General features: G+C 48.1%; 4 protein-coding genes across 4 annotated transcripts; 2 read left to right on the forward strand and 2 right to left on the reverse strand.

Annotated features, from left to right (window-relative positions):
• Window positions 1-4,704: 4,704 nt before the first annotated feature.
• TIMM10 (translocase of inner mitochondrial membrane 10) lies at window positions 4,705-7,086 on the reverse strand. The gene is made up of 3 exons (XM_069470024.1): window positions 6,974-7,086; window positions 6,411-6,526; window positions 4,705-5,169 (listed from the first exon to the last, which is right to left on the reverse strand). The coding sequence occupies exons 2-3, from the start codon at window positions 6,479-6,481 to the stop codon at window positions 4,968-4,970; spliced, it is 273 nt and encodes a 90-aa protein (XP_069326125.1). The 5' UTR covers window positions 6,482-6,526; window positions 6,974-7,086; the 3' UTR covers window positions 4,705-4,967.
• Window positions 7,087-16,486: 9,400 nt separating this feature from the next.
• SMTNL1 (smoothelin like 1) lies at window positions 16,487-23,622 on the forward strand. Its single transcript, XM_069470025.1, is given in 7 exon segments — window positions 16,487-17,220; window positions 17,425-17,573; window positions 17,685-17,736; window positions 18,795-18,956; window positions 19,152-19,266; window positions 19,433-19,584; window positions 23,478-23,622. Coding segments are annotated over 7 exon segments (1,509 nt in total).
• Window positions 23,623-24,775: 1,153 nt separating this feature from the next.
• On the reverse strand, window positions 24,776-34,270 carry UBE2L6 (ubiquitin conjugating enzyme E2 L6). The gene is made up of 4 exons (XM_069470026.1): window positions 33,941-34,270; window positions 30,709-30,804; window positions 27,071-27,257; window positions 24,776-25,626 (listed from the first exon to the last, which is right to left on the reverse strand). The coding sequence occupies exons 1-4, from the start codon at window positions 33,965-33,967 to the stop codon at window positions 25,475-25,477; spliced, it is 462 nt and encodes a 153-aa protein (XP_069326127.1). The 5' UTR covers window positions 33,968-34,270; the 3' UTR covers window positions 24,776-25,474.
• Window positions 34,271-53,688: 19,418 nt separating this feature from the next.
• Window positions 53,689-66,556, forward strand: SERPING1 (serpin family G member 1). The gene is made up of 8 exons (XM_069471402.1): window positions 53,689-53,759; window positions 54,304-54,380; window positions 55,910-56,372; window positions 57,196-57,330; window positions 59,191-59,394; window positions 59,584-59,723; window positions 63,929-64,148; window positions 66,055-66,556. The coding sequence occupies exons 2-8, from the start codon at window positions 54,327-54,329 to the stop codon at window positions 66,306-66,308; spliced, it is 1,470 nt and encodes a 489-aa protein (XP_069327503.1). The 5' UTR covers window positions 53,689-53,759; window positions 54,304-54,326; the 3' UTR covers window positions 66,309-66,556.
• The last annotated feature ends 3,825 nt before the right edge of the window (window positions 66,557-70,381 follow it).

Below are 70,381 nucleotides of genomic sequence, written 5' to 3' on the forward strand. Positions count from 1 at the left end.
GGCGGCGAGGTTGCAGCTGGAATGGTAGACAGAGGCTGAATACCTGGGATTTTCTGAGACAATAAGGAGTGCCCAGTAATCTCAAGTGATCAGAAATGATCTCTCTTCTCCCTAACCGGCCCCTCCTGCATTGTTCCTGGTGTCAGTAGTAGTACCACCCTCCACCCAGTCATGTGAGCCACAAAACTGGAGTTTTCCCAGACTTCGCTCCCTGCCTCACTCTCCACGTGCAATCTGCCAGTGAGCCTGTCATTTCTGCTTTCTGAAGGCCTCTCATCTCCAGCCACTGCCATCCCCCAAGCCCAGATCACCATCTGCTCCGGTCTGGACTCTTGCAACCCTTCCAACCTGGCCTTCCCAATCCCACCCCTGAACATGCCCCCTGAGTCCTGTGTCATCTGGGCCCACCTGCTGCTCTCAGCCTCCCTCTTAGCCTCTCTGCCCTTCATGTTTTCGCCGTGGTGACTTCCTGTACACCCATTTACACTCCATGATCTCTCCCACCTCAAGTTTCTTCCTAAACCTGGAACATTCCCCTGTGCTGGCCTAGCTAACTAACTCTTTAGATCTTGACTGAAGGGTCTCTTCCTTTAAGGGCCTGACTTGCAATAACCTGCCTGACTCCAGCAGTAAAGCCTTTTGCTGTGTGACCTATATAACACCTGATTTTCCTTTTGATAAAACTCATCATGATGTGTCTGTTCCTGTGATGAGTCAGATCACAGGGACCTGTGCCCACCTTCCTTACCACTATCTGCCCACCACTGACACAGGCCCTCCACCCACCACGTCTCCTGCCTGGCACATTCCTACCTTTGAATCTTACTCATCTATCACTTTCTGAGTGTCAGCCTTCCCTAAGCACCCAGACTAGAGGACACAGTCCTTTATACTGCTCCCTGAACATCTCTTATAACACTTAGCACAACCGTGACAGCAACTGGTTTTAATACCTGTCTCCAACACCACATTTTCTATCTTGTTCTTCCTTGCCCCAGCACATAAAACAACGCTTGAACACAAGACTCCTCCCAGGTCAGCCTGCAGAGATCTTACAAAAATCTCTAAAATTGGATGCAAATTTGGGGAAACAGTCCATAACTTTTGTCAGGTTTTCAAAGGGGTCAAAGACCTAAAAGAGGTTAAGAACCTTTCCCCAAATGCTGAAGGAACTGTCTTCCCTTCAAAACAGCACTGCCAACCCAGACTTCCGTTAATACTTTTAGAAACTATGTCCCCCACCTAGAATATAAGTTCCAAGGGGGCAAGGATCTTTACCCATTTTGTTCATTGATGTATCCCAAGTGCCTAGCATGGTGCCCGGCACATTCTATGTGTGGGTATAAAATGACCAAGCACCATCTCAGACATTTGCAAAAGTTATGTCGGCCATATGTGTATTGGTTATCTATTGCCGCATAGCAAATTATCCTGAAACATAGTGTATTAAAACTACATTTATTCCAGTTTCTCTAGATCAGGAGAGAGGGTGCAGCTTAGCTGGGTCCTCTGCTTTGAGGTCTCTCATAAGGCTGCAAAGTGTCAGGTAGGGCTGCAGTCACCTGAAAGCTCAACTGGGGAAGGATCTGCTTCCAAGCTCACTTGTGGTAAGTGATTCAGTTCCTGCTGGCTGGAGGATGCCCTGAGTTCCTTACCACCACATGGGCCTCTTCAAAGGTCAGCTCACAACATGGAAGCTTGCTTCATCGCAGTAAATAAGAAGGAAGAACAAGAGAGAGAAACTAACAAGACAGACATTACAGCCAGCCTTGGTGGCTCATGCCTGTAGTCCTAGCTACTCAGGAGGCTGAGGCAGGAGGTTTGCTTGAGGCCAGGAGTTTGAAACCAGCCTGAACAACACAGCAAGACCCTATCTCTACAAAAAATAGAAAACTTAGCTGGGCAAAGAAGCATGCACTTGCAGTCTCAGCTACACAGGAGGCTGAGGCAGGAGGATCACTTGAGCCCAGCAGTTTGAGGTTGCAGTGAGCTATGATCACACCACTGGCCTGGGCAACAGAGTGAGACCCTGTCTCAAAAAAAGAAAAGAGAAAGATAGTACAATCCCACACCTTTGCAGTGTTCTGTTTACTAGAAGCAAGTCTCTAGGTCTAGTATACACTCAAGGGAAGGGGATTAGGTAAGGGCATGAATCCCAGGAAAGAGGGACCACTGGGAACCCCGGTGATCTTTGAGGCTGCCTAGCACAAACATTTACAGCATGTTTTCTCATATAGCATCCAGTTCATCTGAACACCCAGGGCAGAAGGCACAGACCAAATGCCTACAGATCAAGCAGCTAATGACAAGGAGGGAAGCAGTTAGTGGTGGGAGGTTTGGTGGACAATTGAGCCTCTGTCTATCCTCAATTAGGCTGCTGCCAAGGTCAACTGTGGTTAAATCTTCCAAATTTTCAAAAGAAGCCAAAGTCTGGATTTTTTGCAGACACTTCCTGATTCTTAAAACTGTGATAATCAAGCAAAAATACATCTGAGGATTAGCAGGTTATGACACCTCCCTATGGCAGAAAGGGCCTACCTCATTCTTCTTTCTCATGTCATTTGTATGCATGTTCTGTCTCCTCCCACTTGCTTCTACCCCACTTGCTCATGGAGGGCGGGAACCCAGCTAATTCACCTTGGGCACTTTGCACAGCTCGCTGCATGTAGCAGGCCAACAATAAATATTGTTGAATGAAATATGAAACTGCTGACACATACCTCACTAGGGACCATTTCCCCCAATCCTAGAGTAGTGGTTAAAGTGGCCTCTGGCATCTAAGTTGGAATCCTGGCTCTGCCACTTGCCTGCTGCATGACCTTAGGCAAGTTACTAGCTTTTGAGAGCCTCAGCTTCTTCACCTGTATAATCTTACCTGCCTTACAGGGTTGTTATAAGGATTCACTGAAGTAACACATTTAAGGAATTTAGCACAGAGCTTAGCACACTGTAGCAACTCCATAAATGTGAGTTATTCTGACTGGCATCCTCCCCCTTCTCTCCTCGCTGGCTCCCTGCCTCACCTCCCCTTAATCCATTATCTACTATCTTCTACCACTGTCTCCCTGGCTGGCAGCTTGAGTGAGCCTCCAAAATGCAGACCTGTCATTGAACACTGAAAGACATAAATCTTTTGACAGTTTGCTGATGCACTTAGTAGGAGAAAGTCCAAACTCCTCACTACAGCTCACCAGGATCTTCTGGAGCTGTGCCTGCCCAGCCTCCAAGCCTTTCCTCGCATCTCTGCCTCGCTGCGCACCCCACACTCCAGCCACACTGAGGCTCTCACTTCCTGAGTGCTCCACGCTTTCTGCCACTTCAAGCCTTTGCAAGTGCTATTCCTTCCAGCTGGAACCTCTTCTCCCCACTCCTACCACTCGTCCTAGATGTTCCAGCTCTGTGCTGTCAGAGAATCCTTGATGTTTCTTGCTAAATCTGAGGGCAGATACAATATCTAATTTCCTCGCCGCTCCTCTGTTCCAAGCGCGATGCTGGCGGAGAATAGGTAAATGATAAACATTTGTGGAATTGTCCACAGCGGCGCTGACCGCGAGCAGACGGCGCCACCTGTTGACCCAAATTTGTACTTCAATACCTAGAGAGGAGCGTTATTGGTCTCCGCTTCACCCCTAATGGTTTTGAAGTTTGTCAGGGGTACATGAGGTTCTTCACCTCACCCCAAACTTTGCAATGAAAAGAGCTAACGTTATTGGTACTTAATGTATGCCAGGCACTTTCCTAAGTGCTTTGGTTATTAACACATTTAATTTTCACAACCGCCCAATAAAGTAGTTACCTTTATTGCCATTTTATGGATGGGGTAGTTGAGGTGCAGAGCAGTTAAATGCCTCACCCAAGATCACACAGTTAAACTATTTCAGTCGAGTCAAACTCAAGCAATCTGGCTTAACCCTGCACTCATAACCCCAAAACTCACTGCCTCTATTCTGTCTCCTTCACTCTGTCTCCAACGACCTATATAGTTATATCCCAAACACTTCCACCATGAAGGCGCACTTTGAAGGCACTGTGGCATTGGTGTCAACCAAAATCCCACCTGGAGACCCACACATTCTGAAAGCTGCAGTCCTCTGAGGACACTACTAAGATCAAAATTAGGCTTGGCTGTCTCCCCTCACAACCATGCTTGACTAACAAAACACAAAAAATATGATATATAAAAAGGAAAAAAATGTAAATAAATAAAGGAAAAAAGAAAAAAAATTAGGCTTGGTCTCTCCCCAGCGAGACAGCAAATGCAGCAGTCAGCCCTGGTCTCCGTGTTACTGCTCCACTTGTGTGACCTCTAGCAAGCAACTCACTTCTTAAATCCCAGCTACTTTTCACCCTCTCCTCTAAATCATTCCTTCGTATCATTTGTGGAAATGCATGCTTGCCTCCAATCGAGTTCAAGTTGTTTTTAAAATATTTATTGAGCACTTCCTACACCCCAATCAATATGCTATACCTGGTAAAGCATTATAACATGCTTTACATATACTAACTCATTAAATCTTCACAATAGCCCTATGACCATCCCCACTTTACAGACGAGGAAGCTAAAGTACACAGAAGTGACATGTTAAGGGCCACAGAAACCGGCAGACCCAGGGTGCAAACCTTAGCATACTCTTAAACACTAGGTTAGACTCCCTCTGCTGGTAGAAGCTCTCTGTTTCCTTTACTTTAAAATGCCAAGCACACTGCTTTGCACACAGCACATGTCAACAAACTTGTTTTAATATATATATACATATACATACATACACACACACATACACAGTCACATTCCAGTGTGAAAAATACCCCTTCTTCAACCAGGAGAGAGCTCTACCACACTCTGGGCTCCTGAAGACTCTAGAGAGAGCCTAGGCCTGGCAGTCTTCACAGATGACACCCAAGCAGGGGCACTTTTATTAGAGTGGGAAGGAGCGGGGTACACCCCGGGGTGTATGCTGTCTGAAGCCTCATGCAGGTCCAGAGCTCTGCTGCACCCTCTTCATCAGCTCTTCATCCTGCATAGACAATTCTGTCAACTTTTTGCCCATCCGCTCATGGATGTCCAGGTACTTGGAGACACACCGGTCCAGGCACACGGATTCGCCCTTGGACAGCTCTGCTTCCTTGTAGTGGGGAGGCACGCACTTCCGGTGGCAGGCACTGGTCATTCTGGAGGAAGTGACAGGCAAGGTTTTGTTTGCAGCATCTTGTAACATCACAGGAACCCTCAACCATTTCCAGCCCTGCTATACTGATTTCACCTTCCCCAAGAAAGCACTATAAATCCTCAGTTTGCACCTCAATCATCTTGGAACGTCTTTGTGAGTAGGAACTTTGTCTGAAACCACATATATGACTAATTAAATAGAAACCATTTGCTGAGTACTAGCTATGTGCCAGGCATCATGCTAAGTGCTTTGCCTGGATTCTGTTATGCAATTCTTACAATAACCCTATAAGATAGGTACAATCATTATTCCCATTTTATAGATGTGGAAATGAAGTCACAGAGAGGCTTAGTAATTTACTAAGGATCAAGCAAAACTGGGTTATCAACCCAGGTAGTCTGACTTCAGAGCCTACGTTTAAAAATCATTCTAATTTATAGCCTCCAAGATATATCAACCAGGCAAGAGAACTTAAACCAATAAAAATAGCAACCATTTGTTTACTATGTGTTAGGCTTGATGCTAAGGGCATTTCTTTTACATTTAGTATTTATGATGTTTCTATGAGGTAGGTACTATCATTATGTCCATTTTATAGATGAGGAAACCAATTGTCAAAGGGTCCAAGTAACTAAGTATAATGATGGTTATTAGGGGACCCAGGATTTGTTCCCAAATTTGCCAAATGGTTCTGAGTACTAGTTGGAGAATCAGACTGAAGTACTAGTCCCGACACTGTTACTGACCATCTGTGGACCCTGAGGAAGTCATTTAACCTTTCAAATCCTTAATTTCCTTATCTTAAAATGGGACTAATAAAATTAACCCACTGGATTATTCTGAAGATTAAAAAAGATAACACGTGTAAAATGTTCAGCAAGTGCCTGACACAGGGTAAGGGTTTAAAAAAATGTTAACTACTAAATGGGCTATGTGCTATTTATCAAAAGGCAAATGCCCAACTGTTGTTGGAATCTAACCAGGGCCTGGATTGGTGCTTCTCTTCCTGCTCGGCTTTTTCGGCATCAGTTTCATCCCCATCTAAATGCCCAACTCATTCTGGTGACCCTATACTGCAACTTGTTTTAGTGTTCAACCACCGGGGTGGGTGTGGGGACAGTAAGCATGGGCCTCGGGCTCCCCTACATTCAGGAAGGAATGTGTTAGAAGTCATCCCCCTTCGGCAGGGGTGACCAAAGCTATTTTTCCACGACAGGCTAGCACAGAGTAGGCTCTCCTTACCTGTTGTACATATCGGCCATCATCTCCACCTCCAGCTCTGCAGCCAGCTGTTGGGCCCTGAGGGGATCCATCTCAGCCTGACACCGTGGAAGGGATCTCCTTCTGGTCTCCTAATCCTGGGAGCAGACATCACTGTCAGCACCAACCCCTCCAGTTCACCCTCCCATCCCAGAGGCTAGAGGATGCCAAAGAATCGTGGGGCGTCAGACCAGCAGGGGCCACTGACCTCAGTGAGCTTAACCACCCCATTTCACAGATGTGGAAACTGAAGCCCTAAGGGGAACACTGCCTAGCCCAAGGTCACACAGGACGTCAACGGCGGGTCTGGAAATCGAGCCCCGGACCCCCGATGCCCCAGTCGCTCGAGATCACTTCTATTCAAGAAATGATCGAGAGATCCGGGCAGAATACTCTAAAAACCGCGGGCCAGAAGCCCCGGGCCGTGGGAAATAGATTCTACGCTGAGCCGAGGCGCCCGGGAACCGGCCCAAAGGCTGCACCTCTGAAATGGCGACACCATTTCATCAGGGTCACTCTGAGGTCCGAGGTCACGGATCACTCACCACCGCCTGGGACAGGTCACAATGTCCACGGCGACCCCAACTTCGCGCATATACTATGATCCACTCCTGTGCCCTGGCCGGCTAAAGCGGAAGCACGTGTATCACTTCCGAGAGTGAAGTCCCTCCTTCTCTTTGATCCGGACTCGCTTCCGGAATGAAATACCAAAAAGGCGGTGCTAGGGATCGGCGACCATAGAGAGGGAGCGGCCGGCCCGGCCAACGGGGAAGGCGCCTTTTAAATGCTAGAGGGGACGCCAAAATACCATAGAGGCGTGGGCGGGGTGCAGAGCGCCCGCAGCCTGATTACAATTCAAGTCCCTTGGGTTGTCACGGAGAGGTCTGAGTTTATTGGTTCTGTAGGAAGGGGCGTGACGACGGAGATCATTGAACCTTACCTCCATCCCGGAGGGCAGACTCCTGAGCACAAATCAGGCGTGCAGAAAGGGAAACGCCCTCCAAACAGCGGTCCTCAGTTTTCGTTGCACATTAAAACCTAACGCTTTTAAAAATCTCGATGCTAAGGACTCGCCTCATACCAGTTAAATCAGAATCTATGGGAGTAGGACTTAGGAAGCAATAAAATTTAAAATTCCCGAGGTCATTCCTATGATTCCTATGTGCAGCCAAATTTGAGAATCAGTGCTGCGCGCGGGAGGTTGTGCGATCGCCGCTGTGTAGGTCACACAAAGTCCCCTCTGGGTTTGCAAAGATAAGCGAGACACGGTTCCTGCTCAGAGGAAGATGAGACGTGTTTACAGCATGGTTTATTCACCTTCTGTTAGACGCCCTGAACTATAACGAGAGGAATAAGAACAATTTGGGATGCCACCAGAGCTAATCAGATGCGTTCGGGTGAGGGAGAAGGCAGTGCTGGTGAACTTTTCAACTTTCAAGACTGTGTTCCTCGATCTGCACCATTCACCACTTCTTCACCAAAAAGAAACAACTCTCAAAACAACTCTAAATCCCTTGATTTTTCACAGAATTTCCCAGTAAAATAAATGTACAACACGTAAATTAATGACACAAGGATACATTGCTTCTTGGAGAAAGTGGCTAGGCTTTTTTTTTTTTGAGACGGGGTCTCCCTCTGTTACCCAGGCTGGAGTGCAGTGGCAGGATCCTAGCTCACAGCAACCTCTAACTCCTGGGCTCAAGATCCTCCTGCCTCAGCCTCCCAAGTAGCTGGGACTACACGACGGCACACGACGGCCTAATTTTGGTGGGGTCGATGGGCTTCTATGTTGCCCAGGCCGGTCTGGAACTCCTGGCCTCAAATGACCCTCCCACCTCAGCTTCCCAAAGCGCTGGGATTACAGGCCTGAACCAACGCACCCGGTCTTAAACGTTTGTGTGGTCATCATGAGATTCCCTAATTGTCCAAGACAGTCCTGATTTTAAACAATTGGACTCATTACTGCTCTAAGGTCCCTTTTTTGTCAAATCCTGTGCCGTGATTTTTTAAGATTGAGGTATAACATTCTATACTGTAAAATGTGTAAAATACAAAATCTTAAGCTTAAATACATATATATACATTCATATAACCACCACCTAGATCAAGATATAAAGTATTTCCTGCACCCCAAAAAGTTATGTCATGTTCTTTTCCAGTCAATACCTCCTTTCTTGAAGTTAACCACTATTCTGACTTCTATTACCATCAATTAGTTTTGCCTGTTCTTGAATTTCATGTAAATAGACTTATTCATTATTTTCTGTTTTGTGCCTGACTTCTTTAATTCAACATAGTGTCTGTAAGATTTCTTCCACATTGTGTGTATCTGCTATTCATTCTGTTTTATTGTTGTCTAGTGTTTGATTGCATGAGTATACCATAATTCATTCATCCATTCTCCTGTTGATGGACATTTGGTTTGTTTCTAGTTTGGGGATATTATGAATAATGCTGTTATTATATTATTGTACAGATGTTTTTGTGGACATATCTTGCCCTGGTTTTTGCTTTTCAAAATATGGTCAACATATTATGGAACTGCATGGGAAAGGAGATGGGTCCTTATAAGAGGTATATACTTCCTAAATGGGATATTATGAAAGGTTACATACTGTATAATTCCATTTAAATAACGTTCTCAAAATGACAAAATTATAGAGATGGAGAAAAGATTAGTGGTTGTCTGGGGTTAGGGTTGATGGAAGGGTAGCACAAGAGAAGTCTTTGTGGTGCTGCAATGGTTCTGTATTCTAAATGTGGTTATAGTTACAAGGATCTACACATGGGATAAGATGTCATAGACCTATACACACATTGTAGCAATGTCAGTTGCCTGGTTTTGATATTGTATATATTTATACAAGATCTAACCTTTGGTAGAAGCTGGGTGAAGGGTATACAGGTCCTCTCTGCACTACTTATGTGACTTTTCTGTGAACCTATAATTATTCCAAATAAAAAGTTTAAAAAAGTCGCTACAAAGGAAAACAACTCAAAAAGATTATGTAAGTAAAGCACCTAGTCCCTGGTAGATGTTCAATAAAAAGAAATCATTGTTCTTATTCTTTTTTATTTTTAGACTTTTATGAGGGCAAATTTAAAACATTCAGAGAAGTAGAAAGCACAATATATTCAACTTCCATATATCCATCACTAAGACTTAACAATTGTTAACACATGGCCATATTTTCTTCATCCTACAAATAAAGACTTTTTTTTTTTCCACAGTGCCATTTTCTTTCTTTCAATTTTTTTTTTCTTTTTTAGAGACAGGGTCTCATTCTGTTACCCAGGCTGGAGTACAGTGGCTCTATCACAGATCACTGGAAACTTGAACTCCTGGGCTCAAGTGTTCCTCCTGCCTCAGCTCCTAAATAGCTAGAACTACAGGCATGCACCACCACACCCAGCTAATTTTTAAATTTTTTGTAGGGATGTGGTCTCATTATGTTGTGTAGGCTGGTCTGGAACTCCCAGCCTCAAGCAATCCTCTCATCTCAGCCCCCAAAGTGCTGGGATTATAGGTGTAAACCACTGCTCCCGGCTCACATGCCATTTTGATACCCTCAAAATTACAGTAATTTCTTAAAGTAATCTAATGCACATATTCAATTTTCTGCAATATTTAAAAAATGTCTTTTTTCTTTTTTACTGTGGTAAGAAAACCTAACATGAGATCTACTTGCTTAACAAATTTTTAAGTGCACAATACAGTATTGTTAACTATATGCGCCAAAATGTAAAACAGATCTCTAGAACTTACTCATCTTGCATAACTGAAACGTTATACCTGTTGAACACTAACTCCCCATTTCCCCCTCCCTTCAGCCCCTGGAAAGTCATTGTTCATATTGATGATGATGTTATTGTTATTATTATTATCTACCATGAGATCATGTCTTTCTCCTACAGTTGGGTATTTGGAGACCTGCAGGTAGGAATCTCTAATTGTCCCTGTTGCGTGCTTCTTATAAAGGACAGCTTAGAGAGCCTTAGCCATTGAAGATATCACTGGACTCCAGATATGTCATCTAAAATTGCTGATCTCTGTCAGGACTATGTTGAAACTCTAGCCCCTCACTCTACCCTGTGTTCTATACTTTCCAAGCCTCACACAGGGGAGTTGTGTATTTGTCACTAACCATGGGTCAGTACTGTCCTCTTGGATGCCACTCTCGCTCCAGACAAAGGGATGCAGAGTTGTCACACAGGATCTCTTCATTATGGGCCCTGACCACTCATGAGAGGTGCAGAGAATACAATGACAGGTGTCTCCCCAGACTCCCTGTGATCTGCAGGAGATGAGAGAATAAGGCTTGCGTCCTTCCATTAGCTTGAAGAGAAAGCTGATCCAGGCTTAATGACTGTCTCCACTATTCCTGTTCCTCGCCACTTCTCCTCACCTCCACTGCTGACATTCCGGTCTGAGCCACCACCACCTTGCACGTGGGTTAGTCTCTTGACTGCTCTCTTGACTTCTGTCCACGCTTCCCCTTCACTCTCGTCTCAAAACAGCAGCCAGAATGATGCTGTCAAAGACTAAAGTTAGATCATGTCTCTTGAGAACCTAAAATACTCCAATGACTTCCAATCACAGAGCGAAAGCCAGTCCTCACAATGGTCTAACAGGCCTCACAAGATTCACCCCCCACTACCTCTTGTCTCCCATTGTTCTCCTGTTCCATTACGCTGCCCCAGCCGTGCTGGACTCCCGTCTATCCATCAGTCATGCCAAGCACACTCCCGCCTTTCCTGTTCCCTGTGCCTGGGATACTCTTTCCCCAGAGAGCTGCCCGTCTCACTCTCACTCTTCAGTTTTTACACCAATATCGCCTTTCAGTAATGCCTTCCTTGGCCCCTCTATCTAAAAGCATATACTCCCCTCGCCAAGAAAAACCACCTCCCCATCCTCTGCCCTGCATCATTTTTCTCTATAGGACCTATCACTATCTTATCTATGTATTGCCTTCATTGGCCTGCTAACTGTCTATCTCCCTGCCCTAAAATGGAAGCTCCATGATCTGGCTTTGCCTATTTTCTCTTGTGTGCAGTACTGTGTCCCCAGCACATACTGGGTGTTCAAAAACCACTTGATCGATGAACAAATGGATTGTCTAAGACAATTTTTAATAAGTGATCCCATGACCTGCTGCTGGTTTGCAGTTTTCAATATCTAATGACAGTAGGACAAGAGGAGAAATGAATTTAAAGAAATAAAAGGACAGCAAGCCAGAGAGACACGTGGAAGAACTCACCAATCTTGGGCAGATGAACTCCGGATGGGCGAAGGAGACGTAATACTAGAGGCAGCCGGCAACCATTAATTAATATCAGACTGTTGGACCACTGTCTGGTCCCCAAACCTGGCTGCACAAAAAGGTCTCTCAGATCATCCTAGGCATAGGCCCCCAAGATCCTATTACATATTTCTGTTAATTAATTAATTAGTTAATTCAATATATATTTATTGAGCACCTAATACGAAGCAGGCAATTTGCTAGGCCCTGGGCTTAGCTTTTTTCCTGAGCAAAATTTCAATTTGGTACAAAAATGTGTTCGGAGCCTACTGTGTACTCATCACTTCAGCTCAAAGTAGAACTTAGGAGTTTTGGATTTTCCAGACTCCGAGTGCAGTGGCCCATCAGCTTGCCCCATCACTCTCCTCCTCTGTGCCCCTCCCCTCTCCAAACCTCTCTGTCCAGTGTGAGCCCCAAGGCACATCCCCTGTGCCGGCAGCTGCCCCATTCACCCCCTCCTTAGCCCACCCTTAAGCAGCTGCTTTTGTCTGAGGAAGAGGAAAAGGGACAAGTAAAGGATCATGGCAGGGGTGGCGTGAAGGGAACACAGGAGGCCTCGCCTGGGCTCTGCATGGGCAGGAAAGGCCAGAGCGCTGGAACATGCTCCAAATGGCCCCTGAAGATGGTTGTTGGGGTCCCCAGGGTCAGGAGAGCACATTGGGAAGAAAGGTGACCACAGGACAGATGCTGCTAGGGTCAGGGCGGGAGGGACGTGCTATGATTGAAAGGTGCCACCTGTCAGGTCTTCCCGGGAAATCCGAGCCTCCCAGTCTTGGGGAAAGTGTTGTACCAACTGGACAGTAAACAATGCTCTTCAGGCGCCCAGGCCTCTTGAGGTGGGGGTGGGGTGGGTGGGAGGGGGAGGGAAGCGGGGAGGCGGGACCAAAGAGCTGGGGGCTAGAGGCTGCTGGGGCTTAAAGGCAGCTGGGAGTAAGGCCCGCTTAGCTGGAGGGAGAAGACTGCTCCTGAGCCCCAGGCAGAGGCCCCACAGGTAGGAGAAGCCCTGGGCCCTTTTCTAAGAGTCCCCTCCCCATTTGCCAACCCCACTCTCACTCTCTTGCCCCCACCCAAGGGCAAGAGCCTCCAAGGAGGGGCCCCCAATTGGAGAAATCCAGGCTCCTTCCTAATTTTCTCCACCACTATGTCAACCCTAGTTAGATGCCAGGGTTCTCAGCCCTGGGCCGCTGGGCAAACTTGAGATTCCCTACAGAGAAGCCTGCAGGTGGCCATCCATGAGGAGGACGGCACAGGGGGAGAGGGGCCCTTGGGAGTCTCGAAAGTCCAGTTGGGTTGGTTGGTAGACTATCGGCCTTAAGGCCACATGTGGCCTTCTAGGTCCTTAAGTGCGGCCTTTTGACTGAATCCAAACTTTAAAGAACAAATCCATTTATTAAAAGGGGCTGGCGGGACTCGTTGGCTCACACCGGTAATCCTAGCACTCTAGGAGGCTGGAGGCCGAGGCGGGAGATTGCTCTGTCTCAAAACAAAAAAGACAGAGAGAGAGAGAGTGCAACAGAGAAAGATGAAGCTTTTCTTGCCTCCTTTGGTGCTTAAAAAAAGAACAATCTTGAAATCAGCAGGCCACAGGTTCCCCACCCCTGCTAAGCAGTTGAGAGTGGCTTCTCCAAGGCAGGGTCCCTGGCTGGGGTAGGGGGAAGACAGACCAGGCACCAGGGGGTGGGGGAGCCATCACAGAAGCATCGAGCATAGTCTGTGCTATTCGGGGCTTGGAACTTGGGCCTGGGTCCTCTTCCTCCCCGTCTGCCAGGAGAAACAGGGAGAAAGAGAGAGGAAAGCTGTCGGCAGTGTGTTTTGGACACAAAACAGGGATGGTGTGGCGGCTTCCTGGGGAAGGAAGGAGGAAGGAAAGCAGAGAGCAAGAAAGGAAGGCGGGGGTGGAGAAACTTTGCTGAAGGGCCTACTGTGCACCTAGAAGAAAGAAAGAGAAACTCCTCGGCCATGTCTGACTGCCCTTCCTGCCCAGTGTGGTGGCCCCGCTCTGGTCTGGGGCCTGTGGAGGGACACTAGGCTAAGGAGCGAGTGGGAGCATGGTATGGGCTCCGGACTGGGAGTCAGGAGACCTGGGTTCTAGATACGGCTGGGCCATTTGTCCTATAGCTTTAGTCAAGAGACCTCAGCTCCCTGAGCCTCAATAACACCTATTCCAAAGGGTCAGAGCAAGGAACGATCGAGACCAGGCAGGCACTGCAGTGTATGCTGTAAACGCTGTGGAATTGTAAATGCTGGGGGCCGGTAGCAGCGCCCTGGTTTCTCAGCATTCTGAGCTTCCTCACTCCTTGTCTATTTGTGACAAGCCTGGAGGGTGTCGGGTGTGTGTGTGTGTGTGTGTGTGTGTGTAGGCACCTGCCCTTCCCCTCCACTACCCTAAGTGTGTGGTGGGTAGATGGTGGGGGGGAGGGGGGAGATGGTTGGAGCACTGAGCTATGCCTTAGCCAAATACAGCCACATTTTGAGGTATACAAAGGTCTTGCTATCATCTCACTGGCATTCAGTTCTCTCTGCCTTGTCTCACCAATACATGTGCTCAAGGCCGGGTCACGGCCTTAGCCTGGCATAGGGCTGGGCACGGCCAATCCCCACAACACGAGCTGAAGAGTATTGAGAGCTGCCTCGGTGCCAGGCATGCCTCCTGATACTTCCTATGCATGGGCTTCTTTAACCCTCCACTGTCCCTATGGGGTAGGACCCATTTTTATCTGCAGAAATCAAAACACAGAGGCGTAGGTAGCTTGCTCAAGGTTACACAATTAGTAAACAGTGGGAGCTGGGATCCTATCACAGGAAGACCCCAGAATCAATGATCTTCACCGCTGTTCCACGCCAACTTCCAAATAAGAGTGGAGAGCAGGAAGGGAAGGAGTTGTGTGGATCATTTAGCCCACATTTGCCATGCTTTCTTCTGCTGAACCTGGTATTTCCATAGAGGGCAGCAGATGCTTCTCAGGAAAAATAAAGCAAAAAGTAAAGAAAGCAAAGGGAGGAAAAAAAATCCATGGTCAAATAGGTTTGGGGAAAAGTGAGTTAAACGAAGTTCAAGCAAAGTTGAGGTTTCTTTACCAGGTGGTATCTGAAACCTACTTAAGTGCTAATGACGTTATATGTCTCTAACAGGCTAAAGAGTAGGCTGTTTTTGGAACAACCCTGGCCAGAGATAATATCTTCCTCCTACCCCTACAAGAACCCCTACTCATGTCATAGGAGACCCCAGTTTTCCATAGAACACAGTAGGGAAGCCTGATCGAGATGAACCCTGTCATTGTTACTGGGGACTGAGGCCCAGAGAGGGAAAGGGACTTGTTTAGGTCTCAGAGTGGGACTAGAAGCTGGGGGCAAGGCCAGCTCCACGACCTCCCGCTGTCTGCCGATGTGCATTCCCTCCACCCCTCAGACTCATTTCCCCCCTTACTTTTCTACGTCACTGGAGCCGCTGCACCAGGAAGGGGCTCTGGCAGGAGGCATGGAATTGGAGGACACTGTGAGCATCTTTAAAATCCCAGTCTGCTTCTCAGGCAATGGTGGGGGCTCTAAATCCAGGGATGCCAGGACACTGGGGTGGGGGCAGTAGACCTGAGTCAGTGGCAGGAACAGAGCCCTGTCCCTTGTCTGCCTATCTTCCTCCTCCCATCCTCTGTCCCAATTACCCAGGTGCCCTGGATACTATCATCAAGAAAGATGGTGCTGCCAAGGGCAGGAGATATTTTTAGCCAGTGGCAGGAGCGTCCACTTTTCTTACTATCTGAGTCATACCCCGTGAGCCCTATTTGGGGATTGTTTTCTTTGTAACTAGACCCCCAAGAAGGGCAGGAGGATACAGGAGCTGGCCCCGTCCCCCCACCCACCTGTTTTTGTAGATCCTACAGTATATTCAGTACTTAAATAGGAAACTCCAAGTTAAGGTGTCATAATCTCCCCCGTGTCCCCCAGGGCAATGGGAGGATCAGATTGCCTGGCAGAGAGAGTCAAGGGAGAGTATGGTTCTATTCTTCACCGAAGGACACTCTTCCTTGCCCAGGGCCACCTTTTCTGAGAAGCACAGGCTGGCAGAGCTGGCGGGGATCCAGAGAACAGCTGACCCAGGGGTTCCCAAATTTCAGGCACTTTTACACCACCTCTGTGATTTAGCTACATCTGTATCACCTGTACTCTACTTTCCTGAAAGCCTTCCTTTGAATTAACTTATTTTTAAATTCAATAAATGTATTTTTAGAAGACACTATATCACTGTTGGAAATGGAAACTCGATATCGCTTGCCAGAAATAGAAAGTAACTGTAAATATAAATAGGATGGAAACAAACAGTGTCATTCAATTCTAGGTAGATAGTCCTGCCTGCTTTAGGCTCTAAGTGGAGAGGAGCAATGGTTCCACAGGTGCTCAGGATGCTAGTATCGAATTGTGACTGCCTCATTGGCTTAATCCAAAAGAGGCAAAATCATGGAAAAGGCATTCTGTGATTCAGTGTTCTTTAAAGCCAAAGCCAGAATCCACAGAGGGACGTTAGGTGGACACCATCCAACATCAAGTCAACACAGCCCAACCACCCCACCTTTAGGGAAGCTGTTTTCTACCGTTCATTCTACCACAGGGGAAGCAGATGCTTGGGTCCCATGTCCATGTAGTGGGAGAACCAGGACTGGACCATGGACCTCCTGAGTCCCGGGCCCAAGTTCTCGGAGGGTGGGTCCTCACCGCATGCTGGGCTGGGGCATGACCAGGCCTGCTTGTCTTCTTCTAGAGATGGAACAGAAGGAAGGGAAGCCCTCTGAGGATGGGACCCCTGTCTCCCCCACCACAGAGAACCCCGGGACGCCAGGAGCTGGAGCCCCTGCAGAGGAGACCAAGGGCACAGCTGGGAAGACCATCGACGAGGAGCCTCCAGACAGGGCAGAAAAGCAGGAAAAAGCCCCAGTGGAGGATGGCATTTCAGCGGAAGCAAACGGGTTAGATGAGATCAAAGTGGAAGCCCAAAGGGAGGCTGGTGGGAGAGAGGATGCCAAGGCTGAACTTACAAGGGAGGATGGTGCAAAGGAAGAGCCCACAGCCGCTTCTCAGGAGATGACAGACAGGAAAGAAGAGACCAAATCTGAAGCCAAGGAGGCTGAGGAAAAAGAGGAGAGCGCGCTGGCCTCCGAGAAGCAGAAGGCTGATGGGAAAGAGGCCACGCCTGAATCTGGGGAGAAAGCTGGTGCCAACGAGAAAGATAAGCCTGAACCCAAGGAGGGGGGCAGGGAGGAGGCGGCCAAGGCGGCCTCTCAGGAGGACAACTGCAAGACAGAGGAGCCTACAGCAGAACCCCAGGAGAAAGCTGCCGACAAAGAGGCCACGACTGAATCTCAGGAGGCTGCTGTGAATGATGAGGCTAAGGCCGAACCTCAGGAGGCCGGTGGGGAAGAGGAGGCTGAAAGTGATGCCAAAGAGGACGTGGTGAGTGGGGCAGAAGAAACGAAAGAGGACCCCCGCCAAGAGCTCTAGTGTCTCCTGCGCCCCGGGAAGCAAGCCCTCCCTGCTTTATTCCCTTGGGAAAGTCTAGTCTTCTGCCTGCTGAGATCGAGAGCCTGGTGTGGGGGAGGTGGGCACCAGGGAATGCAGCACTGTGACCCCAGGCTGCCTTCTAGATCTTTCTGAAGTCCTCACAAAGCCAGGGCAGGTACTTGTGTGACTATGAGCCTACCCAGACCACGTTCATTCCAGGAGCCAGGCAGTCCCAGCGAAGAGCAGGAGCAGGACGTGGACAAAGAGCCAGAGGGAGGGGCAGAGGTGACTCCCAGCTCCCCCGAGGAGGGGCCTGAGAGCCCCGCGGAGGAGGGCCATGGCCTCAGCCCAGGTGAGTGAGAGCCCAGAGCCCACAGGATGCTGCAGGGGCTACCCTGAGGGAGAGGGCTCAAGGAGCATGTCACGGACAGCCCCACTCCCCACCCTCCTGTTCCTCCTCCAGATGGGCTGAGTCCAGGCTCCACAGCTTCTGGAGAGACCAGTCCTTCAGCCAGGTAATGTCAAACTCTGGGGCTCCACCCTCACCTCCCCTACCTGCCGCTCCCTTCAAAGTCTACCACACCTCAGCCTGCGCCTCCCCCAGCACATGATTTCAAGGTATTCCAGGATTCCTGGCATTCAGCCTCCTATCCCAGGTCAGAGCCAGGAAACCAAAGGAGCCATAGGCAGAAGGGAGCATGGAGGACAGCTGGTCCCCGTCCCACGCCATGGCTGGTCTCCTTTTCACCATCCCTGGCCCTTCATGGGAGCTCCTCATCTTGCAGCCCGGCAGTTTCCATGGTCCCAGCGTCATCCACAAGAGCATGATCAGAAAGCCTGAGTTTGGACAATGGCTCTGCCACTTACTGGCTGTGTGACCTTGGCCATGTCACTTAACCTCTTCTTATCTGTGAAGTGGGCATAACAATCGTTTCTACCTCCTAGGATTATTGCGAGGCTCAAGTGATGTAATGAGTGCAGAGCACTTCAGCATGGTGCCTGGTGGTGCCTGGTGGGTGCTGGTGAAGCTGATAGCCTTATCCTTGCCATTGCACAGCTTTAGTCATTGGAAGAATCTTCCTTTATATTGGGCTGAAATCCACCTCCGCGTCCCTTTCTTAGGGAAAAATAACGAGTGAATATTCACTGAGCATCCACAGAGCTGTGTGGCAGGCACAGCTGGGTGCTCTACACTCACTTTCCTACCAGACCTTAGAACCACCTTGTCAGGTGGGTATTCTTGTCCCCATTTTACAGATAAGGAAGCTGAGGCTCAGAGAAGTGATGGGACAGTCCCAAGATCACACAGCAAATAAGAGGCAAAGCCAGGATCCAGATTCAGGTCAGACCCCAGACATGTCCTAGCCCTGCCCACATGTCCTCACCAGACCACATGCTCCCCAGAGCTAGACGGGGCCCCACTATACCTCCTCAACCCGCTCCCAGTGCTGGGCACAGAATAAATGTATGCTGACTGTAGGTGCCACAGCTGCAGTGATCTCCCAGGCCCACCCCCACGTCCTATGGTGCTGGTCCCAGCCCCTCTCACACTTCTCCGGACCTCTCCACATAGTGAATCTTCACCCAGTGACGTGCCCCAGAGTCCCCCGGAGCCCCCTCCTGCGGAGAAGAAGAAGGAGAAGGCACCAGAGCGCAGGGTGTCAGCCCCTGCCCGGCCCCGGGGGCTGGGGCCCCGTGCACAGAACCGCAAAGCCATCGTGGACAAGTTTGGAGGGTAGGACACAGGCGAGGAGCTGGGCTGGGCTCTCCCTAGGAACCATGGGATGGTGGGAGGGTGGCCTGAGGGGCGGTGGGGACAGCCCAGGCCAAGGCAGGAGGACTGACATCTGGGGGCTGGGGCTCCACCCAGTGGGGCCCTTCGTGGCCTCCTGTCCGTCTGGCCCGGCCCTATAACCCTCTCCCCTCACAGGGCAGCCTCGGGCCCCACGGCCCTGTTCCGGAACACTAAGGCAGCCGGGGTGGCCATTGGCGGTGTCAAGAACATGCTCTTGGAGTGGTGCCGGGCCATGACAAGAAACTACGAGGTGGGCGTGGGACAGGGATGCGTAGGTGGGGCAGGGATCCAGGGTGGCAGCACTGGGGAGGGTCTGAGTGGTGCAAACCCCAATGGGTGACAGGGCGGGAAGGGGGCCAAGCCCAGGCCCCTGGCTGAGGCTCACCGAGGCCTCCTCTGTGCCCCGCCTGCCGCAGCACGTGGACATCCAGAACTTCTCCTCCAGCTGGAGCAGCGGCATGGCCTTCTGCGCCCTCATCCACAAGTTCTTCCCGGACGCTTTTGACTATGCTGAGCTGGACCCCACGAAGCGTCGGCACAACTTCACTCTGGCCTTCGCCACAGCGGAGTAAGCTGCAGCCATGGGCTGGCAGAGCCAGATGGGAGCTGGGGGCCCCTTAGGATGAGTGTGGGATTCACAGGGGACGGAGAGTGGGGTAGGCGCATGGATGCTGGCGCCACACATTCGTGTATCCAACAGATATTTTTTGAGCACCAGGCACTGTTTCACCCCTTGGGGATACAGTAGTGGGTGAAACAGACAAAAACCCCTGCTCACCTATGGCTCACGTCCTAAAGGGGGAGACTGATCATAAACACACAGATGTGACATGTAATGCCAGGGTGGTGATAGGACCACAAGGAAAGCGCAGGCAGGGTAAGGGACAGAGGAGAGACGGGCCTGCCGTTTAGATAGGGGGGCTGCAGAGATTTGGGCTCAGACTCTGATCCTGCCATTTGTCAGCTGTGTGATGTTTGACGGGCTCCTTTACCTCTCTGAGCCTCCATATTCTGATCTCTAACATGGGCATGATGTTTCCTCTTTTGCTGGGTTACTGTGAGAATTAAGTACAATAATTAAGTTCCTATATCTAGGAATTAGCCCACGGTAAGCACTTCAAAATATCTTAGCTGCTTTTACTATATTAAAATGAACGCTATCACGGTTGTAACAATAGTTATTATTCACTTTGCAGCCAGCCTGGAGGGGAGTTATTATTGCTGAGGCTCATGCAGCCGGGGGTCAAGGGTGGTGGTAGCTGGAGAAAGGGCGGTATACTATTATAGAAAGGCAGGAGGGGCTGGGTGCGGTGGCTCACGCCTGTAATCCTAGCACTCTGGGAGGCCGAGGCAGGCGGATTATTTGAGCTCAGGAGTTCGAGACCAGCCTGAGCAAGAGCGAGACCCCGTGTCTACTAAAAATAGAAAGAAATTATATAGACAGCTAAAAATATATAGAAAAAATTAGCTGGGCATGGTGGCGCATGCCTGTAGTCCCAGCTACTCGGGAGGCTGAGGCAGTTAGATGGCTTGAGCCCAGGAGTTTGAGGTTGCAGTGAGCGAGGCTGACGCCAGGGCACTCACTCTAGCCCGGGCAACAGAGTGAGACTCTGTCTCAAAAAAAAAAAAAAAAAAAAAGAAAGAAAGGCAGGAGGGGTGTGAGGAAGAGTGTGGGTTCCTCATTTCCTCCCAGACCCCTGGCCCAAGGAGAAACCTGAGAGGCAAAGATGTGGCTGCCTGGGCGGTGACTGAGGGGGAGGTGCTTCCACACCAAAGCACCGAAGCCAGCCTCAGCCGGAGGCCTCCATCTCCACCCTCCTTGGAGGCTCCCTGCGGTGAATGTCCCCTGATGGCCTGAGGGCTCACAAGGAGCCCAGCCTAGCAGCAGGCTTTCTCTCCAGTTGGGGAGGGACCCAGAGAGGCTTCTGAGCTGCCTGGTAGGCAGGGCCATACAGAAGGTGTGGCCAATGAGAGCGACTCTGAGGCCCTGGGAGGGACTGCTGAGCGTAGTTCCACAGCCCTGGGACAGGGAACCAGTCCATGGGGATGTTAGGGCACCCTGGCCTGGCAGTCCCAGCCCTCTGGTCTAGTCCAGGCCTGGCCAGCAACCTGCAGGGAAGCCTGCATGTCCACACTGGCAAAATGAGAGATTAGCATCGATCCAGGCTTTTCACATGTTTTTTTCAGCAGATTTCCTCAAACAAAACATGAAGTGAATGTGCAACATACGAAAGAGATTAAAGGGAGACCTTTTCAGAGTGGGAGGAGCTCAGCGCCCAAGCCCCCATTCCCAGGATGGCCCCTGAGGCGTGTCCACAGGGCCTAGGACACCAAGGATGCCATGAACCATCAGGCTCAATGCCTCAGAGGGTCCCTTCCAGTTTGGCATTGTCCTCCCAAGGGATGGGGTGGGTGCCCTGCGGGGGGACGAGGACTCGGGAGCACCTGTCCTGCTGTGGGCTCAGAAACACCTGTGATGGTGGCAAGCCCACCACTCCAGTGACTCGGTGTGGGCGTTCTGCTAAGAGCTTTTCTCAAATCACCTCATTCCATTTTCACAACAGTCTCACAGTGTGGACATAAGCAGAGAGATTATGTTATTTTCCAGGTTCATAGAGGAGGCTACTGTAGCAGGACCGGGGTTTGGAGGTGAAACTCCTAGTCTAGACGTGAAGCTGTAAGTGAACATTGTAAGGACATGCAGCTCCGCCCCGACCAGGTGTCCCTGGCCTGTAGGGCACTGGCCACTGTCCTGCTTCTGTGGCTGTCTGGCTTCTGGTTCCAAGCCCGGCAGAGCCACAGGAAGGCAGGAGGAAGACAGGCTGACAGGCGCCATTGGGCAGCGAAAAGGGAAGGAGGTAGTGGGGATGCATAGGGTTGGAGGCGGAGACTAGAAGTGAGGTGCTTGGGTTCGAATCCCGCCTCCTCCTTCCTAGCTCTGTGAGCCTCAGCAGCCGAATTAACCTCTCTGGAAGCCTCATATCACAGGGGTTTGAGGTGAAGATTAAGTGTGAAAAGTAAGGGGTGTCCCCTGCAGCCATCACACTCCACTACCCCGTTCTAGAATCCTCCTCTGATTCCCACAGTGTCCTGGGACGAAGGAAGGGAGTGGCCAATGCCGGAGCCCCCAGTGGGCTCCTTGGTGATGCTTGGGGGAGGCCTCCTCCACTCCCTGGGCTCAACGGGCACGATGGGTTTGCCTCTCCCACGTCGGGGATGGCACCCTGCCCAGGCCGGCCCAGCTTGGGTTTCCACCCAGCCATCTCAGCCCCGACAGAGGATTTCTGCTGGGGCCCTGGTTTCTCCCAGTCACGCACCACGACCAGCGTTGGCGGGATGGGACTGCTGAGACCTGGCTTGAGTGCAAGGACGCCAGGGGCGTCAGGCAGGCCTGGTGCTGAGCCCCGGCTGTGTCACTCACTTTGACCTTGGGCAAACCACCAAAACCCTTTGAGTCGCCAGTTCCTTTTCTGCTGGCGGAGGATGGAAGGGAGGAAGGAGAACATGAGACCATCCGAGGGGAAGCCTCTGATGAAGCGCCTGGCATGTGGCAGTGAGGCCCAACAGTGATCAGCCCAGATTATCGGCCTCAGCAAAGCCAAGAGTGACACACAGCCCCAGAGGGCAGCTGGGAAGCTGAAGATGAGGACTTGCTGCTAAATGCCATGCAGCTCCTCAGACACACCAAGCACTCCTGCCCTGGGGCCTCTGCACATGCTGTTTCCTCTTCCTGGACTCCTTTCCCCCAGATATGCACATGACTTACTTTCTCTAAGAGGCCCTCCCTGAGCACCCTATTAAAAAATACCAGATCCCTCCTCTAACACAGGCACATACCCTGTCTCCCTTCCCTGCCTTGGTTTTCTCCTTAGCCCCTCTCACCATCTGATGCACCATCTACTTTTTTGCGTTGATTACTGTCTGTCTCGGTGCCATGGGAGTGGGGAAGTTTTGGTTTTGTTCACTGCTACATTCCCAGAGCCTAATAAAGTACCTGGCACATAGCAGCTCTCGATAAACACATAGAGACGGAATGAATGACACTTTTGGAGCTGTAGCTGCACACCAGCACTCTGGCTAGGATTCGGTTTCTGTCCTTTAAATTCTTCCTGAGGGGCCTGGCCTGACAGGAGCTCCCTGGTCCCAGAGGACAGACCTAGGTGCATGTGAAAGGGGCGGGTTAATGCCGAACTAGAGACCAGAGGGTCCTGCTCCCAGGTGAGGACACACGGTGTAGTGCAAACATGGGCTATGGAATCTGACCCAGCTGGATTTGGGTCTTAACTCTGCTGGGGCCTCAGTTATCTCATCTGTACAACAGGATGGTGGGCTCAGATGATCTCCCAGCCCCAACACATGAGTCTGTGGGCTTCATCCTTGCTGGGCTGCCCCCGACCATGCCCTTGGTTCCCGCAGCCTTCACCTTTGACCCTCTGCTCCCCACCCCACTCCACCCTGTAGGAAACTGGCCGACTGTGCCCAGCTGCTGGAGGTGGATGACATGGTGCGGCTGGCAGTGCCCGACTCCAAGTGTGTCTACACCTACATCCAGGAGCTGTACCGCAGCCTCGTGCAGAAAGGACTGGTGAAGACCAAGAAGAAATAGGGAGCTGACTGACCCTGTGGGCAGGGTGTTCGGATCACCAGCCACTGCCTGGAGCCTCGCTTCTGCTCCACAGTGGCCGCGGAGCCAGGGCTCGGCCAAGGGCAGGTGGCACCAGTCTTAACTGCATTAAAAGTACTTTTGTAAAATCCTGTCTGGTCCCTCAGCGTTCTCTGCCCCAGAAACTCTGTACTCTGGGATAATAAACCCTGGCCACCAGGGTTTCCTCACCTGATGCGACTTCTCAATAACTGTGCAAGGTGTTTGGGGAAGGACAATAGCCCGGGTCCCATCGCTAACCAGCTGTGTGACGTTGGGCCAAGCAGCTAACCTCTCTGAGCCTCAGTTCATAGTCTGAAAAGGAATAATGGGAGTTCCAACCTCATAGAGGTGTTGTGAGGGTTAAATAAGACAAAGAAATGGGCAAAAAGCTTCACCCAGCGCCTCCCACATTAAGTGCTCAATAAGTGGTTGCCAAACATAAAAAACAAACTTAAATTTCAAGCCACTGGCACTTTTCCCAGTTATCTTCTCCTCTTTCCAGATTAGGGAACTCAAGGGCAGGAGCTGGAGTCGAAGATTCTCTAGAAATCTCACCCAAACTGGCTGACTCCCTTGACTCAGAGATGCTTCCCAGCCAGCGGCTTTTCAATAGCTTCCAACAATCGCAATCAGAAAGTTCTTCCTTCAGGTGAGGTCAGTACCCCCCCCCAACTCCGGCTGAAGACTTGGCTTGTTTTTGTTTTTCTCTTGGTCACTAGAGATGAACCCCTGGGCTGATTACAATTTCCTGCTAACACCCCTTCTGGCTTTATCAGCCATTTGGGGTGTGTTGATGAGAGCAGCTCATAAAAAACAAAACACAAACACACCCCGGGCAGGGTAGCTCACCTGCAGGTGTGGACTCCGCCCTGCTTGGCAGAGTGGACCCAGCAATCCATGGGAGTGCTCTGTGCCTTGGCAGTCTCATCTACAAAATGGGGATGTTCCCCCTGTGGACCTTCTGAAGGCTCCCCTGGCCAGGGATGGCCGTTCTCTCATGGCCAGCACTCCCTACAGTGTCTGGGCATCGTCCGGGGGAAGCAGGGTCACACCTTTTATTGTTAGATAGCCGCTCAATCCCCAGCCCAGCCCCTCATGGAGGACTCCGCTGAACTCCAGAATCCATCAGTGACTTTAATGGCAGGCAAGCACATGGCTCGTGTGCCCTCACCCCAGAATGAATGCACACACCTCACAGCCTGAGGCACGGACCCTAGGGACTGGCAACCCAACGGGAGAGACAGAGAGTGGTTTCGAAACAGGTGGTCAGAGTTCTGGGATGGAAGTAAGATTCTTCACACTACAATTCATCAGTGGAAAATAAAAGGTTTAGCACCTAAATCCGAACACGCCTATCAGTAGTTTGGCAGATTTCAATCACTCAGTCATCAATATGGGACCCTCCAGGTGCCTCCCCCTCAACATCCCCCACTGCCCCCGGCCCCTCCGTGCCTGGCCCTGGGGGGATTCTGCATGGCTGCCGGGCTGCATCCCCTGCAAGCTGGCCTGGAGGGGGCCTGCCCCCCTAAGATGGGGAGCTAGGGAACGGCCTGTACCTCTGCAAACCTAACTCCCCTGGCTCTGGGGAAGGCAAAAGGAGTGGGAGGGTGCACCTGTGGCCAGGTGAGCCTGGGAGGGAGTCCACCTACAACACACATACCCACAGCCCCCTCCCTCCGCCACACACAAACACAAAATTAACAACCTAAGGAGGAAAAATGCACAGGGAATGGACCATAAAGGGCTCTCGCCCCAGTCCACGAGGTGTGTCCATCCACCATGCAGAGGATCCAGCGAGGGGTCAGGACGGGAGTTATTTGGGCCGGTCCACTCCAAACTGGAGGGTGAAGTCTTCAGCGTTCCTTCTGAACAGCTCTGGGTTCTGTGTCAGCAGGTCGGCGAGTTCCACCCGCAGGGGCTCCCCCAGGTTCGGTTTATTCACCAGCATGTTGAGGGCCTCCAAGACTGCGGAGAGAGGCCAGAACAGGACGTCAGGGCGGAGGGAGAAAGCCCCAGAAGGAGGAGATGACTGCCCATTCCCAGATCCCCCCACACTCCGCGTTCGCTCCTTGGGCGGGGGGCCCCGAAAAGGCTCCATCTCTTAGGCTGACGCTACAACCAGGTCAAATGTCCCTCTCATTCTTGGCTGACGATACCCAAGGCCTTGACTGGTTCTATCAGTGGTTCTCAAACAACTAGTTCCACGGCTTCAGAGAAGCTTCTTACCGTGGAAGTAACTGAGATACGTGGGGTTTCTGAGTCTTACCCCCATTTCAACAAGAACCACTTTGTTTTTCTCTGCTATACCGAGATTCCAAATAAACTTTTTTCCCATGAGTTGTCCTCCAGAGCCATTTTAGAGTCATCCAAATGAACTTTTATTTGGACATAAGGGTTCTAAGGCTGAAGACCGAAAACCACACCTCATGGCCCTTCATCTTTCACAGATGCCTCTGAAAACCCAGCGAAGGCAGCAGCCCATGCCCCTAGGCACGTGCACACGCTCAGCTCAGTGTGGGAGTGCTTCACAGAGCCCCGCAGCTCATCCAAGGACCACTCCTCTGCCCCCTCCCTGTGCCACCCCAGGGATCCTTGTCTCGGGGGCTTCGAGCTCCTGACTCGGTCCACACGCAGGGCAGCATGCTGATGAAGCCACAGGCTCTAGAGCTGCCGTGTCCAGTATGGTAGCCACTAGCCACATGTGGTCATCTAAAGCTAAATTAATTAAAATTAAATTCAATAAAGAATTCGGTGCCTCAGTTGCACTGGCCACACGCGGCTGGCGACTGCATTTCAGCTGCGGAGCATTCCCACCGCTGTGGGAAGTTCTGCTGGGTGGCTCTGCTCCAGCGTCAGCCAAGCTCTGCCAGCCGTGTGACCTCAGGCGACCACCTCACCTGTCATACACCTCTGTGTCCCCGCCTATTAAATGGGGCTCATGATAGCATTTCCTCGTGGGGTTGCTGAGGGGATAAAAATGAAGTTGGCATGTGATGCTCTTGGCACAGTGCCAAGTGCTCAATTGCGTGATGGGTGTTATTATTAGGCCAACCCCCTCCATGGCCATTTAGGGCACTGAGTCCCAGGAAGGAACAGAGACTTGCCCAAAGTCCACAGATGGAACAGCGGGCCAAGCTCTTCCTGCTGGCAGCCAAACTGCCTCTGTTTCCCACAAACCATGGCAAAGTTCTTCTGTCACACCTGCCCCGGTGCAGGAAAGAGGCAGGAGCAAGTCAGCCCATCTAGAATCACAGGAAGCATCCTTCTATCTGATGGTAAGTTTACCTGAGACTCGCAATTTTTATCCCCTCTCTTTTGGGCTTTTCCAACTCAACATAAGCCCCATAACCTCCATCCAGTAACCCCCGCCCAGGATCAGCCCCTGCCCCCAGGCAAGGCCCAGCCGCACCTTGGCAGGTCTTGGTGCAAGGCTTCCAGTTCTCGTTGCTGATGATGGGCAGGCAAACTTGGCCGTTCTCGTCCACGTTGGGGTGGTAGATCTTGGTTGTGAAATTTACCTTGGGGGGCTTGAACGGATACTCCTCTGGGAAGCTGATGCGCAGCTTGAAGGCCTTAAGGTGGTAGGGAGGTTGGTCCTGTGCAGAGAGAGGGGGTCAAGCTCTCGTCTGGTTTTCCTCCCCCTGCCCCATCCCAGGGTCCCAGGCAGCCTCTGGTCCACTGTCAGGAAGACTCAGGAGCAGGGATACTCATGGCACCTGCGCCACGGATTAGCAGAAGAGTGGAATCGAAAAAGGAGGCAGAGAAGCCCACTTCTGCTTCTGCTGTGTGGCCACGGGCCAGCCATCTCCCATCTCTGGGCCTCAGTTTCCTCATTTGAAAAATGGGTTAAGATGGACTAGATGAGCTCTAAGGACCATCCCAGCTTTAAAGACTTTCAGAGAATTCTGGAAGAGGAAAAGGACAGAACATCCTCTCTTTGAGAGCTGTTAGCAAGCTCAGGAGAACATCACCATTAGGATGAAGAAATGGAGAAAATGAGGAAATCCTAAAAATGCAGGGGCTTGGGAAAGTCAAATGGTGAGGACACTGTGGGAAACTATATAGCAGTTTCTCAGAAAATTAAACACAGAATTATCATACGACCCAGCAATCCCACTCTGGGAGACACCCGAAAGACCGAAAGCAGCGACACAAACAGGTACCTGCACGCCAGCGATCACAGTAGCACTATTCACAACAGCCAAAAGGTGAAAGCAAACCAAGTGTCCATCAGCAGATTAATAGATAAACAAAGTGTAGCGTCTACATGTAATGAAATATTATTTAGCCTTAAAAAGGAATGAATTCTGACACATGCTACAACATGGATGAACCTTGAAGACGTTACGTTAATGCAGTGAGCCAGACCAAAACAAAAGACATACTGTATGATGCCACTTACGTGAGGTACCCAGAATGGTCGAATTCATAATATAAAATAGAAAAGTAGTTACCAGGCGCTGGGGGGAGGGAGGAATGGGGAGGTACTGTTGAATGGGTAGAGTTTCAATATAGGGACATGAAAAGTTCTGGAGGTGGATGGTGGTGCCGGTTGTACAACAATGTAAACGTACTTAATGCCACTGCACTGTACACTCAAAAATGGTTGGGATGGTAAATTCTGTTATGTGTGTTTTACCATGGCTAAAAAAAAAAGCCAGACTCAGGGGCTGCAATGACTGAGGGCTTGAGAGCTGCCAGGAGCCATTAGAAGACACCTCAGACTTCGAGCCAACTGAAGACTTCGCTGAGCTCCTATCTGCGCCACTCTGTGCTAAGGGCTTGACATGCATTAGCCCTCGCAGCAGAGGGTGGGGGTTACACAGACCCTGGAGCTACCCTGCCATGGTGTGAATCTTGGCTCTGCCACTCCATAACTGTGTGATACTGAGCAGGTAACTTAACCTCTCTGTGCTTCCATGTGGGGATAATAACAAATTTCCTCATAGAGCTTATGTGAGGATGAAATGACTTATTTTATGCCAAGGGCCTAGAACAGGGCCTGGCACATGGCAAGCACTCCATGTGTGAGCTATTATGGTAAGTGCGAAACTCATGACTATTAGCAGCTCTATTTACAGATGAGAAAACTCAAGCTCAGTGTGTGTAAGTAACTTGCTCAGGGCCACAGCGGCCTCACTGCGGGGGGAGCCCAGCACTGTGGACTCTACATCTCCATGTCTCCACATGTGACCACTAGTCCGCACCCCTAGAAGGAGGAACCCCAACCTGGATGACCCCAGTGCAGCACAGGGGCCTTCAGGATGGTTGCAAAGCACCAAATCCTTTCAGAACCTTTGTTACTAATAAGACAGGGCAAGGAGAGTGAGAATGGCATGTGTCGTTAAGCACAGGGTCGGGGTTTTCAACGTTCGTCCTCCTTCGCAGAAGGCAAACCGGAGACCACAGTGATCCTGGGCATGTTGAGCGAAGACGTGGATGAACTACTGGGCAGATACTGTCTCAGCTATTATGGTCTCAATGATAAGAAAGGGCTGGACCTGTGAGGTAAGACAAGGCCAAGGGCTGAGGCCTCAGAGTGGGATGGGAGGGTGTTACAGTTTGGATGTTTGTCCCCCCAAACCTCACGTTGAAATTTGACCCTCAGTGTTGGAGGTGGGGCCTGATGGGAGGTGTTTGGGTCACTTGGTCCTCACAGTAATGAATTCTCACTCTATCAGTTCCCATGAGAACTGGTTGTTAAAAAGAGCCTGGTGCCTGCCCTCTCTCTCTTCCCTCCTCTCCTGCCATGTGATGCCTGTTCCCCTTCAATGAGTGGAAGCACCTGAGTCCTCGCCAGAGGCAGATGCTGGCACCATGCTGCTTACACAGCCTGCAGAACCATGAGCCGAATAAACCTCTCTGCTTTTGAAATTACCCAGCCTCAGGTAATCCTTTATAGCAACACTAAGTGGACCAAGACAGAAGGTATCTGTGTGTCCTGTCTGCAGGGGCTTCTTAACAGAGGAAGGGGGACAGCAGAATCGTGGAGCTGAGAGCTCTGGGCACCTGCCCTGCTCTGCCTCTAGCTGCTGTGTGACTTTGTGCTTCTGCAGGGCTCTGTTTCCTCATCTCCAAAATGAAGACATCGGACGGACTGGACAGAGGATTTCATAATGTACTTTAGGTCAGCTGAGAAATGCCTACTGCCTTCTAAGTTCTGGGTTAAATAAAGTATTTTGCTATTAAAAACAAGTTTGAAAACCATTCATTTTTCATGGCGTGGTTGAGAGGAGACTCTGGAGTCAGCTGAATTCTAGCCCGGCCACCTTATTCTGGGTTACCACAGACAAGTTACTTAACCACCTCGGTTTCCTTCCCTCCAACCATAAAGGGAAGATGACCTTCCTCATCGGCTGGTTAAAAGGATTCAGTATGACCTCATGTGTCATGTGCTCAAAACGGTGCTCGGTCCACGGGGGACTCTTAAGGAATGGGAACTCTTACCATGAGCTCCAAAAGGCTCATCCTGCTGAAACTTTCCATGACCCAGATGTAACAAGTGGGGCCACCTCCGTGACTTGCGACTGAGTCTTTGAGGGACAATTTGTCTGCTAACCCCAGGGACAGTTTTCGGTTTTCCTTCCCCTGCTGGCCAAACCATCCCCTCTTTTATGGCTTCACCAGGCACCTTCGGGCGCCCTTAGCTGGTTATTCCGCACCAAGCTTTGGTCCTCCAGCCCTGGGATTCTTCCCAGCTAGCGTGCTTCTTCAGGACCCCCGTACGGCTGGCCCAGTTCCGGCTGCACACCTCACCATCTTGGTCTTGCCAACCATTGTCTGCTGAAGCCTCTATGGTGGGCTTAGTGGCTACTGGTTTGAGGAAGGGGTCTACTACTAAGTCCAAAAGTCTTTTAGCATCTTCATCAGTCTGCCAGGACCTCCGAAGCAATCAATCCAGAGAGAGACCCCTTTCACCAATGATAACCTTCAATAAAAGGACCCTAAGGCAGGAAAAATTCTTGCCTCGTCCTAACCCTCCCTACCCATGCCCCTGGCCTAAGTCATCCCCAATCCAAAGCCATGATCCCCGTGGAGGACACTCACGGGCAGGAGGAGAGCATGCCACACCAGGACATTGGCATCATCGCTGAACAGGTTCCGCAGGTATCGGGGAGGCTTCTTCTGAAGATCTTCCAGCTCCTGCAGAGGGCACAGCAAGTGGCAGTTGGCCTAGGTCCTCCCTACATCAGCCCCCTTGCACTAGCCGCAAGCTGTCTCAGGTCTAAAACAGGACAGCCCAGGGCCAGCAGCTGGCGAAGTCAAGGCCCCCGTTCACTGAGCACTTAGTATAAATCTGGCACAGCACTAGGTGCTTTAAGTAAATTACCTGATTTTGGTCACACCACAACTCTGTAGGTGCTAGATGTAGGGAAGAGATATTCTTTCAGATGTTAAAAGTTGGGAGTAAACTCTCTTAGGAACTTTTTTTCTCCTGAAAGCAAAATACTTAACCTCTGTTCTCTTGCCTTCTTCCTAGAAAGTCACTAGGTCCTAATTACCTCCCTTTCTTCCTTCCTCTCTTCCTTCCATATGCATCCACTGAGAGTCCACAGCAAAGACATCACCCCACCCCTTCAAACTCTACCAGACCAGGGCTGGGGAAGGGAAATTACTCAGGCAGGCCATACTGGAGAAGAACTCTACACACCAAGCAAAGAAACAAGGGGACAAGAGTGACTCCCCTTCCTAGAAATGTGGCCCATTCACCTGGACATCACTGAATTCTCCCAACAGCCATTTACTGAGCATCCTCTACTGACACTTGGCTAGGACAGGGCCCAGGCCTCAGGAACTTCATTGGAGTAACAGAGGAAATGTGAATGTGATTATATAAATAACATGTGTAGATACACAGTAGGGAAAGAGACCAGAAGGGAGCAGGAAGGCTTCACAGAAGGTGTACACTGTGAGTGGGGCCATGCAGAATGAATAGGAGTCTACCATGCAGAGAAAGGGAGAGACACCAAGGCAGGGGGCCTAGTTAGGGCAAATGTGTACAGTGCGTCCTGTGCAAAGTTAATAGTTATAGGAAAAGAGTTCCATGGTCAAGTATGTTTGGGAAAACTAGGCTAAAGGGTTTCTTCACTGTAGGACTTCCCAGAGCCTCTAATATGCTATTGTGTATGGTGCCTCTTCAAGATATGGGCCCACAGCAGGCAGCACTCCTCAAATGTATGTGACCAAGGAAGCCTGCTCCCCTTTTGGGGTCCATCTTGAAGGACTTCTTTGTGGAAGGTAGATGAAAAGACATTCAAGGGCAGATCACATTCCTCTGGAACAGTCAATGGGTGTAAGCCAGTGGTTCTCAACTGGGGGCACCTTTACCCACCAGGAAACATTTGGCAATGTCCAGAAACACTTTTCATTAAATGGGGGAAGTGCTTGGCATCTAGTGAGTAGAGGCCAGAGACACTGATAAACATCCTGCAAAAAATTATCTGGCCCAAAATGTGAATAGTGACAAGGTTGAGAAACCCTTGTGTAAAGAGAGGCAGAGAGAAAGCTCCCCAAACCCAGTTCACAGTCGGGGAGGGGCCCTTCAACACTGTGGACCATCTGAACTTCCTCTGCCCCCACCCAACATATAAGGACACCTCATTGCCTCCTCCTATCTCTCAGCTTATATTTCATTTCTGTTAGCCAACAAATTCCTTCTGGTGCCTTCTGCCCAGAGTCTATGGCCCCTCGTTTATCTTTACCCCAAACTGGAAGCATCTGCTATTGGAAGTCCTGATTTCAGGATTATTTGTGACTCTTTGACAAGAATGAAGCCCAAGGTAGAACAAAGAAGATCTGGAATAGACATTTTCCTGACTTTACTATAACTAGGAACACTTGGATTTTATCTGTTATAGTTGGGTTCTGCCAAAACTTTCCCAAAGCCTGAGGAAGTTGAAACCCAAGCCAGGACGCACAGCTCTTTCCTAAGGCCTGTTAGGAAATCACCTGACTTCGATGAACAGAAAATGAAAGGAGAGAGGCCATTAAAAGAGCCTGCAGGCTAGAGCCCCAGGAGCCCCGTGGGGCTCAAATTTCAGCCCCATCTCTCCCTACTGAATGACCCCAGACAACCAAGTTGTCTTCTCTGAGCCTCAGTTTCCTCATCTGTAAAATAGGGGTACATCACATATCTCATAGAGTTGCTTTGAGAATTAGATGAAAAATAACTGATGAAAACTGCCTGGCATTTAATGGAGCCAGTACGATAAATACTGGGTCCCCCTCTTTCCCACTTGGCTGGAAAGACCCTCTGCCCCATGTTTCTGCCAACCCGCAGATTTCAGTTCTGGGCCAAGCCCACTCTGGGTGGCCCAGTATGAGGCCATTTTCTTCTCAGAGGCTGAGAGTAGCAGGCACCCCCTTCACCCTGCGAGCCTGCCCTTCCTCTCTGCAGATTGAAGGGGAACCCTTTCTCTGAAGTTCGGAGGTGCACTTCAGAGAGACACAAAGCCTGGGGGGTGCCAGTACCACCTCCCAGGATTTCTCTTCCTACCCATCTATCTCCATCTCCTGCTACACCCCGGGTTTTCCCACCTCCTGGGGGAAATTGCCCCTCCCCATCCTTCCAGACCTTATTTCAAATTGTGCCCCTAATAGGAATGAAGGCTCCAAGAACGCAGGATTTTTGGTCATCTCTGTCTCCCCTACTTCCTAGAACAGGGCCAGCCCATGCAGACATTCAACATTTATTGAACCAATGAATACAAGCCACCTACTCCAGGAGGTCTTCCAGGTCAACCTCAGCATCTTTTCCTTCAGAGAACACCCAGGCAATTTTGCCCCCAAATTCTAATCAGCATCCCCTGCTTCTCAGGACTCTAGTAATGAAGGCATCAAATTATGGGATAAGCTATGGGTTATTCCAAGCTAGGACCTTGCCCTGGTCATCTCTTTCCATAACCCACCTACCCACCACCAGCAGCAGAACGCCTGGCACCAAAATGCCAAGGAACCCTTCCTGCACTTGACACATGTTCAGTTGTTATCATAAGTTTCCTGCAGGAGAAATGAAACTGAAACCAGTTTGGGGGAGCCGGCTCATCTTCACCCCCAGCACAGCTCACGGAGGTGGCGACATCTCCGGCCCCGAAACTGCAGCTCTTGCCCCTCTCGCAGACCCAGTCCTCCTCTGGGTAGGGGGCGGGGATGATAGAGATTCAGCCAGCCCCGGTGCCCGGAAAAATAAATAAATGCGCTCGGAGAACCGCGGAGGAAATGGAGGGAGGAGGGGACAGGGAAGGCGGCACGAGAAAGGGCGCATCCCACACGCGGTTACCTTCGCCACCCGCTTGCTTGCCGTCATCTCGGGACCGCGTATGTGGCACAGACGGACTCCAGCTGGACAGTGCACGACACGCGGACACGGTGAGCCCCGCCCCGGGGACCCTACGTGCAGAAGCCCAGCCCACGCCCCGCGCCACCCGCGCGATCGCTGGGTAGACCTTCCCACCGCTCGTCTGAGACTAGAAGGCCGCCGAGGAGAGGACTCGCTGGGCCCCGGCCAGATCCCCGGCGCTGGGGACTCAGTCCTGGGAACTCGCGCTCTTTGTCGGGAGACCCTGGCGGGCCCTGGAGCGCGCGGCGTCGCCTGGTCCCTGCGGCCCGCTGGGGGGCGCCGTGCACCAGGCTGCGAGCGCGCAGGGGGCGGTGCCGGGGTCCGCCCATCCGGGTTCCAGTCCCCGCTCCGCGGTGGGCGGCCGCTCCGGAGAGCCACGGTCTCTGTCAGCCCCCTCCCCCCCACCCTAAATACACACTCGCCCTGAGTAAGGGATGCTTGGTGTGCAAACGCAGGGCCCCTCCATCACACCGCAGCACTAACCCTTCCCCTAGCGCATTCCCGGAGCCCTCGGGCAAGGCGGTTCCCTCCGTGAGCCCAGGGCCCCACCTCTAAAAATGGGTGGGGGACGGCGTAGACCACATGCCCTTCAAGGACTGCTGCCTTGGGCAGTGTGGGGTCCTTTGTGCTGTCCAGCTTTCGGTGGCGGAACAGCAACGACGTTCTTCCAGGCTGCTTGGTGCAGAGCACCGCAAGAGGGTGCTTTAGGCCCATTCTCTTTCGCTTTGGGGGTTCGGGCGACCATCATCTAGTCCTTTACTAGGCTTAATATTGATATTTAGTAAGTGCCCACTATATGCCGATTTGGGGAGCAGTTAGCTAGGGGAAGCCCCAGGATGGACTTCAAGAGCCTCCTTCAAAGAGAGGCTGCTCAGCCTCCCTTATTTTACCCCCTGCCCATTACAAACTGTGGGCCTAGTATGTGCCCCCATACACGGCTGGGAGTCTCCACCCCTCCGTGCAAAGGCAGAGACCCCAACCCAAAGCTACGTTGCCCAGGCTGGTCTCGAACGCCTATCCTCAAGTGATCCTCCCGCCTGTGCTGGGATTACAGGCGTGAGCCACCGTGCCTGGCCAGCCCCTGCATTTTTAATGATAATGATCAGAGAATCACCTGATACCATGGGAGCATGGAGGAGGGTCACTTGATCCAGCTTCAGAGAGCGGCAGAGGTTTCCCGGAAGAGAGAAGAATCCAAGTGTATTATGAAGCATGAGTTGGCTAGAGTAAGAGCGTGGGATGACGGTGTTGCAAGAAGGGGGAACAGCAGCAGCAAAAGCAAGGTGGCAGTGTGTATGGAAACTGGATGTGGAGCAAAAGCCTCTGTCCATGCTTCTTGGTTCTCCTTCCCTTCTCTTGCAGAAACGAAGCATGTCCGAAGTCAAAGTCATGGATTTAGCCCCAGCCTCCCCGTCCTGGGTCCCCCCCGCCCCACGGTTTGGAGGCCCACATGTGTGAGCGTGTAGTTCCAACTACTTGGGAGGCTAAGGTGGGAGGATCACTTGAGTCTAGGAGTGTGAAACCAGACTGGGCAACATAGACTTTGGCTCAAAAAAAAAAAAAAAAAAAGGGTGAGACACTCTGCCCTGTCTGCTTCATGCAATTTTGCCTAGAAGACTTGGATTCCTTAAATGTGATGTGCAAGTGTAAGTTGTCTTCCTTAACAAAGGACGGCCTCTAAAATTGGGCTGTCCTGGGATGTTCAAATTGGCCCCAGGTTCTCTTAATCCCAGAGCTGGAAGGGAGTTTTGAGATCCTCTAGTGTTGTCTAACCATCTAACCACCCTGCCCTCCTCCACATTCCTCTGTGTGGATGAGAAACCATAGGCCCAGACAGGGGAAATGGCTTGCCCAGGTCATGGATTAGAACCCAGGTCTCCCTAGGCCTGGTCTAGTCACAGCTTTGCACGTTTCCTGCAATTGGCTCAACCTCAGCTTCATCCATGAATTTTTCTGAATTGGGCCTTTTGGTGGGAGCAAAGGGGTTGCACCGGATGTGATAGGATTAGTGTCTGTATGAGAAGAGACACCCACCACGGCCTCCAACAAGCACCTGAGGAAAGACTATGTGAGGACATAGCGAGAAGGTGGCTGACTGCAAGCCTGGAAAAGAGCCCTTATCAGAGAGCCGATGCCTAGATTGCCATCAGGCACAGCTAGTATTCAGGAAGTGTCCCCTTGTCCTGAACCAAGATACGGTGAGGTCCATGCTTATAGCTGCATGACTCTGGTGAATGCAATTTATAGGCTCCCTACCTTGGTTTCCCCATCCATTTTTTTAGGATTAGTAAGTACAGGTGGCAAACTGGTGCCTCAGAAACAAGATGAATTTTGCAGGATTTGTGAGGCCTGTATATGTTTTTAAATATGATGCTATAGAGGAGAAAAGATAATTTTTTCTCTATCTTTCATAGTTCTTGGTTGGGACAGACCTCTATAACAAAAGACAGATTAACAGGAGAAAAACAAACAAGTTTGTTAACATGTATACCTCATGTCTACATGGGGGATACCCAGAGACGTGAGTCAATCTCCAAGAGGTGGCTTAAATATCATTGTCTGCTGAAACAAAGAAAGAAAGGTGAAGCGGGCAGGACAAGCACCATAAACAAGGGTAAGGGTTTTTACACAGCTTTAAGTCAGTGTCTTTTCCCTTGATAAAAGTTTCCAGTGATTTAGAGTCACCCTTTTCTTCCTGGTACACATAAAAAGAGACAGAGACTCACAGTAGATATTTCCTTTATAGATGTAAATTTCTTTTATAAAAAGACAACTCTGTTTTCAGAGCTTCTCCTGCATCTGCTATTTCTTTTTTTTTTTTTTTTTTTTTTTTTTTTTTTTTTTTTTTTTTTTGAGACAGAGTCTCACTCTGTTGCCCAGGCTAGAGTGAGTGCCGTGGCGTCGGCCTAGCTCACAGCAACCTCAAACTCCTAAGCTCAAGGGATCCTCCTGTCTCAGCCTCCCGAGTAGCTGGGACTACAGGCATGCACCACCATGCCCGGCTAATTTTTTTTTTTGTATATATATTTTTAGCTGTCCATATAATTTCTTTCTATTTTTAGTAGAGATGGGGTCTCGCTCTTGCTCAGGCTGGTCTCGAACTCCTGAGCTCAAACGATCCGCCCACCTCGGCCTCCCAGAGTGCTAGGATTACAGGCGTGAGCCACCGCGCCCGGCCTGCTATTTCTTAATCAACTCAAAATAATCATTATGCCAAAGAGGCATGTTTTGGGGTGACATATTCTGATATCCTAAAGTTATATTTTGATGTAGCATGTTCTTAACCCCATCAATGCAGCGCTTTAAAAAATGAAAGACATAAGTGCCAAACTAGGAAAAATTTATTCCAAGCAAAGGGTTATTGGAATAAACCCTAATATATAAAGAGCATTTACAAATGAATAAAACCTATCATAACTCTAGTTGAAAACAAAGGGTATGAAAAGACAATTCAACAAAAAGGACACACAAATTGTTCTTAAACATGTGAAAAGTTCATCAACTATGCTCATAATAGGAGCAATGCATTTGAAAACCACACCAAGATACCACTTTTCATCTATCAGATTGACAAAATGATTTACAAGTTTGATAGTACACATCTTTGGGAGATCGTAGGAAAACAGGCACTCTCGTATATTGCTGGTAGAAATGTAAATTTGTACAATCTCTATGATGAGCAAATCGTAAGTAACTTATCAAAATCATCAATATGCATTCCTGGCCGGGCGCGGTGGCTCACGCCTGTAATCCTAGCACTCTGGGAGGCCGAGGTGGGTGGATCACTCCAGGTCAGGAGTTCAAGACCAGCCTGAGCAAGAGCGAGACCCCGTCTCTACTAAAAATAGAAAGAAATTATCTGGCCAGGTAAAATATATATAGAAAAAAAAAAAAAAAGCCAGGCATAGTGGCGCATGCCTGTAGTCCCAGCTACTCGGGAGGCTGAGGCAGTAGGATCGCTTAAGCCCAGGAGTTTGAGGTTGCTGTGAGCTAGGCTGACGCCGTGGCACTCACTCTAGCCTGGGCAACAAAGCAAGACTCTGTCTCAAAAAAAAAAAAAAAAAAAAATGCATTCCTTTGATCCATCAATTCTGCTTCTAGGCATTTTATCCTATAGATATATTTATCAATGTGTAAGATAATATAAATACAGGCTTATTTATTACAGCAAGACTTTGGAATCAATCTCTATGTCTATCAAAAGGGATCTGGTTAAAAAATAGTGGTACATCCATACAAAAATGTACCAGACACCTGTGAACAAGAATGAGGACTCTGTTTACGTATAGAGAAGGCTCCTTTAAGATAAATTTTAAGAAAAAAAGCAAAATGTAGTACACTGTGAAAAGTACGTTATAATTTGTGTCAATAAAGGAAAAATAACATTTGCCTCCTGTGCTGAGAACATCTCTGGAAGGATACAAGACACTGGAGATGGTGATGATCTCCAGGGAGGGGAACTTGGTGACTAGGTTGCTGAGGGGTAGGGGGTGGACTTTTTCACTATAAACTCCATTTCCTTTTAATTTTTTGAACAATGTGAATGAACTGCCTGTTCCAGAATGAATGAATACCATTTCAACTAAAAAGTAAAGATTCTCTCTTTTTTAAACCCGAAGATTTTTGCATTAAGGTGTGTATTTGTGGGTTCTCTTGAAGAATGAGGCTCTTGGCAATAAGAAGCCCACATGCCCTCCTGGCAGTGGTTGGCTGGAGCCCAGCGGGGGCAGACCAGGAATGCATGCCCCTGTTTGCCACACTCCTCACCAACCCCTATTTCTCGTGACCTGGCCAGCTTCACTGCTTTTTAATCTGTTTGGCCCTGTGAGGAACTTCTGCTTTGCACTTGTTAACCTCCTATCTCTGATTCTCTCTTTTCCTTTCTTCTCCAGCGTCAGGGTTTCTGATGCCCTATGATGGCTATGACCTGTGCAGACAGATGTGTACCTGTCTTAGGAGGTGTGACAGTGACTGGTCCCTGCTCAAGACCCTTCCTGGGACTTCATGTGGGAGAATTGTTGTCAACTACCACCCTTGGATGAGGCAGAAAGTTTTTTTTTTTTAGAGACAAGGTTTCACTGTGCTGCCCAGGCTAGAGTGCCCTGGCTATTCACAAATGTGACCATAGCACACTGCAGCCTCGAACTCCTGACCTCAAGTGATCCTGATCCTCCCTCTTCAGCCTCCAGAGTAGCTGGGAGTACAGATGTCCACCACCACGCCCAGATAGAAACTTCTATTTTGATGGCTCCATCTAGGTTGGAGGAGGCCCAATGACAGAGCTGGAAGGGATCTTAGAGACCATCTAAAAAACAATTAAGAAATATATTAATAAATGGGGGAAAAAAGACTTTTCAAACACCGTAGAGTATGGCAGCAGAACTGTGTGTTTAAGGACTACAGTATATACTTTTATGTTTGCATGTTACAGACTAATCTGGAAGGATATTTAAAAACCTGGTAGAGTGGTTATCTGTTTGGGAGGAAAAAAATTTTGTCTACATACAGCATACTTCTTCAAGTTCTTTGCCTTTCACTGTCTCTAAATTATTATAGAGACTTAATAGACTTCCTTCCCCTCACCCCATGGGAAAACCAGTTTGCTTTTATTTATGTATTCATTTCAATACTCTTGATCTATAAATGTGTCTGTTTTCAGATTCTCTTTTGATTCTAACATCTCTTTGATTCTAACATCTGCCTGGTTCTCTCATTGATTCATGAGTAGAATGAAATCTTTAACATGTGTCCATATTATATCTGTATGAGAGTCATGATTTTACCTTTTTCTGAAACTTATCTTTGAACAATTATGGACTAACCTGGAAGGATGCTTAAGAAATGGGCCGGGCGCGATGCCTCTTGCCTGTAATCCTAGCGCTCTGGGAGGCCTAGGCAGGAGGATTCCTTGAGGTCAGGAGTTCAAGACCAGCCTGAACAAGAGCAAGACCCCAGTCTCTACCGTGCCTGTAGTCCCAGCTACTCGGGAGGCTGAGGCAGGAGGATTGCTTGAGCCCAGGAGTTTGAGGTTGCTGTGGGCTAGGCTGACGCTACTGCACTCTAGCCCTGGCAAGAGAGTGAGACTGTCTCAAAAAAAAAAAAAAGTGGATAACAGTGATTTATCACTTTGGAAAGGAAAGCCAAGTGTCTAGGGTTGAGATGGGAAGGAGACTTATTTTCAGTAGTTTTGTACTTTAAAATTTTCACATTATAAAATTTGAATAGAAATTTCAATAGAATAACTATTCATTCAAAACTATAAACAAATACAGTGTATTTAATGAAAATTAATTTAAAAAGAGGGAAATAAAAATAGGAAGTACAACCTAGTGATGAAGAACACAGGATATAAAGTCAGCCAGATGTGGATTTAAAGCTCTGACATTTTCTAAGTGACTTTGGGCAAGTTACTTAATCCCTTTAAGCCTTAGTTTATCTGTTAAATGGATATAATGAGACCTTGTTTCTAATATCACTGTGAGGATTAAATGAGATTTGAATATGAAAATTTTTAGCCCAAGGCCTGGCATACAGTAAAGAGCCAACAAACCTGGACCACAGTAAATAACGACCAACATTATCATCGTCATCATCATCAAATCAGTGTCTCCCAAGTACAGAATGAACCCACCCAAGGGGTATCAAACAATTTAAGTGGTCTTAAATAAAAAAATCACAGATTGAGAAAGCTTTTCCTTTTCAGTTTCTTTTGTTCCTTCTTGATTTCTCAAGGACAAAGTATCAGTTTAACACTCTTCAGTCTTTAAGACCTAACACATGCTAACCCTATTTTTAACAGGGAAGGAGGAAGCTTCGTTAAGAGATTTCACCTGGAGATTTCACCAGACAGAATCAGCTAGAATTTCGTAACACTGTTCTGTTTTCACTGCGTTTATTTTAGAGTTATATTCAGTCCAGGGCTGCATTCTGACTTTCATGGGCCCTAAGCACTTTTGCCTTGGTGTGTCTCTTCCTCCACTTAAAGACATTTTTTAAAAAATTGTATTTTACAATTGCATTGGTGTAAATAAGAATATAATCTCGGCTAGATTCATTATTGTATATTCATTATTATAATATTTATTTTTTTCTTCTGATTTTAAAAGAAATTAAGATTTAAAGCATTTTCATTGACCCCTAAAGGTATCATGGACTCAGGGCCCTGTGAGTGGTCAGCCCTGGTTCATTCTATTTGCGGAGAATGCCACGATTTCTCATTTATAGAGGAGACGGCAAGTTCCCTTTTCATACAAGTGTATTCAAGTAAACGAAATGAGTTCGTCAAACAATATGGAAGCAGATAATAGTACAGGGGGTGTGAGGATGGGGCAAAAATGAAAGCCCTTCATTGTCCAGAGGAGAGGAGACTGAGGTCTGGGGATTTAACACCTTGTGGAGCCGGGACAGACATTCCCAAGCTTTCCAGATCCTTGACGACATTCTGCGACGAGGCACCTCAGCACCCCCAGCACACTACCGGGAAGGGGACGATCCCTCTCCATGGGCCTTGGCCCCTGTCCACAGGGATGCGGGAACTTCCCGAGTTACCCCACAGCCTGCTCTGTCCAAGCCCTGGGGCCTGGGGAGTTGGCTTCCCAGAGGACCCTAGGAGGAAACTGCTTCAAAACTGGGTTTTGTTTACATCAGAACATGCCTGTAAAACTGATCAGAAAGGCCAACAAAAGAAATCCCTTTAAGCCAGGCTGCCGCACCTTGTTTAAAAAAAAAAAAAAAAAAAAAGAGGGAGCTTTGAAGAAGAGTAAATTAGCATTCTGACTAGGGGGCTTCTTCAAAGGCCTGAAGACACTGCTGTCACCCAGGTAACCACATCCTGATCAGAGGACACATCCCGAGGTAGAAAGCAGGGCCCCTGGGTACCCCATCCCCCCAGGGTTTTTGTTGTCGCCTACTTTTTTATTTTAACCTAATGAAGTCTAAGAGGCAGAAGAGAAAGGGCAGAGGCCGAGCAGGAGAGCCGGAATCCACCAGTGGGTCTGCCTTCCAGGGCAGCTTTCCAGGGCAGCTTTCCGGAAGGCAAATTAGGATGGTGGTGGGAGACAAAAGTGGCATCTTTGAAATGGCGGAGGGAGGAAGAGTTCTGCGAGTTAGGAGCTTCTGCCACTAGTCCGAGTTGTTCTGTGGCCCGAAGAAGCAGGGCCCAGAAAGGCCCTAGGGGAAGCTTCTGACTATACATTTTAGACTCAGCTGGGTTTGAATCCTGACCTGACACCAAGCTGAGCAAGTGAACCCGGGATGAAGTTAAACAATGATAGAATACATTTAGGCAGGATAGAAAGCATCCGTCGGGCACTGTTTGTAATTTTTTAAAAAAAATTTTTGCCAAAGGATTATTTTTTGTAACACACATGTAAATGTAGGCAACTAATGTTAATGTTTAAATTTTCTATCTGCTTAATGAAGTGGGGTTTTTAGTAGGAAAATGAGAATAAGCGAGGAGTAGAAGTCGTAGTGCAAGCGTGACAGAAGCTTATTGGGGTGGGGGCTGCGGAGTACAGAACATGCCTTAGCCCTGAAATGTTAATGTTCTCCTGGTGCAGCTGTTTCTCTGGAATTTGGGGGGAGTGTCTTGCTCTCTCCTCCCCACCCCCACCTCCATGCAACATCTTTGTGTCTCCCTTATTATCAGTTACTTAGGGGAGGTAACAAGCACCACCAGCCTCCTGGTAGCAGCTGCCAGAAGAGCCTGTGGAAATGGGGGTATGGAGAAAACAACTGCTAGGAGGCACAGTTGGACAATTTAATCTGTGTCCTTGATAGCCAATATCAAAGGACCTTGCTCATTCAATCATTCAACAAATATCTATTGAGTTTCTGCTGTGTGCCAGGTGGTGGGCTGAAAGGAAGTCGCACAGACCAGAAATGGAATCTGAGCCTCCCACGAGGCAGCAAGAATTCTGACCCTGAACCACAATGGACATCCCCATGAGTGCCCCACAGTAGCCCCCAGCCACAGCCGAAGTTAGCAGGTGGCACCAGTGTGCAATCAGCCTGCTTCTTTTAACACCCCACTCTTCCTGTTTGTCGGTATTCTTCTTCCTTTCACTTATTCAGATGAAGGATGGAGATGGATCAGAAAGATGGAATTATTAGGGGGCCAACAGATGGGACCCTCAAGTTGCCTCTAACTAGGCAAAGAACTTTTGTCCTGGGTTGAGTTGATTCCCAATTAATTCACCCATCCCCTCTCCCAGACAAGCGTCATTACTTACCATTACGCACAGTCCCTTGAGATTCTCAGCAGTTTGTTCTGGTCCTCCTCAGGGCTCCCTGCCCTCAGACGTCTGTCTCCTAGCTTAGGCAAGATGTGTTCATGTATTCAACAAGCATTTATGAAATATCTTTTAGATGGCGAGTACAGTACTATGTGCCAGGGACACAATGGTGAAAAGACCAACAGGGTCCTGCTCTCGTGTGGTTCACAGTCCAGTGGGGAAGATGAATAATCATCAATTAAACAAAGAGCAAACAAAATGATCCTCCCCTATGTGATAAGTGTGATGAAGAAAACCAAAGGGACGCTATGGTAGAAGGAGAGAGGTCACAAGGAGGCTTCTATTGAGGAGGAGAATTTAAAGATCCCAACCAGAAGGGTGGACCAGCCGTGCAGGAAGTTGGTGAACAAGCAATCCTAACACAGAGAACAGGAAAGTCGTATTCTAGAAACTTCCAGAAGGCCAGGTGCTAGATGGAATAAGGGGTTGAATAATACAAGAGGAGGTTGGAGAGTTCAGCTTGGACCCAGTCTCATAGGCCAAGCTAGAGAACTTAGATTTTAGTATAAGTGTGAAGAGAAAGCCTTGCAAGTGGTTTCCCATCAGAATGGACTCCCATGAAAAACCAATTTATATTTTTTATAATCCTGGCTGTGGAATGGAGGATGTCTGGAAGGGGGAGAGTGGAAGCATGGAAACCAGTTAGGAGGCTATTCAGCAGTCCAAGTGGGAGATGACTGTGGCTAGACTGGGATCATGGCCCCAGAGATGGAAAGAAGTGAGTGGATTCAGGATATATTCTGGAGACACAGCTGAAAGGTCTGCCATTGGGCTGGATGAAGGGAAATATCAGCCCCTTCTCCCTCTGGGTAGGCTAATCAGTCTTCTACCACCTCCAATATTCATATGCTGACCTGAGGTGGAGACAGAGGGCTCAAATTAGGACCCAAGATTGAAGACCTAAACCCAACCAAATTAAATGACCCTAGAGCTGAAAAGAAAATATAAAATCTAAGACTTCTAGGCCAGTGATAAAACTAGGCCTTGTTACCATAAATAAAAGAAAGAGGAAACTGGGCGCAAAAACAATTTTTAATGATACAGATCAAATTAAAATATAAATCGTGTGTGATAGCATAAAAAAAATTAAGATCCCAGCTACATGGGAGGCTAAGGCAAGAGGATCACTTGAGCCCAGGAGTTCAAGACTGCTGTGAACTATGATCGTGCCACTCCACTCCAGCCTGGGCAATAGAGTGAGACCTCGTCTCTTAAAAAAAAAAAAAATCAAGATCCTAGAAAAATAAAATAAACAAACAAAAACAGGTGAAATACATCCACAGAGAAAACTATATAACTATGCTGAAAAACATTAAGGACAACCCAAAGAACTGGAAAGTTATATCATGTTCATGACTTAGAAGACTTACAGTTGTAAAGTTGTCAATTCACCCTCAAAATGACCTATAGATGTAAAGTAACACCAGTCAAAATCCCAACATATTTTTTTCATTTTACTTTGTGGAACGTGACAAGCTGATTCTAAATATATATAGAAATTCAGGGATTAAGAAGAACAGAGACCTTTTTTTTTTTTTTAATTTCATCTTATTGTTATGGGGGATACAGAATTGCAGGTTACATACGTTGCCCATGTACCGCCTTTCCCTCCAAGTCAGAGCTCCAGGCGTGTCTGTTCCCCAGATAGTGCGCGTTGCACCCATCATGTAGGTATATATCCCTCCCCTCCCCACCCCTCCTTCCCGAGTCAGCACCTTCAAGTGTTACCATTCCCCAAACGGTGCGCAATGCACTCATTGTGTAGGCATACACCCATCCCCTCCCCCCACCCCCCATCTCAGTCTGATATCCGATTGGTGTCGTTCCCAGATGTGTATTTAGGTGATGATCAGGGAAACCAATTTTCTGGTGAGTACATGTGATGCTTGTTTTTCCATTCTTGGATACTTCACTTAATATAATGGGTTCCAACTCTCTCCAGGAGAACCATAGAGATGTCGTATCTTCATTATTTCTTATAGCTGAGTAATATTCCATGGTATACATATACCACAGCTTACTAATCCAATCATGTATTGAGGGGCATTTGAGTTGTTTCCACATCTTTGCTATTGTGAATTGTGCTGCTATAAACATTTGGGTACATGTGTCTTTGTTACAGAATGACCTTTTTTCCTTTGGGTATATGCCCAATAATGGGATTGCTGGATCAAATGGCAGGTCTACTTGAATCTGTTTAAGATACCTCCATAATGCTTTCCACAGGGGTTGCACTAGTTTGCAGTCCCACCAGCAGTGTATGAGTGTTCCTGTCTCTCCACATCCACGCCAACATGTGTTGTTTTGGGTTTTTTTTGATAATGGCCATTCTCACTGGGGTTAAGTGATATCTCATTGTGGTTTTGATTTGCATTTCTCTGATGATTAGGGATGTTGAGCATTTTTTCATATGTTTGTTAGCTATTCTTATATCTTCTTTTGAGAAGTTTCTATTCATGTCCTTTGCCCACTTTTTGATAGGGTTGTTTGATTTTGTCTTGCTGATTTTCCTGAGTTCTAAATAGATTCTTGTTATAAGTCCTTTATCTGATGTGTAGTATGCAAAAATTTTTTCCCATTCTGTAGGTGGTTTGTTTATCCTTGTGACTGTTTCTTTGGCTGTGCAGAAGCTTTTTAATTTAATCATGTCCCATTCATTTATTTTTGTTGCTGCTGTGATTGCCTTGGGGGTCTTGTTCATAAATTCTTTGCCTAGGCCAATGTCAGAACAGAGACCTTCTTGAAGAAAAAGTTGGGAGGACTTGGTCTGCTTGATATCAAAACTTATAAATAGTGCTGTCACAATTTAATATCCATGTAGGAAAAAATGAAATTGTACCCCTACTTCATACCATAGCCAAAAAAAGGAATCGGTTTCAGGTAGATTGTAAACCTAAATGTAAAGCCCTCCCCCCCCCAAAAAAATTAGATAACAAGACAGGAGAACACATTTTTGATCATAGATAGGAAAGTTATTTTATGAACAAATACAAAATCATACTAACCATAAAGGAAAAGAGTGATAAATGTGACCAAATTGCAATGAATCATTTTTGGTCTTCAAAAGACAGTATTGATGGAATGAAAAAACAAGCCGCAGGATAGATTACATTTGCAACATAATGTAAGTGACAGAGGTTTATAACCAGAAAGAACTAAATCAAACAAAAAAGGCCCTATAGAAAAGTGGGCAAACAACTGAAGGGGGGACTAACAGCGATGACAACCAATCCCCAAATCTCGGTGCCTTGTATAATAGAAGTTGTAGAAATTTATTTCTTGCTCCGGTAACATCTAGCACTGATGTGTCTGGTCACAGGAGGCTCTGCTCCATGAAACCATTCAGACACCTGGCTGACACTCAGCTGTCTTCAATGTGTGGCCTCCAAAGTCACCCTGAACACTGACGTCCAGCCAGCAGATGGGGAAAAAGAGAGAATTTCATGTGTGGCTCTCTCAAGGCCAGGCCTAGAAATCCTCATGTCACTTCCACCGGCCTTCCATTAGCCGGATCTCAGTCATATGGATCACACAATGGTAAGGGACGCAGGGAAATGTAGCCTAGTTGTGAGGCAGGGAGAGGAAGGAAACAGCTTTGATAGACAGCTAATCAATCAGTTTCTGCCGCAAGGTATTTGACAAAAGAAAAAATCCAAATGGATAATACACATGCAAAAATGCTCAATCTCGTTAGTAAATCAAGGATATAAAAAATCAAGACCACAATGAGATATCAATAGATTGGCTAGAAGTTTAAACTATGGCAAACCAGGAGTTGGTGAGAATTTGAGGAATAGTAACTTTTATTGTAATCACCTCCTATCCACCCTGTCAGTGAGGGAGGGAGTCCCACCCTGTGGTTAGGGGCATGGTCTAACACACAACACCTGACACTGGACAGACCAACAGCAGTTTATTGGTCACATAGACTGTCATCACCAGGGAGGACATCACATGCCACACTGGGCCACAAGGGGTTGCGCTTGGGAACAGAGCAAACAGCAAGAGGCTGTGGGATACAGGCTTTGTAGTATCAAGAGGAAGGGGAGCCCCTGGTTCCCAGGGGAGGATGTGATCGGCTTGTTTCGATAATGCCGATAATGCCGCAGGCTGCAGGGAACTGAAACCCCTACTCATAGATAAGCAGGAATTGCACCTGGTCCCCTTGAAAAGGAGGGGGTTTTTTGGCTTGGGGACCTTATCCAAGCGAGCAGAGTGGGGAGGAGAACTTGCAGTTAGGCCATTTGAAGGCCTTCTCAGATATCAAGGCCACATATAATATTGAGCCTTAATTTTAGTTCTGTATTAGTCAGGGCTCTCCAGAGAAACAGAACCAACAGGATGTGTGTGTATATATATATATATATAGAGAGAGAAGTTTATTTTAAGGAATTGGCTCATGTGACTGCGGAGGCTTGGTGAGTCCAAAATTTGATGGAGAAGGCCCGCACACTGGAAACTCCCAGAAGAGTCCAAAGGTAGCCTGATGGCAAAATGGGGAGGTCAGTCTTTGTTCTGTTAAGGCCTTCAGCTAATTGAATAAGATCCATCCACTTTATGCAGGGCAAACTGCATTACTCAAAGTCCACTGCTTTATATGTTAATCTCACTCTCACAGAAACATCCAGAATACTGTTTGACCAAATATCAAGGCACTGTGGCCCAGCCAAGTTGACATATAAAATTAACAATCACAAGATCTTACACAATACACTTTTATAAACTGCATCGGGGGCCGGGTGCTGTGGTTCACACCTGTATAATCCTTTGAGAGCACTTTGGGAGGCCAAGGTGGGAGTATTGCTTGAGGCCAGGAGTTTGAGACCAGCCTGGGCAACATAGCCAGACACCGTCTCTATAAAATAAAAATGTTAAAATTAGCCAAGTGTAGAGGCGCACACCTGTAGTCCCAGCTACTCAGGGGGCTGAGGCAGGAGAATCACTTGAGCCCAGGAATTCAAGGTTGCAGTGAGCTATGATGACACCACTGCACTCCCACCTGGGTGACAGAGTGAGACCCTGTCTCAAAAAATCAATAAATAAAATAAAACAAACTGTAGTGGAAGTGTAAATTGGTAAAGCCACTTTGGCAAATGGTAGAAACATCAAAGCTGCTCACATCTTTTTAACTCAGCAATGATACTCCCGAGCACAAACCCTAGAGAAACAGGCTGCACGCACAGGTATGTTCACAGCAGCATGGTTTCTTAAAAGCACAATGTTGAGTGGGTGAAGCCAGATAGGTATGAATGAATACACACTATTACACCAGCTCCAAAAGGGATGCCGTAACATATGCGGCAAATATGTAAGGGAAAGTAAGGAGGTGATTTCAATAACATTAGCATCATGGTTTTCTGCAGAGGAATGGAGTTGTGACCAAGGAGGGGACACAGGGTACTTCTAGAGTGCCACTAATCGTCCATTTTTTGAACCAGGTGATAATTATATGGATGTTAGCTTTATGATGTTTTGTTAAATTGTATACTTATTCTTATGTAATTTTCCTTATAAATTATATCTAATTACAAATTGTTCTTTTAATGATAGAAACGCAAAGACTCTAGGCAGCTTTTACAGATTCTTTTTGCATTTTATTTACATATATATCATAAGAAAATGAACCTAAAAGCCTAAGTGGGCTTACAAACATGCTTGGCTCAAGACACAAACTCACCCACTCTGTCCTTCACGCAGACTCCACCCTTGGACAATCGGTTTATGACCACTTTCATGAGAAACAAAAGCGGTGGCTTTTTCTGGAGAATTATGGGAAAGTAGTCATCACCACCAAAAAACTATCAGCAAGGATCTAATCACAACTGCTACCATTTTCAAGCACCTTTTTGGTGACTTTCAAACCCGTCTTACTCAATCCTCAAAAATGACCCTGGTGCCGGGCGAGGTGACACGCACCTGTATTCTCAGCCACTCGAGAGGTTGAGGCGGGAGGCTGCGGTGAGCTATGTATGATTGACTGAGCCTCTGAATAGCCACTGCACGCCAGCCCAGGGAGGCAGGGTGAGACCCTGTCTCAAAAACAAAAACAAAAACAAAAACAAAAACAAAAAACATGACCCTGTAGACTGCAGAACCCCCATATGGATTTTGAAAGCCTGTCTCCTCAGAGAGCTTAAGGTCCCTTGGGCAGTTGGTAAGTAGAGAAGAGGGAGTCCGTGTGACTCCGAGGCACATGCCCTTTGCCCCATCTGCACTGCATCTAATCACACATGATGCTGGTGGGGGTGGGGCGGGGCAGTTACCATTTGTGGCAGATAAATATTCGGATGATGTGGTATGTACGTGGTTTGTAGGGAAAGGGTAATTCCATTTTAGAGGTTGAAGCAAAGAAAAGTCTGTAACTGGATAAGTGACCATGGGGGTTTCGTGTTCAAGTTGGCCAGGGCTAGGGTGGTGGCTCTCTGCCCCATCCGGCACTGATGAATGAAGGATGAATCAGGTTAGTTGGCTTACCCTCCGGAGCAGCGCACGGATTAAACAAGAGATCACCATCTGAAGGGGACCAAATCACAGCTGGTTTTCTATCCAAAGAGGTAGCAACAGAGAGCTGGAGACAAAGGTTAGAAACGTAAAGGTGACAGAGAAAACACGTAAGCTGCTATGCAAAGAGAGTACAAGTGGGCAAGCAAGACGGAAACTTCTGGAACCAGCATGCAGTTAGGGGGGTTGGTTTGGGAATCAACCCAAATGCCTTTCAGTGTGAGATCAAAGAAATAGTTTGTGATACATCCATACAGTGGAATACTATGCAGCTGTTATAAAGAATGAGACAGGGCTGCCTGCAGTGACATGGAACAATGTTTGTGACAATTTGTTAAGTAAGAAAATACATTATGGAAGAGTAATAATTATGTGTGGACTAGTGGTAAGGTATATATGATTTTATAAATAGAAAAGAGAATCTGGAAGCATACAGTTGGGATTATTAACAGCAGTTGTGTCTGCAGTAACTTTTAATGTTATAAATGTTGCAATTGTTTGAAAAATTTTACAAAGCTCATAAAATTTTATAATTTTACAAAGTTTGACATTGTAGTGATAACTTTGAAAGAATAATTTATGATGTCCTTAGATAAATAACTACATGAACCAATTTAGATCATCTATGAGAACTCATCAAATACGTCTGTTACTCTGAAAAGCTTTGTATTCCTAGGCCTTCCAGGGTCTTTAAAGGGGGTGTGAGTCTGGGGCTCGGGTGTTTGTGTCTCAACACTTATTTGGATATGATTCCTGTCTTTGTCTCTCATTCCCATCCACGTCTTTGTGAAGAAGAAGAGAAGGTCTTTAGCAGAAGAATGCCATGAATGAGCACTCTCTCATGAGGTTCCCAGGAACGTTCTGTCCCTGGAGAGTTGAGCAGGAAAGAGCCCATGTGAGTCAGGGCTGGTGACAAGGCAATGGGTGAAGATATTGGAGGTACAAGTGGAAGTAGAGGCCCCCACTGCCCCCTCACCCATGGCTGCCAAACCTGTGCCCTTCCCCAGAGAGAACTATTACATTGTAGGAAAAAAAGACAAAGTTCAGTCAGTGGTCCACCTTTATGTACAGAGCATCAATAGCCCCACAAAAGGGCGTGCCAACACATAATTCTCAAAAAGGTAGACACATCATTCTTGCACAACTACACGATGAGAACATCCATGCGACAACCATCAGAATAACAAAATTGGTTCAAAGAATGATGGGAGAAACTGGAGTGTGTGTGTGTGTGTGTGTGTGTATACTCAGTGAAAAAGAGAATGCTGGAATAACATAGCTAAGTTAGCTACAAAACTGTCTACTGCCCTACAGGGCAATAAGACCGTTACCTTTGGGGTTATCATTATCATCTCTTCCAAATGTTTCCAGTTCACTCATATCTCCACCAGACAAAAACTATTTGCATCTTATCCATTTTTGGCAGGTCAACATCTGACATTACAAACTCTGGGCCCTGATCCATAGTAAATAAAAAGTCAAAGAAGACTTTATTCCCCTAAAATGGTATTTCTCAACCAGGGTTCCAAAGAGACGATTGCGCCCTAATGCCCAAGGCATTGTTTGTGGGTAATCCGTCAACTCTTTTCTGCAGCTAGAGCAGTGCTAGTTACGTACTATCTATGGGAGAACTGAGAAAATTGTCACTTAAACGATTTTCTGTGTTCAGAGAATCAAGTGACCCAGATTCTTCTGCCCGATTTCCGAGTTGGATAATTTTTCTTACGAGGAGAAACTAAAAGTGTATAGGGTGTGAGAAAGAGTTTAACCACAGCAAGTTGTACCGTTCAGTATGTGAGGACCCACCTGGGAGAAAAACCTGATAAAATGCTCTGAGTACAGAAAGAACTTTAGTGAGAACATGAACCTCATCCCACACCAGGAAAGCCACAGGGGAAGGAAGCCTTGTGGACCTAAACATGTAAGAAGAGGGTTTCTGTGGGCTCACGCCTCCTCACCCACCACAAAGAAAGGTCCTCATAGCAGAGAAACCCTAGACCTGCCCCCAGTGGGAGAAAGACTGAATTCGCAACCCTATACTGATCGAATATCTCAAGTCCCACAAAGGGACAAATTCTGCAAATACCATGATGAAGTCAGTTTTAGCTCCAGCTTCATCAGGCAGGGGGGTCTCCGCAAAGCAGACACCCTCTACATGTCCAGCGTGCAGCAATGGCTTTGGCCAGAGAGCCAAAATGCTGGAGGAGGTAAACCAACAGGTTGGGAAAACCTCTCCACTGGGCCTCGTCCACCCTGTAACTTCAGCCCACAAAGTGTCAGACTTCTGCAGCGGGGCCTAGAAAGCTCACTTTGCCACCCGTTTCAGATTAGCCCCTGGTGTGTGTCAGTGATGTGTAAGGGTTAATAAAGAATTTCGGTGTTGAACAGACTTGGTCCACATCCTGGTTCTGTCACTTACCAGCTGTGTGATCTTCAGTGAATCAGTTAATTTCTCTGAGCCTTATTTTTTTTTTTTTTTTACTCCTTTAGGATGGGATAAATATTAACGGCCACTTCATAGGTGCCATGACAGTTAATGAGAGGATGAACGTAGACGCATGGTAAGAACTCAGTGAATGAGACTGCTTTCCACCACCGTCTTTTCGTCTGGCTGACCCATTTCCCAGAATCCACAAGCTCATGGTGCCTTTTGAGGCCACCAGCTTGAGCACTGGGGATGGAGAAGTGGTGTTTTGTGTGTAGCTGTTCAAATGATGGTTCTGATGTTGTATAATTTCCCCATGGCTTAGGAGGCTCCTAAGCAGCTGCAGGGAATGAAATGCAAAGCTGGGGAAAACTCTTTCTGGGTCTTTTCCAAGGACCCCCAAGGAGGTACAAAATTGTTCTGTTTCTATCCTTGGTCAGTCCCTTAGAGTAGCGGTTCTAGTGCTAGCAGTGAACTTTCCTGAATGTCCCAAACACAACTAGAGGACCAGGCCTGCAGTGAGGTGATCACAGAACATTAGGGCTGGATTAGGTCATCAGAGACAACCTTGATTTGCAGAGGAGGTGGGGTTCCCAGATTTAGCAAGTAAAATACACAATGCCCAGTTAAATTTGAATTTCAGATACACAACAAAAACAATTTTTTTAGCATTAAGTATGTCCCAATACTGCATGGGATATACTTATAAGAAAAGTTTTTTTATTTGTTTATTGGGAATTCAAATTTAACGTGGCTTCCTGTATTTTATCTGGCAACTCTGAGAGGACAGCTAGGTGCCAAGGGGAAAAGCAACCTGCTGGGGTCACACAGCCAGCCACGTCTATTGTGTTGCCCTAGCCACAAACACATAGACCCCAGCTTTCTGATTTTTCAGTTTTTTAATTAAGGTGAATGCTTGCTGAGCTGGGTGCCTCAGATGCCTTGGCTGTTACACAAAGGCAGAACCACTGATTATGGGTCTCTAAGAGCAAAAACAGAAGAACAGCTGCAGAGCACAGGGGAGGTGGGAGTGGCAGTTAGGACATTTCTCCAAGTGATGGTGACCATGGGCCAGACATTTAACTGCTCTAAGGCTCAGTTTCCTATCAAATAGGCACAACAGGGCTTAGTTCCAAAGGGTCACTTTAAGGATCGATTGTGATGAGCAATTTCTGAAAAGCTCATTCGTTTTAAACTCACATGGAAAGTCTGTGTACATGCTGTTTTTATCATGACCCGTGAAGATGGAGGAGGAAGCTTTGGTTGTGTAGAGCTGAGAGCTGCACCCAGCTTCACCCGCCACCCGCAAGGGGCTTCAGACAAAATTCCTGGCCTGGCCCACAAAGCGGACCAAGTGGTCCCTCCCACCCTGATTTACGGGAAATCATACCGGCGATCAATCATCCTTAATTTGTAACTGGGCAGTGTCCTGGGCCAGCCAATAGCTAAGACTAACCCCCCCCACCCCCCCTCCCTGACCCTGCGGGACTCTCCACTCAGTCTGCACCGAAGCTGCCCAGTGACCAGGAGTTTGGAGCAGGTTTGGTGCTGGGCGGGGGGTGGGGAGGTGGGGTGGGAGTATGGAGTGAGGAGGTCTGGGGAGGGGGGTGTTCTCACCTCTGTCCTTCCCTCCCCGGGTTTCCTGCCCCTTTTATCTCTGCAGTCTCCACAGGCTTCCACTGGAGACTTCTGCCTCCTCCTGCTCCTCACCCCTACCCCCTCCTGCCCCAGGACTGCTGTGCCCAGCTCCCCCCGCCCCCACCTCCCTCCATCCCCGGCCTCTGGCCCCATTGTTTGGCTAAAGCAGGACTCTCCCCCTCAAAACCCCCCAGTTGAACAGATGGACAGAGACCCGGCCCCGGGGAGAAGAAGGGCCAGCTGGTGCCGGGAATGGGAAGCGGTTTGGGGAAAACAAAACAGAGGGAGGAGCTAGGGAGAGGTTGGCCCCGGGAGGGAGGGGGAGGGAACTCACAGAGAGGGGCTGGAGCCCGGGACGACGGAAGGGGGGCGGGGCCCTGGGGTGGGGTGGGAGCCCCCTGGGCTCCCAGGCTCGGGGCTGGCTCTGATGCTGGCTGGCTCTGCAGGTCCGGCTGACATCGCCGCCCAGATGGCCTCAGGGCTGACCCCGCTGACCCTCCTGCTGCTGCTGCTGCTGGCTGGGGTACGTGGCCCCTGCCAGGGGTGGGGTGGGGGGGCTGAGGATTAACCCTTCAGGCTCCGGAGAATGAGGGGAGCTCCTCTTGGGATCAGCAAGTGTGATCCTGGCACCCCCCATAGTATCAGTGGGGGAAGACCTGGGGACGCGGACAGACACAGCCTTGGCGGGCTATGCACGCACTAGCTGGATGGCCTTGAGCAAGTCACTTCTCCCTGCCTGCTCAGTCCTGATTTATAAAATGTTGAATACATAGACCCCATCCTGTCCACCAGGCAGGCTTGGTAGGAGGATCACAGAGTACAAGGAGATGGGGAGCATTTTGTGATATCAAAGCAGGAGGTGGTTGCAGAAAACCGCTGTGTGGAGTGGGGGTCTGGCTGCTGTGACATGTCGCAGGCTGTCCCAGGCTGGGGCCTGTGGAAACGGGGAGGAAGAGTAGCAAACGTATGTAGGCCTGGGTGGGGGTTAACAGCAGTGGGAGGTCCCAGTGGTCTGGGGAAATGAGCCCAGGAAGCAGGGGAGCCCAGGAGAAAGGTGACTGCTTACTTTGGGGTATGCGTACATGCGTGTCCATGTGTGTGTGTGTGTGTTGTGTGTGGGGAAGCTGGCATCCAGAGTGCCCTTTGAGACTCAGAAGATGACGAGGCAAGGAGTTTAGAATCAGAGAACTTGGTGTGACTCTTGTGAGACCCTGGGCTAGTCACTTAATATGTGTCAGCATCAGTTTCTCTATCTGTGAAATGGGGATAATATATGGTTTTTCAGCTGAGCACCTACTGACATTTGGGCTGGGTAATTCATTGTTCAGGTGCTGTCCTGTGCATTGTAGGATGTTTTGCAGTATCTCTAGCCTCTGTGCACTGGATTCCAGTAGCATCTTTCCTGCTTCTTCCCTTATGACAACCAAAGATACTTTCAGACTTTGCTAAATATCCCTTGGGAGTCAAAATTGTCACAGAGCTATTGATCTATACTATTTCTCTCTCCCTCTCTCCCTCCTTCCCTCTCTTCCCCTCTCCTTTCTCTTCTTCCTCCTTCCCTTTGTTCCTTCCTGCCAGAATGCTGATTATACGAACTAAAGGATTACAACCCACAATTTGAAAATCCACTTTTAAAGCAAGGGCCACAAAAGTTCAAATGTCTTTGTTGGCCAGGCAAGTGAGTCAAGACAGGCAGATATTAACAACGAGTTGTGAGAACACAGATAAATGACAGTTGACACTCAGCTTCAGTTTTTGGAAAACAGTTTCCTACATGGCAGTAATTGATCAGCGAGAACAGAGTCCTTGATTACCCCTGGTGGTCTGCAGGGAACATTCCTGCTGCACTCTGCCCCACCCTGCATCGCCCCCTCTGAAGGAATTAGTGGTGGTGGCTCCAGGGTGGGTTCCTTACCCACCAGGCTGTTTCAGAAATAACTCCCTGGTACAGCACCACGTTTTCCACATCCCCACCTTCTCTTCCTGCTTTGAGTGTTTGAGGGGACTGTGCCTCATAGTAAGAAAAATGAAACTCAGTTTCTTGAACCACAGAATGGAGCCTCCTCAAATCCAAATACTACCAGCTCCAGCTCCAGGGATCCAAAGAGTTTGCAAAGGAAAAGCCAAGGGAACATCGTGGAGGGCGATAGCCCCAAGATTCCAACCGTTCAGCACATCGAAGAGTCTTCGTTGCCAACGACCAACCCAGCAACCAACTCAACAACCAGCTCAGCCACCCAAGTAACAGCTAGTACTGCTGATGAACCCACCACCCAACCAACTACCCAGCCCCCGACAGATCCTCCTACCCAGCCCACTTCTGAGCCCTTCTGCCCAGGGCCTGGCACTCCCTGCTCTGATTTGGAGCGTCACTCAGCAGAAGCTGTGCTGGGGGATGCTTTGATAGATTTCTCCCTGAAGCTCTACCGTGCCTTCTCAGCAGTGAAGGAGGCTCAGACCAACATGGCCTTTTCCCCATTCAGTATTGCCAGCCTCCTCACCCACGTCCTGCTTGGTAAGGCCCTGATTGAATTCTCTCCGTGTCACATGTTGGGCACTCCTGTGAGGGTCACCAACCCAGACACTTTGTGCAAGGCTAGGCCTCAGTGAGGAAGCTGTAAACGTGGGCTATATTTGGGGAGAGGGAGAGTGAGGGGTTATATCTTCTCATTCTTGAACATTCCTTTATTTAACAATGATCGAATGAGTGATTGTTTGTAAAACCTTGTAGATTATACAAGAACATATAAAACAAGGTCCCAGCCACCAGCCATTGTTCAAGGCAAGGTAAGGTGATAAGGGACATGAAATCATCAGAGATAGACCTAGAGCGGATCATGGTAATGCTGCTTTCTAGCTCTGTGTCCTTAGGCAGATCACTTAACCTCTCTGAGCCTTGAGTCCTCATGTGTAAAGTGGTGATGGTGACATCTACCGCAAAAGATTAAGAAGTAGGTAGCCTAGTGCCTGACTTGGTGGGTGGTCAAAAAAATGTTAATCCTTCTGTCATCTTGAGAGGTTGCTGTCAAGTCCCATGTGGTAATTACTCCAGGAATGGCACAAACAAAGCAGTGGAGATAATTCCCAGAGGGGGATTCAAAGAAGCCTCCTGGAGACGATACAGTGAGCATATCAGAACCATTATTCCAGAGTCCCAGAATTCATAGTGCCTGCACCCCTACCTTTCTGACATATGTATTGTCTTCCAAAAGAATGGCTTCCACCTTAGGTCTTTGACCTCCTTCATAGCCAGGAACACCTTCCGTTCCAGCCTGGTCCCTCAACCCTAGTCCCAAATGGTGGGTCTCTCACTCTGCCTGAAAGTGCCTTTGTTGTAGGGGCTGGGAACATCACCAGAAGAAACCTAGAGAGTGTCCTCTCCTACCCCGAGGACTTTGCCTGTGTCCACCAGGCGCTGAAGGCCTTCACGTCCAAAGGCGTCACCTCAGTCTCTCAGATCTTCCACAGCCCAGGTGAGTGCCCAGGGAGGAGCAGCAGCTGCAGAGAAGGGTCCTGAAGGGATTCTGGCAGGGGGACCCAGCACTGGGGAGAGGATGGAGGGAATGTTGGAGCTAGAACATCAGAGAGGGAGAGCAGAGCAGGTGAGAGTCACTCCAGGGCTGGACTGTTCCTTAGTCACATCATTTGCATTCATCAACTCCTTTTAGAATAAAACTATCCTTATGCATTAATAAATAGGGCTAGAGAGCTAGAGAACTATAGACATAAAATAGCCATAACATTCTTTTTTGCTAATTTTTGGGTCAAAGGAATCTTGGGACTCCTGTTCTTCGTATTTTTGTGTTATGTGAATTTGTTATCGTTGACATGTATTATGTCATGACCTAGATAATAATGGCAATACATAGTGATAATAAATTTACAAAATGATCTAATGCAGTTGTTTCCAAACTTTGTTCCTCAGAGCCGCAGGGTTCTGCAGAGCTGCTTCAGGAGTCAGGGTGGGGTTGGGGTGTTGGGGAGGCTGAGAGGTACGGAGTGGGACACCACTCCCTGTGGGAGGGAGAGTGGCCAGCTGGGCTCGGACTGCTCACCTACCCTCAACCAGGGCCTTTTCATATTGTGGGCTTCAGACATGACTTTATTTGAAAACACAGTTCTGCTGCTTTAAAAGGTTTAAAAACCACAGTTCTAGTCTAACCACCCTTTTTTGAGACAGAGTCTTGCTCTGTCACCTGGGCTAGAGTGCAGTGGCATCAGCCTAGCCCAAAGCAACCTCAAACTCCTGGGCTCAAGCGATTCTCCTGCCTCAGCCTCCCGAGTAGCTGGGACTACAGGCATGTGCCACCATGCCTGGCTAATTTTTCTATTTTTAGTAGAGATGGGGGTCTCGCTCTTGCTCAGGCTGATCTCAAACTCCTGACCTCAAGCAATCCTCCCGCCTTGGCCTCCCAGAGTGCTAGGATTACGGATTACCGGTGTGAGCCACACTTTGCCTAACCCCCTTTTTAAAAAAAAGGAAAACTTTTTCCCATCAGGTTTTTTTTTAAGACTATAAAAGCAATAGTCATTGTAGAAAACTGAGAAAATACAGAGAAAAAGAAAAAAAAAAAAAAACAAGAAAAAAGCAAGAAAAATCACCTATTGTCCCATCATCTAAGAAACAGTCTCTTTTTAGATATAGAGAAAATATAGCTCAGACGTGCTCAAGAAATGTTGCATTTACTTATTACATATAAAGCTGTAAGTCTGCTTTATCCTCTGCCTTACTAGGTCGGTGGAAAATACGGCTTGCATTCAATGTATTAGGGTTTTTGTCCGCCTCTCAGGCCTACCCTGGGCTTGTGCCAGGGTTCTTGGTCTCATGCTGTACCTAAGCATCATCAGCAAAGCCTGAGGAAATACCTTGAATCTATTTAGTACAGGACAGACTTTTCTTTCAAATACTATTTTCTTGAGGGGACTGAAGTCTCTTGGAGAGCAAAAGCCAGGAAGTTTTGTCACAAGCTTCCACTGAGGCCAGGAAGCAGAGTCTGTTCTCTGCTGAATTAAGGGAAGAAAGAGGGAAAATACAGGCAAATGGAAGTTAATATCGCAGAAGCGTTATCTTGCCAAGCCATGGCCACATGGCAAGCAGAGGCAGCGAGGGTCTAGGACTAGTTCACCTGCTCTTAGTTCAGGGTTTGCCTTTTTTGGGCCTCCTGTGCTGCACCTGGAAGAGGAGTGGACTGGCCCCTTGCTCCGACATGCTGTGTTCAGGGGAGTGAGCGGAAAGAGCCCCAGGAGGCATGCTCACTCTCAACACTTGCTTGTGGAAGGGGATGAGGTGTTCAGAGGACTCATGCCTCCCTCTCTCAACCTACCTCCCCCAGACCTGGCCATAAGGGACACCTTTGTGAACACCTCTCAGAGCCTGTATGGCAGCAGCCCCAGAGTCCTGGGTAATAACAGTGATGCCAATTTGAAGCTCATCAACTCCTGGGTGGCCGAGAACACCAACCAGAAGATCAAGGACCTGCTAGACAGCCTGCCTTTGGACACCCGCCTTGTCCTCCTCAATGCTGTCTACCTAAGTGGTAAGGGGGCCCTTGACTAGGTGGTCTTCCCTCCCATTCTGGGTTCTTCCTTCCCTCCTGGCTTCAAAGCCCACCCAACCCCAAGTTCCACCACCAGATCCCAGTATATCTGTGCCCCCTTTGCTAACAGGGCTTTTAGCTCCTCTTCGTCCTTTCTCGAGCAATCCTCTCCCCCCTTCTTCCTTCTAGCCAAGTGGAAGACAGCATTTTCTCGCAGTAAAACCAGGGTGGAGCCTTTTTACTTCCAAGACTCTGTTATAAAAGTGCCCATGATGACTAGCAAGAAGTACCCTGTGGCCCATTTCATTGACCCAACTTTGAAGGCCAAGGTAAGTTTTTGGCACTTCCCACTCCTGTTTCAGACCCACCTGAGTCTCCTGATTTCTTTTCTGTTATGGTCCTGTCATTTTTGGGAAAACCCTTTATGAATTCATCGTTTCTACTCCTCCCATCTGTATTTCCACCCCGTCTCTCTTCTCCTTCTCCTTTCTCCAGCCTTGGCCGAGGCAGGCATTATGTGTTTTAGGCTGGAAGACAGGATTCTAAAGTTTTTTCATGCATCTCTACTGCATCAAATGGCAAAAAGTGAGTCGTGTTCCTATTCTGTGCATCTGTTTCTCTTTCTAGTAAACCCACCAGGAGACCCTGGTGGCTTAGCAAGTCCCGCGTGTTTGTGTGTACCTGTGTACAGCATGCATACACATGTGTACATGTGTGCAGCTATATCTGTATATATGCATACGTGTGATAAGTGCGAGAGTTGCACACGTGTTAAGTGGTTTACATTCCTTAGGAGAAATTGACAAATATAATTTGAATGAGTGGAGAGGGAGGGCACATAGAATAGGGAGCCCAGAGTATTCTAATTAGTAAACTATTTTGTGCCCAGTGATCAGATAGTTCTGCTTTGTTAGGACAGCAAGACATAGACCTATGAGATGGGAAACAAGGGGAGACACCCACGGTCTCAGTACCGGGCTGACATGTAAAGACTCTGCTCCTGGAACATTCCAGGCTTGTTTCCACCCTGGAGCTCTCCTTAGCCTGGATCCTTCTTCCCTGAGATCATCACATAGCTTGTTCCTTCTGGTCACGTGGGTGTCTGCTCAAAGGTTACCTTGGTGGAGAGGCCTTCTCCCCCTTAAAGTCGCTTCCTCTTTACCCTGTACCATTGCCTTATTTTATTATATTCATGATACTCATCATCATCTGAAATTGCCAATTACTTGCTTATTTGATGACAGCATTGTGTATCTCCCTGAGATATTGTCTCTCTACTTGGATAAGGAACCTGTCTTGTTCCTTCTATATCTACAGCACCTAGAACAATGCTATGTATAATTTAGGTGCTCATTCAGTGTTTGCTGAATAAACAAATGAATGAAATAGATGGATAGAGGGTGCCAAAGGGAGCTGCTAGAAATGTGAGTGGCTAGAAGACTTCATGGAGGTTACTTTAACCATTCTTTGCTCATTTATTTATCCACTCATGCACTTATCCACCCATCCATCCATCCTCGTCCAACATATTTGACTATTCATGACTCGTTTAACAGAACCAGAACAGCATGTACAAGGCACAGAAGAGTGAATAGATATAACACATTTAGAGCATCACTCTGACTCAGGATATATGGGGGAGGTATCAACATAAGTTTTTTTTTAAAGTCAGAGGAGGAAGAGGAGTTTTGCACACAAAAACCATTATTTACAATTCCTTGGGTTTTAAACAGATATTTAATTTAATGTATTCACATTATAAATGTAAAATCAAAGTTTTGCTTAGTCCTTTTAATTTTAAGCTGAACTTGCTACATTATTTATAATAGAGTAATTTTTATATAAAAACACTAAGCTAACTTTCATTTGTTCTTTAATTCATTAAGCCATATTGAACAGATTAAACTCCTTTAAATCATTTGTCCTGGCCGGGCACGGTGGCTCACACCTGTAATCCTAGCACTCTGGGAGGCCGAGGCGGGTGGATCGCTCGAGATCAGGAGTTCGAGACCAGCCTGAGCAAGAGTGAGACCCTGTCTCTACTAAAAATAGAAAGAAATTATATGGACAACTAAAATATATATATACAAAAAATTAGCCGGGCATGGTGGCGCATGCCTGTAGTCCCAGCTACTCGGGAGGCTGAGGCAGTAGGATCGCTTAAATCCAGGAGTTTGAGATTGCTGTGAGCTAGACTGACGCCACAGCACTCACTCTAGCCCGGGCAACAAAGCGAGACTCTGTCTCAAAAAATAAATAAATAAATAAATAAATAAATCATTTGTCCTGTTTACAAACATAGTTAATATTCCCATAAGCATTTCAAGCTCCCTTTATAAATTTAACATACTTGATTTTCTTTTTAAACATCTCAAAGGCCAGGTGTGGTGGCTCATGCCTATAATCCCAGCACTTTGGGAGGCCAAGGTGGGAGGATCACTTGTGGCCAGGAGTTCAAGACCAGACTGGGCAACCTAAGTGAGACTCCATCTCTACAAAAAAATAAAAAAATTAGGCAGGCATGGTGGTGTGTGCCTGTAGTCCTAGCTATTTGGGAGGCTGAGGCAGGAGGACCCCTTGAGCCCAGGAATTCAAGGTTATAGTGATCTATGATCGCACTACTGCTCTCCAGCCTGGGAGACAGAGCAAGACCCTGTCTCTAAAAATACCCCTAAAACTAAACCAAAACAAAAAACATGTCAAATACGTTACAGGACAGAATTGCAACTCTGGCCATATCATTCTAGCACCTAAAGCCCATTTGTGAACTAAAAATTAAATTTGAAGAGTCAATCAACTTCTAGCCAACATTCTAATATCATTCTCACACTTAATTAAGTTATTCTATAACTTTTTGCTTAAAAACATAAAACCAGCGTGTCAGATTCTCTTAAAAATTACACACACTGGCCGGGCGCGGTGGCTCACGCCTGTAATCCTAGCACTCTGGGAAACCAAGGCAGGAGGATCGCTCAAGGTCAGGAGTTCGAGACCAGCCTGAGCAAGAGTGAGACCCTGTCTCTACTAAAAATAGAAAGAAATGATCTGGACAGCTAAAAATATATATAGAAAAAAATTAGCCAGGCATGGTGGCACATGCCTGTAGTACCGGCGACTCGGGAGGCTGAGGCAGAAGGGTTGCTTGAACTCAGGAGTTTGAGGTTGCTGTGAGCTAGGCTGATACCACAGCACTCTAGCCTGGGCAACAGAGCGAGACTCTGTCTCAAAAAAAAAGAAAAAATTACACACACTATTTTAAATAACAAACACATGGATTACCCTGAACTTAATGCTTTGTGTTAATGCTATGGAATTAGTTTACTTTGTCATTCCCATACTAAATTCTAAATCTTCCTGGGACTTAAGGGTATTTACCTTAGTAAGGGAGTTAGATTTACCAACTCAGGTATGCTGAGGTTACTGGCTTGAAAATTCAGGACTACATTATGGTAAATTTATGGTCAGAGATTCAAGGTCCATACATAGGACTTGAGAGGCATATGCTGCCAGACAAGCACATTGTTTTGGGGGCCTATGTCAACAGGGACCCCATGTCCACCCTCTTCCATTGATACTGGTTTACAGCCTCCTTCTTCTGGGCCATTTTTTCAGGTTTCAACAATTGATTGCTTTCAGTTAACTTTCTTTATTGTCCAATTGAATTCTGCATTCTTCTAGATTCTTCTTGTTCATCTTTCAACCCCAACCACAATGCCATTTAATGATAGTCTCATATCCTATTAGGGTTTCTAAGCCTTGGCACTATTGACATTTTGGGTCAGATAATTCTTTATGGTGGGGGGCTGTCCTGTGCACTGTAGGATTTAGCATGATTCTTGGCTTCTACTTGATAGAAGCCGGCAGCACTGTGTGCACATCCACCCTACCCCCCTCCCAGTTGTGACAACCAAAATGTCCCTAGATGTTACCAAATGTCTGCTGGCAAATTCACCCTGAGTTGAGAACCCCTGTATTCAACTTGCGGGTCCTGCACTTCTCACATACTTTTGTCTGGTCTTCAGTTGAAAGACCTTCTATTCACAATAGCAATCTGGAAGGGTAGCTAAGATCAGCTTGTGAACAATCTTCAATGCCACACTAAGAAACTTGTACTTAATCTCATAGGTAGCGAAGAGCCATCTATAGTCTTTAAAGGGACTGACCTGTTAACTCTGGTGGTGCATCATGCGTGTTATATACTGTCTGTGCAACACACTTGGGAAGGAAGGAACAGGGCTCAGAGAAATCAAAGCACTTGTGCACATTACATAACTAGTCAGTGGTAGAGTCAGGGCGTCATCAGAAACTCATGCTCCCTCCTCTGCCCCTCACCAGCACAGAGGCGGACCAGCACTGTTTGCCCAGTTGGGTGTCCCCATTTCCTGGCAAAGCCTGGGAGCCTAGTCTGGCTGCTGCTTGTTGAAATAGTACAGACTGTCACAGCAGACTGCAGGACAGCCTTGGGACACAAAGGATGGGAGCCAGGAGACAGCTGGGGCGGGAAGACTGATAAGGTGCATCTCTTATTCTCTAGGTGGGGCAGCTGCAGCTCTCCCACAACCTGAGCGTGGTGCTCCTGGTGCCCCAGACCCTGAAACACCGCCTCGAAGATGTGGAGCAGGCTCTCAGCCCCACTGTCTTCAGGGCCATCATGAAGAAGCTGGAGATGTCCAAATTCAATCCCACGCTCCTAATGATGCCCCGCATCAAAGTGAAGACCAGCCAGGACATGCTGTCAATCATGGAGAAACTGGGTGAGCTCCAGCAGCGTGGGGTTACTCTCAGGCCATTGGAGGAGAAAAAAAGAGAAGCGGGGCCGTAAAATGTGGTCAGCATTCTCTAGAGTATTTTTTACATACGTAATCTCAGGTTGTTCTTCAATTCTGTGAGTTACATGGGCAGGTCCTATTATCCTATTGGATCATTGAGGAAACCAAGACTCGGAAACTTTATATGATTTACCCAAAGTTTCTGTGACTTACCCGTAAGCTAGTTAGAGGCAAACCAAAATACCAGTCCTGGTCTCCAGCTCTCTCGACAGTTTCCACTGTGGTTCATGGTAGGCAGTAGGACAAGTGACCAAGGTGGGTTACAGTTATGGATACTCCTTCCCCAGAGATGTTTCACAACCGTCAGCCACCCCATGGAATATGCAAGAAGCTATCTGGATCTGAAGGTCTGGAGGTTCCTCAGTTGAGGAGAGGCAACAGAGACTCCATTTCCTAACCACCGACCTCACGTCCAGCTTTGCCACTTCATGCCCTGTTAGAGAACTTGACCTCCTAACGCATGACCTATTTCCCAGTATAATGGCATCTGTGGAGGAAGAACAGGCTGTTTTTCTCTATATTTCATTCAACACTTCTGGCCACCAAATATGTGGGGTGTTTTCTCCACACCGAACAGTTCTCCAGTTTTCTGTGGACACCAACTGGGTGTCCTACAGTTCAATTCCGTTCTGACACTGTCTCCCCCGGAAAGCATCAGATCCCACAGGTCAAGAGCTCAGTCCCACAAGGCTGCCCCCCACTTCAGAATCAGTTACAAGACCAGGTTGTCACCTGCGCTTCTGACCAATGGGCTATAAATCAGAGGTCCCCACAACTCCCTGCTGGGGTGTGACTGCTAGAATAGCTGACAAAACTCAGGGAAATACTTAACGTTTACTGGCTTATTATATAAAGGATGTGATAAAGGATACAGATGAACAGCCAGATGAAGAGATACACAGGCCTAAGTCTGGAAGGAAGCTGGGCGTAGGAGCTTCTGTCTTGTGGAGTGGGGATGTGCCACCCTCCTGGCATGTGTCCATGTTGACCAACCCAGAAACTCTCAGAAGCCTGTACGTTAGGGATTTATATGGTGGCTTCATTTTGTAGGCATGATGGATTATTAACTCAATCTCCAGCTCCTCTCTCCTCCCCAGAGGATGGGGGGGGTGGGGCTAAAAGTTCCAAGCTTCTAACTGTGGCTTGGTCTTTGTGGTGACCAGCCCCCATCCAGAAGCCAACAAGAGTCAACTCATTAGCACAAAAGGTGCTCCTATCACCCGGGTAATTCCCAGGGATTTAGGAGCTCTGTGTCAAGAACTGGGGTAAAAGACCAAATATTAGAGCAAAAGATGCTCTCAGCACCCCTAGCTCTTTGAAAATTACAAGTGTTTTAGGAGCTCTGTGTCAGGAACGGGGACCAAAGACCAAATATTAGAACAAAAGATACTCCTAGCAGCCCCATTGCTCAGGAAATTACGAGGGTTTTAGGAGCTCTGGAATTGGGACAGAGACTGATATATTCATTTCTCTTTATTTCACAGCATAACAGCCTTCTAGATAATCTCATTTTATAATACATGATCTGTCTCTGATATGTTACCTTGCTTCCAAGGTCCTAGTAAGCAAGGAAGCAATGACATTATTTTTCAGGCTTTTTTTAGGGTTGGGGGCAAGGCTTCTCCCCTCTTGAGAGGGAGAGGCAGTTGGGGCCACTAGTAGAGGATCCTACGCACTGGGCCAGAAGACCCGGTATATAATCTGGCAACGGAGGAGGAGGAAGAGAGTAGTGGGACTCAGGACAAACTCAGAAAATTCAGGACAAAGGTCTCTGTCAGCTAAGGGTTTTGTAGTGTCTCTGACTCTCTGTTTTCCTCTGGTTTTGCTCTAGAATTCTTCGATTTTTCTTATGACCTCGACCTGTGTGGGCTGACGAGGGACCCGGATCTTGCAGTTTCTGCGATGCAGCACCAGACGGTGCTGGAGCTGACAGAGACCGGGGTGGAGGCGGCTGCAGCCTCTGCCGTCTCCGTGGCCCGCACCTTGCTGGTCTTTGACGTGCAGCAGCCGTTCCTCTTCCTGCTCTGGGACCAGCAGCACAAGTTCCCTGTCTTCATGGGGCGGATATATGACCCCAGGGCCTGAGGCCTGCAGGGGCCAGGTTAGGGCGAGCCTCAGCTGTCCCTGCTGCTGCCTGCCTGGACTTGCCCCCGGCTACCTCCCGCCTCCAGTGTCCTCTGCCCTCCACCTAAAGGGCTCCCTGAGGGTCTGAGAAAGGGACCTGCTTCTATCAGCCCTTCCCCATGACTCTGCCATGCTCTCCAAGCCACTTTTTGCAGCTTTCTCTGGCTCAAGTTCACCAGACTCTACAAATAAAACCTGGCAGACCATGACGTCCTCTGTCCTTTGCCTTTTGTTATCAGCTGCTTCAACATTAGAGGACAAGACCTACCATGGCTCCTATACGAGCTAGCTACTGCTGTGTAATAACTCACTTGAACTTGGTGGCTTAAAACAGCAGCAGTTTGTTATTTCACCTAAGTCTCAAGGTTGGCTGGGTGATCTGGGCTGGGCCTGGCTGGTCTTGCCTGGCTCACTCATACGTCTGTAATAGTTGGTGGGTTGGTTGGGGGATGACTGGTCTTCGATGGCCTCATTTGGGACACCTTGGTCCTCCACAGGTCCCCCACATCCTCCTAGCAGGCTAGCCTGTAGTGGAAAGAAGTCATAAATGGGCAGTCTCTTTTCACACCTCTGCTTGCATCAAGTTTACCGTTGTCCCCTCGGCCAAAGCAAGTCACACAGCCAAACCTAGACTTAGAGGGAAAGGCATTATGAAATTATGGGGCATAGAGCCATTAATTAGGGGCTGCTTATGCAATCCATTTATCACAGTCCCTACCTTGCTTATTTGCCTGCAACAACTGTGACACACTAATAACAGCAGCCAACACTGTTGGGAACTTACGCAGGCAGTCTGCTAAGAGTTTTGCAAACATTTAATCCTCACAGCTTTGTATGGTAAACTTCGAGAGGCTCAATCTTGTTCAAAGTCCTATAGTTGGGAAATGATGGAAATGGGGTTTGATTGCACCTCTCCATGAGTCTAAGCTCATAGCTGCTATCTTCTGTGTCTTTACCATCCTTTTATCTTAAAATTATGCCTTTTCCTAATATGTTATTTGTTTAAAAAACTTCTTTTTTAAGAGATGGGGTCTGGCCACTTTGCTCAGGCAAGTACAGCGGCTATTCACAGGCCCAATCATAGCACACTGCAGCCTCGAATTCCTGGCCTCAAGCAATCCTCCTGCCTCAGCCTCTTGAGTTGCTGGGACTACAAGTGTGTGCCACCATGCCCGGCTTGTTTAAAAAACTTGCTATTGAGTGCCTAGCATTCAGGCACTGTGCTAAGCACGGATGATGTAAACATGACTTAAACCTACTGCCTGCTTTCAAAACTTACCTCCTGATGGGAGAGACAGACAGGAAGAAAAATTCTAACACAGAGAGTTCTTTTCATGTCTGAAGATGTCTCTGAATGTGTTTTTCTCATTTCTAGTTTAGAATCCCTAATACTCCAGCTTTTTTTTTTTTTTTTTGAGAAAGGATCTTGCTATGTTGCCCGGGCTAGCCTCAAACCCCTGGGTTCCAATGATCCTCCTCATGCCTCAGCCTCCCAAGTAACTCGTATTACAGGCGTGCACCAACAGGCCAGGCTAATACTCCAGCTTTTATCCCTCTCTCCTATCTCCCTCTGTCCCTTTCTGCCTCCTCATCCCATCCCTTTGCCTCTGTCCTCACCTCTCTGTCCCTATTTCTCTCCATCCCCTCACTGTGTCTCTTGGTCTCCTGTCTCTTCCTTCCCTTCTCCCCTTGTTATAACATTGTCAGCCCAAACACGCGGACTGTGATTTCTGGATTTAGCCCTTCGGCTTCTCGAGCTGATAAGGTAACAGGTCAGACCCTCTTATCCTGTCATCCTTGCCTTCTCCCCAGCTCTCTCACGTGACCACACTTCAGACATTCAGGTTCCCAACCATAAACAGCCCAGAGCTATGTGTACTCCCCCACGGCTACACACGGAGATTCAGCCATCAGGCCACACACATTTATGGAGCATCTGCCTGACGTGGAGAAGATCTGATTTTCAAATAAGATTTCAACTGAGGTCAAGCTAGGCCTGCCTGAGATGTTTCTGTAGGGTGGGTGTTTCCCTTAAGGCCACGAAAGCCAATAGGATATGTGCTCACGCCACTGCTGCCCCATACCCTAGGAACTTCTGCGGCATCAAAATCTGGCGTCCCCAACCCTCTCTCGCAGAATGCCCTGATGGGGGGCAGTGTGGTAACTGACCTAAACGGGCACCACAGCCAGGCCTGCAGCTCTCAGCCCTCTGGGCTGGTCCCATTCTCTATGGCCCTGGGCCAGGGCTGCCAAGCTCAGGGCTGAATGCAGGGTCTGAGGTCACTCAGGCTTCCAATAAGCCTTGGCAAGGCGGGTGCATCATAGATTCTGATCACCAAGCAGGTTCATCCCCCACAGCCCAAACTTCGGTCCCTGTGCTCTTTCTGTTTCATGCATGTTCTGATTGAAGTCAGGGGGTTCTGAAGGAGGAAGAAAGATGACATGGGGGTATTCATGGCTTACCCCTTACCTTGTCATTTACCTACTGCTGCTTGTTCCCGGGTCTCAGACTGTCTTCAGGCCCTGGCTCCCTGTGTGGACGGTTCCAGGACAAGCTAGCTGGGCAAAACCTCACGATGCCAGTCCGGGGTCACAGGCCTTCTTTGCAGCTCAGTCTCCCAGCTGAGGCCGAGAACCAAACAAGAGTTACCCAGACTTGATTGTAGCTCTGAGGCCACAGAGAGATCACTGCTCCACACCAGTCTTGATTGGCAGAGTGATCTCTGCACGCCCTTCTGATTAGTCAGGGTTCTCCAGAGACACCGAACTAAGAAATCTCCTTCTATATAACTATATATATAGAAGGAGATTTATTATGAGAGATTAGCTTGTGCAATTATGGAAGCTAAGTCCCATGCTCTGCTGTCTACAAGCTGGAGGCCCAGGAAAGCCAGTGGTGTAGTTTCAGTCCGAGTCTGAAAGCCTGAGAACCAGCCAATAAGTTCTGGTCTGAGTCCAAAGGCCCAAGAACCAGGAGTACTGACATCCCAGGATGGGAGCATATGGATGTCTCAGCTCAAGCAAAGAGAGCAAATTTGCCCATCTTGCACCTTTTTGTTCTCTTCAGGCCCTCGACAGATTGGACGGTGCGCACACACATGGGTGAGAGCAATCTTCATTACTTAGTCTACTAATGCAAGAGCCAATCTCTTATGGAAATTCCTTCACAGACACACCCAGAAATAATGTTTACCAGCTATCTGGGCTTCCCTTAGCCCAGTCAAGTTGACACATAAATTTAACTGTCACACCTTCCCTTCATGGCCTCCCAAAAGTCAATCTCTCAGGCTGCTGGGAAGATGCCAAATTCCTGTCTGGGTATATCCTACTCTGATCCTTATGTGAGGAACTGTTGGAAGCAAAGCCATCTCCCAATTCAGAAACATTCCCCCTCCTTGGGAAGATCCTGACATAATGAAGATGGTGCTCAGCACCAACCTGAAATGTGAACAAAGTCAGGACATGGAACGTGACTCTGACCCATGGTGGGCACAGTACTTTGCAAATCTCTTTGACCCTTTCAATCATGCTCAGAGCCAGGGAATATTATCACTGTTTGTGAAATGAGGAAGCCGAGACTTAGAGAGGTTAACTATCCAAAGGTCACACAGCCATAAATTGATCTCATGTTGTCTGCATTCGAATGTAGTAAGTGACTTATTTGCCCAGACTTATTTTCCTTTCTGCCCAAACCTATGCCATGTTGCAGGGCATAAAAAGATACAGGTAAATCAGATCTGTGTCTTCTTAAGCCCTGAGCCACGTGCCTCCAAAGAGCCTACCAAAGTACCTTACACTATATAAAAAAAAATCTACTGAACAAATGAATGAATCATCACATCCAGGTAGGGGGAAAGAGGATATTCTCACTCATCTGGAAACCACAGAAAATCTGAAAGTGAAGAGAATTTAAGTATTTTATGTTCTGAGGCTTTTCTTATAAGAGGGTGTGTGTCACCTTAAAACAATAAACATTTATTTAGCTAATGAGACATAGAGTCAGTGTGGGCCTGGCAGGCCCAGGGTAGCCTCGG

The sequence above is a fragment of the Eulemur rufifrons genome, chromosome 6 (genome assembly GCF_041146395.1).
Source record: "Eulemur rufifrons isolate Redbay chromosome 6, OSU_ERuf_1, whole genome shotgun sequence".
Lineage (NCBI taxonomy): Eukaryota > Metazoa > Chordata > Mammalia > Primates > Lemuridae > Eulemur > Eulemur rufifrons.

Bases quoted from the DNA above. Each gene is read 5' to 3' on its own strand.
- TIMM10 (XM_069470024.1), bottom strand. From the start codon at position 6,481: ATGGATCCCCTCAGGGCCCAACAGCTGGCTGCAGAGCTGGAGGTGGAG. The intron at 5,170-6,410 runs GTAAGGAGAGCC...CACTTCCTCCAG, and splicing joins ATGGCCGATATGTACAACAG to AATGACCAGTGCCTGCCACC.
- UBE2L6 (XM_069470026.1), bottom strand. From the start codon at position 33,967: ATGACGGCAAGCAAGCGGGTGGCGAAG. The intron at 30,805-33,940 runs GTAACCGCGTGT...TGCCCTCTGCAG, and splicing joins CAAGCAAGCGGGTGGCGAAG to GAGCTGGAAGATCTTCAGAA. The intron at 25,627-27,070 runs GTGCGGCTGGGC...CTCTCTCCGCAG, and splicing joins TTGCACCAAGACCTGCCAAG to TCTTGGAGGCCCTCAACATG.
- SERPING1 (XM_069471402.1), top strand. From the start codon at position 54,327: ATGGCCTCAGGGCTGACCCCGCTGACCCTCCTGCTGCTGCTGCTGCTG. The intron at 54,381-55,909 runs GTACGTGGCCCC...CTTGAACCACAG, and splicing joins TGCTGCTGCTGCTGGCTGGG to AATGGAGCCTCCTCAAATCC. The intron at 56,373-57,195 runs GTAAGGCCCTGA...CCTTTGTTGTAG, and splicing joins CCTCACCCACGTCCTGCTTG to GGGCTGGGAACATCACCAGA.